The sequence below is a fragment of the Phoenix dactylifera genome, chromosome 1, assembly GCF_051530095.1.
Source record: "Phoenix dactylifera cultivar Ajwa chromosome 1, Ajwa_hap1_PhDact_Kaust_v1.1, whole genome shotgun sequence".
In the NCBI taxonomy this organism is placed as follows: Eukaryota; Viridiplantae; Streptophyta; class Magnoliopsida; order Arecales; family Arecaceae; genus Phoenix; species Phoenix dactylifera.
In genome coordinates, this window is record NC_143190.1 from 60,896,318 (window position 1) to 60,968,406 (window position 72,089).

Consider the following 72,089-nt stretch of genomic DNA (forward strand, 5'->3'; position numbering starts at 1 on the left):
CATAAACTTGGGTGTCTTGTGCGTTTGTTATTGTTTCTTGCCGTGTCCTTTTTCTCCTACTATTTCTTATATTCCGCAATCGTAGGGTTGAATCCCTAACAAAACATGCTTCCAAAGGGTCATCTGCCAGAATATAGGGAAGGGCTTCTTCTACAAGATCGTCCATTTTGTCAACTAGGAAGCACTCATCTTCCCTTGCAGGTTGATCAGAGGCATGGAATACATTTAGTTTAACTTTCATGTTCCCAAAAGATATATCCATCACCCCAGTTCTACAGTTAATACATGCATTGGCTGTAGCTAGGAAGGGACGACCAAGAATCATAGGGATCTGTTTCTTAAGGTTCGGCACAGGTTCCATATCAAGGACGATGAAATCGACTGAAAAATAAAATTTATCTACCTTGACTAGGACATCTTCAATTGTTCCTCGTGGTATTTTAACAGATCGATCAGCCAATTGCAGGGACACCGAAGTAGGCTTTAGTTCACCTAATCCGAACTTCTCGTAGACTGAATAAGGCAGAAGGTTCACACTTGCCCGTAAATCTAATAGTGCTCGATTAATGGAATTGTCTCCTACCACACAAGAGATGGTAGGTGCACCAGGATCCTTGAACTTAGGAGGGGTTTTGTGCTGGAGAATGGAGCTCACTTGTTCAGTTAGAAAGACCTTTTTAGGCACATGTGTCCTAGATTTTCGTTTCTGGGTACAAAGGTCTTTGAGAAATTTGGCATACGATGGAACTTGTTTTATGGCATCAAGGAGAGGGAGGTTGATTTTGACTTGTTTGAATACCTCCATTATTTCTTCCAATGAAGTTTCTTTCATGCCGAAGGGAGAAGGTGCTTTCAGACATTGAGGAAAAGGGGCCTTTGGTGTTAGAGGTGTGGTCGATACTGGACTAGATGGATTCTCTTTAGGTACAGTCACACTCCTGTCTTCATTTTTCTTATATTCTTTTTCTCCAACCTTATTGTCCACTACGCGTCCGCTTCTTAAGGTAGTCATGGAATTAGCTTGTTCATGGTGAACATCATTCGGGTGAGTCTCTTGAGCCATGTACTGCCCTCTCGGGTTACTCACTGGTTGGCTTGGAAGCTTGCCTTCCTCTCTTTTATTTAGTGCACTCGCTAGCTGCCCTAGCTGGGTTTCTAATTTGGCAATAGACTGGGTATGGGAGTGCAACAATTGTGTATTGGCTTCGAGTCCTTGAAGGGCAGTCAAAACGTTTTGCTCAAAAGCCATATCTCTTTGGGGTGCTGGAGGAGGGACCTGTTGAAATTGTGAATAGTGAGTAGGAGGACGGTTCGGATGAACATTCAGAAAGGGTTGAAAGTTTTGAGAATAAAGTTGGAAAGTATTGGAAGTCTGCTGCTTCCAAGAGAAGTTTGGATGGTTGCGCCACCCTGGGTTATAAGTGTTGGAAAATGGGTCATTTCCCGGTCTGGACTGTGCTTGGGCAGCATTAACTTGTTCTTGCACAAATTCAGAAAATTGAGCTGCCGAAGGGCATTCATGAATAGGGTGAGACGGGCTAGAACAAAGAGCACAAACTTGTGCTTCGGGAAAGTTTGGAAGCTGTTCTCTAGACATTAGCTGGTCCAACTTGCGGGATAGTGCATCTACTTTGTCAGATAGACCTATGGACTGGCTAACTTCATATATGGTTCCTTTTCTTTGAGAACTCGGGGGTGCTTGATGAGCAGAGGAGGCATGGTGGAGAGAATTTTCATTAAGGTTTTCAAACAATTGCCATGCCTCATGTTCACTTTTAAGCATGAAAGTACCCCCGCATGCGGCATCGATCATCTGACGGTTTCGTTCAGTCAATCCGTCATAGAAACATTGCACTAATTGCCATTTGGGTATTTGATGATGCGGGCATTTTCGGAGTAAGTCTCTAAATTTTTCCCAAGTTTCATGAAATTCTTTCCCGTCAGATTGGGAGAAGCTCGTGATAGCACGCCTAAATTGGTTTGTTCTTCCTATGGGAAAATATTTTTTTAGAAATTCATGTTGCATTTGAGCCCATGAAAGAATGGAATTGGCTTCTAATGAATGAAGCCACTGCTTAGCTCTATCCTTAGGAGAAAAAGGGAATAGCCTAAGTTTCAGAGCATCGTCAGTGAAGTTCTGAATTTTGACAGTAGTGCAGATCTCAAGGAACTCATCTAAATGTTTGTATGGGTCTTCATTATTGAGTCCATAAAAAGAGGGAAGCATTTGGATGACACTAGACTTAATTTCAAACTGCATAGCAACAGTGGTATCAGGTAGTCGAATACAAGATGGAGAGGTATAAATGGAAGGAGTGAAGTACTCCTTTAACAGTTTGGGTTGCTCTTCAGCCATCTCGACAAGTGGTGTAGATCCTATGGTTCTATAGGTACAGATTTCGGCTCGAAGGGTCCTAATAGAACGCTCTATTTCAGGGTCAAAAGGTACTAATTTCGGAGATCTGGAACGACACCCTAGCATGCATTAAAACTCTTCTGATCAGTCAAGTGCAGTCAAGCATGCATTAAAAGAAACACACATCAAATCCTTGTGTTGACCCTAAAATCACTAGACAGCTCCTAACTGGTTTGAAGAGGGCACCTAAGCCTCCAATCCGGTCTAATGAACTGAGTTGACCAGGTAAGCTCTCAGGTAAGTGGGGGGGTCACGATGCGTTGCAAAGGTCCCACTTAAAAACCACTTGCCTCGAACAGATGAACTGTCTCCCTTGGGACAAAGCTTGCCTATACATCAACTGAGCCACAGAGCGAAATTGGTGCAACTTTCGGTGATCTTCGTCCTATTGAGCTCGAATGTCCCTAGGGGCCATCGTCTAATTGATTTTAATTTAAAATGATAGCTATGTGAAAATTGATTCACCTAATTTGGGCAAGAATCTGGTGATGAAATCCAGTTCTTATCTTATTGGGGTGATTGCCCTTACTATGTGCGGATTAATTGGTGTATGTGTATCAAGCATGCATTCACACTTTTATTGAAGTTAAAATCAAACAATCACCACAATATTTCAGGCTAATTGGGAATCAATTTAAATAAGAAGGGTTCAGATGTTACCAAAGGAAATTTCTCCAGCAATTTTTAAAGCAAACCTTTACCGTATTCCTTTTCCAATAGTTCCTTTTTTGATCGCCCCAGATTTTTTCTTTGATTCCTGATCAAATAATACCAAAATAAAAATTAAGAATTAGTAAGAAAGAAGAAAGGGGATAATTAAAGTATCAAAAATAGAAAATATTTTTATTTTATTTTAGACATATATATTTTTTGAAAGTTTTTTTTTGAAAGTTTTTTTTAATGAAAAGAAAAACAACTATGCTAACAATCCCCGGCAACGGCGCCAAAAATTGATAGTCAACTTTAAAGACCACGCAATAGCACGTATCTGGTAGGATAGTGATTACGGATATCGATCCACAGGGATTGGGGTACAGTTATTTTTCTTAAAAATAAAAATATTTAAAAGGAAGAGTTTGTGAAGAAGATTAAACTAAGAAATTTAATAAAAGAAAATGCAATTAAAATGATATCAGTTTAGAGAACCTAGGGCAAGGAAGTCACCACTAACATCGGAACAAGGGTTATTTATATTTTATTTCGTTCTTGGATTAACATGCAAATTGGCTACAAGCCTAATAAACATTTAAATAAAAATTCACAAAAGTACTTTGGGCATAATCCATCTTCAGTTGGCATGAAATGTCTACCCTAATCTAAGGTGGCAGCACATCGCATCTTCCCTAAGCATGGACTATCTATATTTACTTAGTGATCATGAAGAACAGTTGTATAAACTTCACATTTAAAATCACAGAAATTAAACATGAAATAAAAGAAGATATTCATTAAAAATAATAAGTTCATACAACTCCAAGAATATAAAATAAAATATAAAACCCGTGTCCCTTTCTTAGGGCTGCATCCAGCCCTAGGAAATCAGCCTTCCATAATATGGGAGGTAGCAGCAACGACGCAGAAGGCCTTCATCATAACTGGGTTCCTCCCTTCTTCGTCTTCCCTCTCAGACTAATCTCAACACGAACTGAATAAAAATCAAACTCCCTCCCTCATATATTTTTTTCTTTCCGTGGGGAGTTATTCCCATAATACCCAAAAGTATTATCTCTCCTTTCCTCTTCTTCCCTTGAGAACTCCTCTCAGTGAACCCGAGCTCTTCTTCTCCCGGTCGTCAATGAATCCTCCTCTGTTCACCCTGGGGCCTTTTATAGGCTGCAACTCCCCTCCTCTGTTTTGAATGTAGATAAGGATGAACCCTTTGCCGTTGGGATGAAGCTTGGCCTGATTTGTGGACTGCTGTGGTTCGGATCAAAGGAGAAGAGGCGTGAAGCCGGACGCGTGGGAAGATGAGCTGAGATGTTAGCGATTTCATGGGATTAAACCGGAAGAGAAGCTGGGATTTGAATTTATCCCATGGATATGCAGACGCTGGGAGTAAAACGGAATGAAGGTGCTTAGATATGGCTCGGTTCGATGTTTGATTTCCTTTGGCTGGGAAGAATCCCTCGCTGGTGGACGTGGAAGAATGGGAGCTAGGATCGAAATGGGATGAAGTCGGCTTGATCCTTGACTGCAGGGGATGGTGAGAACGTTGAGAGGATTTCGGATCTGTTCCAACGCATGGGAAAAAAACAATGGGTTGGATGACGTGGATGCAAGATAAATGGCTGAGATGGGATGAGGCTTTGGGATCCGTGCAACTAAGATGGTATGCTTTGAGATCTGAGAGACAATTGATTGAAGGGATTGTATTATTTTTAATGTTAAAACAGGAGAATTGGAATGAGTGGGAAGAAATTTAGGTGAACTTGGAAAGCACTGGATTTTGGAGAAGAGTTCTTGGAGTCGACTCAGGAGAATGTGAAATTGTGAAATGATGTAGTGTCCGTTTAGGCGTTACCTAATTGAGCTTGACTTGACCTGCATGCATCAATAAATAATTAAATCAAACTTGAATTACCTTTGATAATTCATTAAAATGCACTGGTGAAGGTAATACATTTTTTTGTTGAATTTACAAAATATGTGAATTAAAATAATGATAAGTGCTATGAATAAGATATTAATTTGTACATTATTTAGCACTTATCAATGTCCTCCCTCTTAATCAACACTTGATTGTGCTTGGGAGGAGGAAGAAGAAGGATGAAGAGATGAAGAGGATCAAAGCCCTTGGCAACCTTCTTCTCTTCTCATGCGTTGAAGCCAAGGAAGAAGCCCAAGAGGAGGGAGACACCTCCTCTTCTTTTCTCTTGCTGTTGGCGGCTGAAACAAAGGGGGAAAAAGGGTGGCCACAGCTGGAGAGGAGAGGGCTTTCACCTTATTAGGTCAGCCCCCAAAGCCTCCTTTAAATAACATGTGGAGCTCCTAACTTTTAGGAGCTCCCTTGAAATTATTCCAAGAGGGGCGCTGGCCCCTCTTGTTGCCGCACCAAGGAATTAAAGGAGGATGGACGTGAGCCCCTCCCTCTTATGTTGCCCTAATCCTCATTAGGATTAGGATTTAACCAAATCATGAATTAGCCCTAATGTGGTTTAGCCCTAATCCAATTAGGATTTAACCAAATCATGAATCAATTGGGTTCAATCTATACTAGTCCTAATCCAATTAGAACTTGAATGAACCATGACTCAATTGAACTCTTCAATCCTAATCTAATTAGGAGTCATGTTGATTCATTAGATTAATAATTAATTAAGACTTAAAAAATTCTAATCCAATTAGGACTTGTTTAATTCTAGTCCTAATCCAATTAGGACTCTAATTTGAATTCCAAGTCCTAATCTGATTAGGACTCTTGGAATCCTACTCTAAGTAGGAATTCAAATTTAATTCAAAACTCCTAATCTAATTAGGATTGTAAGAATCCTACTCCAAGTAGGAATCCTAGTCCTACTCCAAATAGGATTTCCAGTCCAAGTAGGAATCCCAGTCCAAGTAGGATTCTTGTTTTAAGTCCAATTAATTATTTTCCTCTGTTCCTTCTTCAACTTATTATCAATCGAATTGATTACTTGTGATTCCTAGTCACGATTCAACCATTGGATCGGTCAATGCCTCTAGTGTGTGTGACCCCATAGGTTCTATTCTGACTGGTAGTGAGATATATTGTGATCTCTATCACAATATCATTGAAAACTCCTTTAAATGGATTGGAACGATTCCAACTCTACTCATTAGGGTTTATCGATCATCGAGATAATCCCTGTGAGTCCCACCATCCACCAGTGACACCTAGCAGCATGTAGTGGCTACCCAGTAGAATAGAATGATGAACCTCTAGGTGCAATTATCATGTGATACAGTCCTTCTATCGTGGATCCCTGCAAGATGGAGGCCATGGATAACTCGTCAAACCCTTTCGTCTGTCATATGTCAAGATTTATTCGACTTAAGTTCGAGAGCGGAGAACTCTTTCTCCATTGTGCAATCTGCCCCGGCCGAGGTCTTACGAACTCAGTCTTATAAATCACATAGGATCTCTCCTTATCTATCAAGGTCGATAGATTCCTTATAGGTGCATACCCTACTCCTACAGTGAACTTACTGCAGCCAATCTACACTGCATGGACCCATATGGCTAGAGACAATGTATATGTGCAGTCAAACTACAATAACCTCACTGTGAGTAGCCGAAGCATTGCAAGTCAAAGGACCAGTCACACTACTGCTGTTCGTCCTTTTTCTGTCTACCTAAAAATATGCTAGACAGATCGTTGTTAGAACCGACGAACAAAAGTTAAATTTAATTCTACTCTTACCTTTCCTACTCGAAGAATAGCGGTTGTAAGAGGTCGATCCACAGGGAGGCGATTGGAGTTGCATAAAATAAAAACATTCACTCAGATTTGAAATCGATTTTGGAATGATAAAAGAAAAAACATTACTTTGAGGATGTTGATGGATTCTCTAGTCTATCGGAGAATATATATTTTTTTTATTTAAAAATAATCAAAAGACAAGTACTTAGAAATCAAAGAGCATTTATAAATTCATGAAATGTTTAACTATTCAAAGGAAAATTTTGGCATAAATTAAAATGGATGAAAACAAGTGCTAAGAAGATCAAAAGCCTAGAACATGAATTTTTTTAAAAGAAAAATTAAATATATTTCATCAATTAAAAGATTGCATAAAGAAATAGAAATTAACTTGAACCTAGAACAAGGATTGCATAAAAAAAATGATAGATTTATAAAACTAAATTGATTACAAAGGTAGAAATGAAGATTGGTAGCTTGATGCTGCCTTTCTTCTGCAAATAAAATAAAGGAAGGAAATAACAAAAATCAAAAGAAAACCTCTCCCTTTCTCTCCCACGGTGGAATAACAACATAAACTAATATTTCTCTTTTTTTTTTTCTTTCTTCTCCAAAAGAAACAGAGCTCTCCCCTGTTTCTTTTGAACCAGCCGACTCCTTCTTCCCCTGGCTCTGTTTCTTAGCTCTTTTTCCTCCTCCCCGCTCTCCCCCTAAGCTCCTCCTCTCCTCTTTTTATAGGCCCTTGGAGATGTGGTAGAGGCGGGATCAGCGGGATCGGCTGGGCGGATCGCGGAAGGGAGGCGCGGACTTCCTTCTTTGGGCAACGGATGCGGGATCGCCGGAATGCTTGATGCGGAAGGCGGATGGCTGTGAGGCGCGGAGAGGACGCGCTGGCAGTGACTGCGAGGCGCTGGGATCACGGACGGATGAGCTGGGAGCGTGATCGACGATGGCGTGGAGGATTTGGAAGGGATGCCACGGCTGGATGTCTGGGACGGATGCGGGATCGCCGGGATCACGGAAGAGGGGCTGGGATTTTGGGATCACTGGATTGGAAGCAATGCTGGGAGCTGATGCGGAAGGGAGGCGCTGGGATCTTCCTTCTTTGGGTGCCGGATTGGAAGGCGATCTGGGATGCTCACCACGTGAGGACTGCGGCTTGGACGCTGGGAGATTGCCGCTTGGGATCACTGGCGGAGCTGGGAGCGTGATCGACGGAGCTTGACGCTGATCGCGGGATGCTGGGGATCCGACGGGAGCTGGCACGGGTTGGATGCGAGGCCACGGGATGATTCGGGCGTTGATCATGGGAGATGCTTCACGGCTGAATAGGAATGGGGCGCTCGCACAAGATTGCCGTAGATGGACGAGATGCCGGGAGGAAACGGGATGGGAGCTGGGAGACACCAAGTTCCGTCCAATCAGTCATATAGATAAAAAAAATAGTGTGATATGAAATTTGACTTGTAGACGGACGAACTTGGTTCGTCGCGGGTCATCTGTTGAGGTCAATTGCAAGTCTTTCAAGTCATGGGTTACCCAACACCTCATAGTTATGATATGGCCAAATTAGATTTGCCCCAAAATTATTTCCCAAAAGCACCAAAGAAATGGACCTGATTCGGATCCGAACCCGACTCGGACCCGACCCAATCTTCAACCGGGTCGGATCTGGGAAGGGATCCTTCTTAAGTCAAATTTATACTCAATGTGTATTTTATTTCCAATTTATGAAAATCTGTGCCAAACCCAAATATAATATTAATCCAGTAAATTTATCATTATCGGTTAGCAATAATACTAATTTAGGTGACATGTGGGTCGCACTTTTGTGCTCTCATCAACTGCAACATCAAGCAAGTCACTGACGAGTGGATAGACATCCAAGTGACTTCTTGTCTTGCTCACGCTCAGTACCCTTATTCTTAACAAGCACCTGCACTATTACTTCAGTGTCGCCACACTGTGGACTCGAGTCTCGTCCATCCATAAGGAAAGCAATGTGCGCACTGATCGGATCGATCACCGTCCTTGTGATGATCCATTGATCAGGAGCATTCAGAAATTAATCACCAATGATGCATGGCTCAAATTCTTAACTCTTAAGAATACGCATCATCATCTTATTAATTCTTAGACGATTCATAGACACATAAACAATATGAATAAAAAGATGCCCTTTATTTATTCAATAATAAATAGTCAAGTACAAAATTATATCCCTAGAATCAACAATGTGTCAGTCAGATTGGCTTCTAGGGCATACATCTAACATCACAAATGCATAATTCACCTCTAAATTTACAAAATATTTCTTTATTAAGAGGTTTAGTGAATATATCTGCAATTTGTTTATCAGTATTTATAAATTTCATTTTTATATCCCCATTTTGAGTATAATCTCTTATGAAATGATGTCTGATTTCTATATGTTTAGATCTTGAGTATTGTATGGGATTTTTAGTTAGATTTATAGCACTAGTGTTGTCACACCTTATAGGAATTTGATTTTGTTTTATGCCATAGTCCTCGAGTTATTGCTTAATCCACAGAATTTGAGCACAGCAACTTCCTGCAGCAATATATTCAGCCTCAGCTATAGATAATGCTACGAAATTTTGTTTCTTGCTAAACCAAGATATTAAGTTTGTTCCAAAAAATTGACAAGTTCTACTTGTACTTTTTCTATCTAATCTACAATCAGTAAAATCAGTATCTGAATATCCAATTAAGTCAATTGTAGATATCTTAGAATACCATAAGCCTAAGTAGTGTGTTCCTTTTAAGTATCTTAATATCCTTTTAACAACAATTAAATGTAATTTTTTATGATTTACTTGATATCTTGCACACATACAAACACTATGCATTATATCAGGTCTACTTGCTGTAAGATAAAGTAAGGAACCAATAATTCCTCTATCAGCTTTGAATCAAGGAATTTACCATGCTCATCTTTTTCTAATTTACAAGAGAGGCTCATAGGAGTACCTATTGATTTTGAATCTTCCATATCAAACTTCTTTAAGATTTTCTGTGTACTTGCTTTGGCAGATGAAGATTCCATCTCTTGTTTGCTTAATTTGGAGTCCAAGGAAGAAGTTGAGTTCTTCCATTAAGCTCATCTCGAACTCACTTTGCATGAGCTTAGCAAATTCTTCACATAAGCTTTCATTAGTAGCACCAAATATAATATCATCAATATATATTTGAATAATCAGAATATCAGCATTTTTCTTTTTAATAAACAAGTTTTTATCAACATTTTTTCTTGAAAAATTACTCTTTATTAAAAAGATGCTTAATCTATCATACCAAGCTCTAGGAGCTTGTCTCAAGCCATAAAGTGCTTTGTTCAATTTAAAGATATGATCTGAAAGTTTATGATTTTCAAATCCAGGTGGCTGTTTTACATAAACTTCTTCTGTTATGAAGCCATTTAGAAATGCACTTTTGACATCCATCTGAAATAATTTAAAATCCATAAAGCATGCAAATGCAAGTAATAATCTAATAGCTTTAAGTCTAGTTACAGGTGCAAAAGTTTCATCAAAATCAATTCCTTCTTCTTGATTATATCCTTTAGCAACTAATCTAGTCTTATTTCTAATTACAATCCCATCCTTATTTAATTTATTTCTAAAAACCCATTTTGTTTCAATTACAGAAATATTTTCAGGCATTTTAACTAAATTCCAAACATTGTTTCTTTTAAATTGATTCAGTTCTTCTTGCATTGTCATTAACCAATTGTTATCTTTTTTGCTTCTTCAAAAGATTTTGGTTCTATTTGAGAAACAAATGCAAGATGAGTACAAATATCTCTAATGGAGGATCTAGTCCTAATCCTTTGTGAAGGATCACCAATTATTAATTCTCTAGGATGACTATGTGCATACCTCCATTCTTTTGGTAGACTAGTTTTACCCTTAAGCATTTGATCTTCTTCCTGATTATCATCATACTCTGAATTTTCAGATGTAGAAAAATCCTTTAAGGTTAACTCTTTGTCTTGCTTATTGAGTTCTTCTGCATCATCATCGAGATCTATATTCTTTCTTGAAGAAGGGTCATTAGATTCATTAAAGATAACATGTATTGACTCTTCTACGACTAGAGTTCTCTTGTTAAATATTCTATATGCTTTGCTTGAAAAAGAATATCCAAGAAAAATAGCTTCATCTGATTTTGAATCAAATTTTTCCAAGTTGTCTTTATCATTAGTTAGAACAAAACAGATGCAACCAAAAATATGAAAGTATGAAAGATTTGGTTTCTTATTTTTCAAAAGTTCGTAAGAAGTTTTCTTTAAAATTGACCAAATAGTAACTCTATTAAGAACATGACAAGCTGTATTTATGGCTTCAGCCCAAAAATACTTAGGTAAGTCACTCTCACATAACATTGTTTTAGCCATTTCAGTAAGTGTTCTATTCTTTCTCTCCACAACACCATTTTGTTGCGGTGTTCTATTGGAAATTGTGTCCTAAATCCAATCAATTGTTGATTGTAAATGTATTTGAATTAATTATAAATAATATGGTATTTATTCATCACCAGAACATCTTCACAAACTCCGATGTGATGAAGTCCTTAGGACTGCTTTGTGTAATGAAATATGATTTTGTCACACAGGTCCTTAAATGTTCATGACCGTATGATATACTATTAATAGGATGATAGTATTATCGGGCGTAGATCATTGTGTATCATATTTATTGGTTGTCTTTCAAACCAAAGAGTATAGAGATACTAGTATGGTATACAGGTGAATGGTAGTGTACATTCACTGAACGTGACCAATTGACGGACTCTCTCTTGTCAAGAGTTGTTCCGAGTGGATATGGGTATATGTATCCTTTAAACCTGAGATCGCAACCGGTGGATTGCAAGCAACTCACTGTACTTTGGTATCAGACTACCTGAATTTCTAATCCAGCGACGGAAGATTTCTGGGTCCAGTCAAGTACTTGTGGTAGTCAGTTGCAGATCAAGATGGGATTGACCTCCCTTAGAAATAAGGGTGAATGCCTTGTGTTTTCAATTAAGTAGTACCCTGGCTAGGAAAAGTCAAATCACTATCACTTGACTTATTGAATTGAAACATATTTTCGGATGGATCGTTTCAGGGTAGATAGACTCTGAACCCATCCTAAGCATTTTCTGGTCAAGAGGATGAATTATGCGGTAACCATAGTCCATAGATTCTAGAATGTTGCTTTGCATCTATTCGGCCTATCCGGTCGTCGGGTCCCATTGATAGATGGTTACTTCGATTAGTGTAGGAAGTGTTCTTGTACTACCGGCTTAGGTTCGAACCTGTGAGGTCACACGCTTAGAAGTTTCTTGATTGATCAAATGGTTGATTGACGATTGAGAATCGTCTAGAGGTAAAATAGTCAATGTGATTGACTGATTGCCCTAAGCAATTGTTGCTTGGAGAAGTTAATTGGTGATTGGATCACTGATTAGACTCAATTTGATTGAGTAATAGAGATTGGGCTTGACCAAATTCAAATATGATTTAAAATTAGTAAAACCGTAATTGACACCAAAATTGGTTTGGTGAAAATATCTAATTTGCCCCAACCAAATCAGATTTGGCTTGAGTCAAATTGGATTGAAATCAATTATGGTCCTAGTATGACTACGACTCCCTTCCCTTTGTGGGACCCACATACTGTATGTGGAACCCACGTCTTGCCTAGGTGGGACCCATATACTGTATGTAGGACCCACATCCTGCATCTATGGGACCCACATACTGTATGTGGGATCCACATTCCGGCCACCTCATCCCTTTGCATGCGTGACACGTGGCGGAGCAGAACACCTCTTTTGCTTGCATGTGTGACATGTGGCGGGCCTGGACACCTCACACACCTCCTGATGTCATCCATGACCTCATCTACCTCATGAGGTCATCCATGACATCGCCCTCCAGGCCACCTCACCCTTTTGCATGCGTGACATGTGGCGGAGCAGGACACCTCTTTTTCTTGTATATGTGACATGTGTTCTGGCAGGACACCTCATAGAGACACCTCACCCACTTCTTGGCCTATAAATAAGCCATCCCTCTTCCTTCTTCTTGAGATCATGGGCACTTGAGAAAGAGAGGGAAAGGAGAGAGAAGCTCTAAAGGTGAAAGCCCAAGAAGGAGTTCTTCTGCTATGAAGGTCCATCTTCTTCCTTCATCTTCCTTTCAGCCAACCTTCTGCCTCCCTGCGAGCTAGCACTCCTCGAAAAGCTGATCATTCCGGAGCTTCGCATGGACGAGTCATCGAGGCCGGACGATTGTGCGGCTGCGAAGCATCCTTGAAGGAACCACCTTCTAAAGATAAGAGATCTGATCTCTTTTATGGTTGAGATATGATCTCAATCTTCAAATCACAAGAAGTTGTGATTTATGCATATTTATTTGAATCACACAATCCTCGGGATCTGAGGGCTTTGTGATATTTGGTGTCAAAGCAAAGGATTAGTGGAGACTATTCGATTTTCGAAAACTCTCACGCGTGATCGTGTGATGAAGCGTGGCTCTCCACCTGGAGGCTCATGTGATAAGTGCTTTGATAGGCACGCGCGGGTGTCACCTTATGTATTGGGACTGAGCCCGCGCCACATATGATGTGCAGTTGAAGACTGTCTTCGACTGGTACCAGAGTCAAAATATCTAAAATATCAAGCATGTTTTGGGTTAAAATGTTTAACCCGTTCTTTCCGCATAAAAATTTCTGAAATTCATGCTTAGCCCTCTGCACGCACCCCATCTGTGATATCAGAGCCCGTCCAGGTTCTTTGTGATATCAAATATCTATGCAAGATGTGATCTTTTACATATGATGTAAACTGATTATATTATTTTATTATGTTATTCATATGATGAATGAACATGTTTGTTTGCATGATTAACTTGAATCTTAAAAGTATTTTAAGGATTTAAAGTTATGGAGCATGCAAAACAAAGATAAGACATGAATAATGCAATATACTTAATTATGAATTGAGTAACGATATAGATCCTAGACTTTAAATGTGATTTGAACGTCTAAGACATTGCATAATTTATGGGGTAATGGGTTAGCTAAATCAAATCCAATTGATTTGGACTCAATGGTTGAAATCAAACTTGGTAGAGTAGTTGATCTAATCTAATTAAAGTTGTGTCTTAGATTGGGTCAAGATTACTCTTGATCTTTAAAATAGTTGTAGTTGATCAAGTCCATGTCTTTGATTAGACCAAATGGATGTTGATTTAGGCTTTGTGGTTGAGCTTGAGTTATGATATTGATCGAATTGAAATTGATAAACCAATTGGTGCCAAAGGCAACTGTAATCAGTAGGTTTTTAATTGGGAGCTACTTGCTGGGTTTCGGTCCAGTCAAGTTAATGGCATACCCTTCCGCTGATCTCACTTACCTGGCCATCTTGGTGAATCTCTTTTGATCAGATCTCTGATTGACTCTAATTAGCCCATGCCTGTAAGAAAATCAGTTGGACTGATTTAGGTGCACTGACTTGAATCTATTTTCTATGATACCTGACTTATGAAGTCAGTGGGAGAATTTGGATTGAGTTAGCTTTTTATTATAAAAATTCTCTAAATTATTAGGTCCATAAAATGATATGGTTAATGGAGATGACCACGTCATAGCCTCCCATTAGTTGTGTGATAATGAGTCCAATGCGTCTATATACATTGGAGGCGCGTGCGCGCACTGGTGCGTATCGGCCATTGAAATTGTCATACAATAATAATGAGTCAGTTGCAACTATTGGAATGGATGGTCCGGTTGGATACCGGCCAAAGTCGGGCTTGACCATCTATTAGATAGTTTGCATTGATTGCCACATGTTAATGGTTGGACCTAACTGGAACTTTCAGTAGTGTCGATATACGCCTGCTGAAGTGATTCCTGGGGCAAAATGATCACTAGAAGTTGTTTAGTTGAAACAATTTATTTTGAACCTATCTTAGGTGTATTTGGGTTGATACCGACCAAAGCCGAGCCCAGATGTAGCCTATTGGATTCTAGTGCCCACTAAAGAATTAAGAGTAATTCTTCGGATTAGAGGTAGAGGCTCCTGATTCGTATAAAATAGTGGGAGAATCTTTAGACTAAAATCCATGTCTTTAGATTAATTGATTCATTTACTAATAAGGCGTTGGTTTTGTCCTTTATGCAGAAATGTCCTCTTATAAGTTTTTTCTATCACTATTGGATAGTGATGAGCCGACTAGACCTTTGATTAAGAATCAGGCTAACTTAAGTGCTAATGAGAGAAGTCAGCAAAGAGTTGCTGGTCAAGGTGGTTATATGTTAACATCTTATAATTTCTCTGTATGTGATATTATCACTTGGGTATTGAATATCGAAAGTCCTTTTAATATCTGTAATACGTTGAAAGGATTGCAAGTCATTGAGAATTTTTGCAACAATGAGAAATTCCTAAATGTTGGAGATGGAAGAACTGTTCCAGTTCTAGCATTAGGTAATATTCAAATTATTTCAAATTCTCACATAATTGCCCTTGGTGAATGTCACTATTGTCCTAGTTTCTTAATGAATGTCATTTCCGTTGGTCATTTGGCCTTAAACGGTTATGAAATTTGTATAAAGAAGGATTATTGTGATATCATTATGAATGGTGTTACAGTAATCAATGGACGATGAAACAATGGCATTTATATATTGTCACGACCCGTTATTGTAATGTACACTACAAGTAAACGCCCTAGATCTGATGATGTCTCTGATATCTACCTTTGGCATTATAGGCTAGATCATATTAACAAGAACAGGATCAACAAGTTGGCCTCATTGGATATTTTAAATATTAATGATTGTGAATCATTACCTACCTGTGAGTCTTGTCTTCTTGGAAAGATGACCAAGTTGCCTTTTACTAGAAAAGGTATACGAGCCGGTGCTATATTAGGTCTTGTACATTCAGATGTATGTGGATCTATGAGCACTAGTGCAAGAGGTAGATACAGCTATTTCATTACATTTACCGACGACCTATCTCAGTATGGGTATGTGTTTCTTATGAAACACAAGTATGAATCATTTGAAATGTTCAAATTATACCGTAATAAAATAGAGAAACAAACTAGACAGTGTATTAAGATACTTCGATCTGATCGAGGTGATGAATACCTCTCCAGTGATTTCTTGACATAATTGGAGGAGAATGGGATTCTCTATCAATGGACCCCTTCTGGAACACCGCAGCATAATGGTGTGTCTGAAAGGAGGAATCGGACTCTGTTGGACATGGTCCGATCCATGACAGGGTTTTCAGTTTTGCCCTTATCATTTTGGGGTTATGCACTTGAGACCGCTTGTTATATTCTTAATAGAGTTTCCAGTAAATCTGTGACTAAAACTCCATATGAGATATGGACCGGTCAAAAGCCTGTACTCTCTCACCTTAAAGTTTGGGGTCTCCAGCCTACGTCCGTCGTTTGAAAGCAGACAAACTGAAAGCTAGGTCGGAAGAATGTCTTTTTGTCGGCTACCCAAAAGAAACCAAAGGGTATTATTTCTACCAGGCTAATGAACAAAGGTTGTTCGTCAGCAATAGAGTTGTCTTCTTGGAGAAAAAATTCCTTGGTAAAGGAACGAACAGCTCTAAGGTTGAGCTTGATGAAGTTCAACAGGTAGAGGATCAGACAACTAGAACTGAACCGTTAAAGTCTGATTTGATTAGATCAAACTCAAAATCCATTGAGGTTGCACCCGTTAGGCGATTCGGTAGAGTACCGTATCGATCGGATAGATACTACGGTTTTCTGATCCGGGACGATGATCCCATTGGTCTCGATCAGAACGATGATGATCCTATTAGTACTCCCAAATGACCTCGATAGCTTTGTAAACATCAAAATCACACTAGGATCCTCAGGGCCCCACCTTGTTGGCTGGAAACTTTAATTGCATTGTGGGGCCTGAGGAGAAGAGGGGGGGCAAGCCTTATACTGACAAACTGGAGAGAAGAGAGTTCGGAGACTTTTTGTCAGGAAATGGGTTTGTGGAGCTGGGTTTCACCAGTACGCAGTTCACTTGGTGCAACAGTAGGGATGGCCGTGCTAGGGTGTGGGAGAGGATTGATCATGCAATTGCATCGTCGTGCTGGACCTAGTGGTTTCCAGCATTCCAGGTGCGTCACCTTGCCCGGATTGCTTCTGACCATTGCCCGCTTCTAATATCTACTACAGATCAAGCTCAGGTCCACTCTATTTGTTTCTGTTCTCTATTTGTGTGCTCCAATCGCCTTCTTGTGGATCGACCTCCTACAACCACTATTCATCGAATAGAGGATGGTAAGAGTAATATAAAAATATTTGTTTGTTGGTTACGATTTTGACAACGACACCCTTTTTAAGTCATCCTCAGGTCCGCTAAAAGAAAGCCGACGAACATAGGGCATCGCCGATTTTGTGCGAGATCTGCAAGTATGTGCCCATGATCATGGCGAGATGTTGGTGGTTGATAGGAGATGGCCAGAGTGTGGATGTGGTAGAGGAGGCCTGGGTGGATGAGCTTCTCTTGAGGCGTTGGCTGACCACTGTTAGTGTTGAGGTCGGGGAGGGACTTCGGGTGTGTGACCTTCTTCTCTCCAGCGGAGGAGGGTGGGATACCCAGATGATCAGTAGGTTGTTTGGTGAGCCACTTGCGGAGCGAATTCTGTTGGTCCTAGTACCAGAGCACCCCTACCTGGATGTCAGGGTTTGGAGTGTGTTCTGCAGTTCTATAGACAGCGTGGCTAATGTCTGTCGTGTGGTCCAGGATGGAGAGCAGCGAGCGGTGGACTTTGGCTGGATTTGGCGGTTTGGGTTGCACCCTAGAGTGGCCTTGTTCCTTTGAAAGGTCGCTTGAGGTCGCCTTTCGACGAGGCTCTTACTATTTTAGAGGGGCTTGGCTGTTGCCCCTCAATGACCTGAGTGCCAGACAGATGAGTCACTAGATCATGCTATCTTCCAGTGTCATCGGGCTAGGAGGTCCTAGAGGCGAGCAAGGTTCCCTGTGGAGGTCTGGCGTCATGCGGCATCCTTTATACAGGCATTGGGTCGGTTGGCGGGGGCCTCGCAGTGCAGACCGGAGGCAGTGAGGGCGACCTATACTGCCTCCCAGATTTGGCTCACGAGCAACGTATTGACCTTTGGGGAGGCGAGCCCCGCTCCGGAGGTGGTCGTGGAGAGGGTGAGGATTCTTGTAGTGGAGGTTCTTAAGGCAAACCAGTCGGATAGCTCGCAGAGCGCCACGTATGGTGCTTTTCACCTAGGAGCCCCTACCCCTGAGTTTTCTCAAGGTCAATTTCGACAGCTGCGTTTTATAGGGCGGTGTGAGAGGTGGTGCGGGCTTTGTGGTGAGAGGCCCAGATTTCAGGGTGATTGCGGCTGGGGGCTGCCAGTTATTTGATACCTCAGTGCCTGGGGCAGAGCTGAGAGCGGCCTGGGCGGACTGTGTTATGTGCGGCAGGTTGTGCAGGCTAAGATGGTCCTTTTGGAGGGCGACTCCGCGACGATCATTGGATGAATTCTACGTGACTCGGGGAAGGGGGGATTCGGCGACTACCACCAGCTACTGAGAGATTTCGGGCTATGGGTAGTGATGGGAGGGCCATTCAGGCCAAGCATGCTGATTGGGTAGCTTCCTTTAGCTCACCACTCGGAGATACACCTATGAGTGGGTGAGGCAGAGTTGCCGAGTGCTCCTCCGAGATGTTTTGCTTTTTGATTTTTTTTATCTGTATCCATACACATGCTGTATGATACTTTGCTGTTAGCAAAAAAAAAAAAAAAAAAAAACTTGTCATGCGTCCACAGACGCAGGCTCTGCATTGAAAGAAGATGTGATCGATGCCATACGTCGATGGTCCCAAATTCTTACCACCTTTTAACCTTTTTATCGTCTGACATAGTGCTATTGTTCCCTTGGCAATCCTTCTTTACCTGCAGTTGTATTGGCAAGTGGGGTGCAAACCCTGCGCTGGTTTCCAAATGAAAGCTTTATCTGGTTGAAATGGAATGCAGAGAATAATAATATGCAGGTAAAGTATTTAGTGGAAAAAAAGGCGATGATCTTTTCTGTGGAAAAGAAAGGAAACTAGATGGACAACTTTGTGTACAACTTTTTTCATCATATTCTTGTTTTAAGTACTTTGTGTACAACTTTTTTCATCATATTCTTGTTTCCACCAAATCATAAAGGCCCATGATGTTTAGTGTAACTTAGATGGACTGGCAATCCGACTTCCTTTTTTCCCCATATCTGTTTAGTATAGTTGTGCATAATCTTCATGGGATTATAACTCCAATTTGTTTTCAACATTTCCCCTCCTTATTATCCTATCTTTGATCTATGATCTCTCTCCTATCTTTCATTTAATTTCTAGAGCCATGACCACCATCTTTCTCTCGAGTAGTCAATCCGGGGGCCCACCATGCGGCAACCGTCATAGCCCACAAAGAAAGAAATTATATATATATATATATATATATATATATATATATATATATATATATATATATATATATATATATATATATATATATATAGCATCTTCAACTCGGCTACCACTTAAGCACGTGCAATGCTTAAATGTTTAATATAAATTTTAAATTATAAAATAAAATAATATAATTAAAAAAAATCTTATTTGTTTGAAGTTTTCTTTTATATTTTTCTATTTAATTACTCTCACAAATATTATAATTAAATATTTTCTTATCTTTTTTATTGTTGTTATTTCTTATTGGTTTTCTATCAAAGTTTATATGTATAATCTTTTCCTTTCTTAACCGCTTTTCCAAATTTCTTTCATTTTTTGGTGGAAGCATGGAATTTTAACTTTCTATATGTTTATTTATTATCATGATTGTAGTTAGATATTTTTTTTAATTATTTGAAATGGGAATTATAACTTTTTTTCTTATCGTAATGGTTCGGGTTGTATCTTTTGCACGAAAGAATGATTCACTTTTCCTCATGATGTACACTGTTGGATTGTGTAATAGCGGCTACGAGATTTGTACAGGCTGATGAAAGAGGTAGTTTTGGGCGCTTTGAGTTCAGTGCAAGATATGATCTAATGGTTGATGATATGCAAAAAGAATTAATCATTTTTTCGTGCAAAACATACAATTTGAACCATAGCGAGGATTGTATAGGTGATCTGAAAAAAGTGGAAAGATATTTTTGAAATCAAAAAAAAAATAATAGACATAATCTGAATGGAATATCTCTAAAATTCAAAACTCCCCATTACTATCATATAGATTGTCGTATCCTTGGCCACCTGTCAAACCTCCAATTCTCTCCTGGAAGGTTTTTCATTTAGGAGGATCGAACATTCATCGATCCATGGAACGAGCATACTAAACATGCTTGGGGGTGCGAAAACCTATAACTGGCGACTGCTTTAAGAAATGGGAAGCCATCCCTTTCTTTTCATAATCAACACAGATGATGGAGTCGAAGATGTTTATTGTCAAGTATTTCAAATTTCAGAACTATTTTGACTTCGAATACATCCGTAGAATATTCCAATAGAATTAACTTATGCAAAAAATATATATCTTTTTGGTACCCGAGAAATCATTAGGTAGACCCAGTCCAGTAGACCAGGTCAAAGATCACTCGTCAAATAACCACCCTGTTTAAATCTTTAAGTGAGGTGATAAATTTATGGCACACATGGCCGGTGATCATTGGCCCGTCTATTAGATCGGGTCTATTTAATAATTTCTCCTACGTTGGGGTTGGTAGGATTTTGTCTCGTCAAAGTGGGCGAACAAACAAGTCTTCAACTGACCCGCATCGCAAATTTTTTTTTCTGCAACATCGTTCGTTCTGTCTTTATTTTCTTCTCCGATAAAAGGATCACTTCTTTATTTCTCTTACAAGCATTTTCAGAAAGAAATCTTGGCAAGCAACCATGTTTGCCATTATTTAACTATAACATGAGCATAGCTGCAGATATGCCTATATATGCAACGCAATTCAAACGCTATTCTTCACGGTGGCACTGTAGTTGTTCTGCTCATCGTAGTACCTGTTCCACACCATAATCCCGCCATACTTCGCCGTGCCCTTGATCGCCGGCAGCACCTGAGAAGTGAGCGCGCTCGGGGGGATGTACCCACTGCCGGCAGCAGCAGTCGACGCCGGCACCCCCAAGAAGAAGTTGGTCGCCGTCACGCTCGAAGTCCAAGTTTTCCACGCACTGGTCAACTTGCTGATGTCCCCGGACGAATACTGGCACTGAGGGTTGTTGTAGAACTGGATCCAGACGTAGTCAAAAAGCCCGGTCTTCAGCGCCGTGTTAAGGTGCGCGTCGGGGTAGGGGCACTGCGGGGCCGCCGAGAGGTAGACCTTCTTCCCCCGGCTGCTGAACTGCGACAGAGCCTTCGCGAGGTCGTCGAAGTGGTCGCCGTTGGTTGCCTCGATGTCGAAGTCGATGCCGTCGAGTACGGCGGCGCCGAGGGGGCGAGAGGAGGAGCTGCCGCCGAGGTAGTTGTTCCAGAGGTAGTTGGCGACGCTCTGGGCGTCCGCGGCGGAGGTGAGGGAGTAGCTGCCGGAGGCGCCGCCGAGGGAGAGGAGGACCTTGACGCCCCGGGACTGGCAGGACTGGATGTCGGAGGAGATGCTTTTGCAGTTGCCGGTGGAGGGGGTGCAGTGGCCGGCGAGGTTGAGGACAGGGGTCTGTCCGTTGCCGAAGGTGGTGAGGAAGGCGATGTTGACGTAGGAGTAGAGGCCGGTCGCGCAGGCGGAGGCGAGGGTGCCCTCGTTGCCGTTCTGGCCCCAGTAGACGGCGATGCTGCCTGCGTGGGAGCCGGCCACAAGGGCGAGGAGGAGGAGGAGGGGGAAGAGGAGCTTGGAGGCCATGGTGAATGGAAGAGGAGTGGAAAGCTAATGGGGCTTCTCTTCTCCAAACTGGGTTGGAGGGAATGGATGGGAGGTCGTGCTTCTTATATAGAAGTGACGGGGTGGTGTGAACTGGTTTATTTATATTTATTTTTTGCAGATAGGATAGGAAGACTATGACTACTGTAGCTTCATTCAATGAAAGTTGAGACTGGTAATTAGAGATGTCGTCACTCGTAGGATCTCGTGCGTGAACTTGTCCATCGCAAAAGCCATGGCTGGTTCATCTTGCATACCTCCGCGCCCCGTAAAATAACAGGCGTTTCCAGAGACGGCAAGGGTCCCACGCAAGGCAGGTGAGGCATCCGCGGCGAGAAGGACTTCTGGAAAGACTGACTCAGTAGGTCGAGAAGGTTTAGCTGCCGCAGGGGTCAACCTCCCTTTGTTGACTCCATTCAATTCTCACTTTGGCAATTTCCCACGGAACCAATTAAGTAAGAACTTTCATAGTTACATTGATTTTGTCAAATTTTAAAATAGGCAACTCGTAGAGAATTATATTTTATCAAAAGATATTTTGTAGGATATCTATATTAGGTAGCTAATATATCAACAGTAAAGGGAAGCAAATTGACATATATTTATATATTTCCATGGTGCAGTAGAAAGTAATTTACTCTACATTAGAGGAGGAAAAAAAAGATTAATGCTGTTGCAATAAAATTTGATCTAAATCATTGGCGCTGGATAGAATCTGAAGTGAAATAGTGATGTTGGTTGATTGAGCTCCTGAGATGAGCGATTGGTCGGGTTGGAGAATGTTGAGAACAATCAAGCTCGAACTCAGCTAGAGAAAATTGCCTAGTGCGGCTTGTCCAGTTTGAAATCAGAAAGGGTAGCTTACTTGTTAGAGTTTGCTCGGCGGGGATTCTTAGATGTTTAAGTTAGTTGGATTTTGAAAAAACAGGAAAAATTTAAGAGAGCTATAGAGAATGAGAAAGTGTGAGAGAGAGCTTAGAAAAAGACTTGCTTGGAGGCCCCTCCTATGGACCATGTATAGAAAGAGGACTGATATCCGTTGTTGAGTAAGGTAGAAGTAGGCTTTAATTATTCGGTAACTATTCCCATGTTGTGCACATGGAGAATATTAATTGTAATGATAGTCATGACCGATTTGTCTAGGACAAGCTGTAACCACCTCTCAATTGGCAGGATCACAATTGTGCCTTTTATAGCAGCTAATTGCTTTAAATACATTTGCATAGGAGACGTGGTACATCACCAATTGTCAATCGGTTTGCTCTAATTAGTTTGATAGTTCAAATTGGCACCTCAATAACCATGGCTGGTGGCTCGGTTAGCTAAGACAATTAGCTCAATTTTGTGCCAAGGTCATCATCTCGATCAATTGCCGAGGTCATTACTTCGGCCAGATACTGGGGTTCGACGGACGAATATACACCACATCAAATGCTAACTACAATTACTATCTGCTGAATTAGTTGATATGAGACATGTCTTGGGCGTGATAGGTATGTCGTAAGAAGAAAGCTGCAAAACCCACAGCCTAAATTTGATTCAAGGCTAGAGCCAGACAGGGTTTTTTTCATCGCGGAGCACCACATCCAAATTCACTTAAAACTCTCATCCATAAGTCTCCTTAGTTTCATTTTAATTTGCACTTTTAACAAGGCAATCAAACTGAAGAGCCATCATTTTGGTCCCTCACCTATAGATGCCTGTTTTTATTTGTTACCACTTTTTTCCAAAAGGAATATTTATCTGTTAGCTCAGAAGAAAGTAAAACTATTTTTAACGAATTATCAAATTTGTCATTAGTGGACAGGGAGCTAGACACAGTAATATAAGGACGAAGTAGGCAAAGTAGAACCATTATTAATACGCAACTAGAGTTTGGCAGGGTCCCACTAGCTTGCCGTACCTCAGATAGAACTAAACGATCAAGAAATCGTTAAAAAAAAAACGGACACCCTTGGGTCCATAATAAATGAGCCATGAAGTACGCAATAACATTATCTTCTCCTTCCTATTTTTTTTAAAAGCTAAAACATTATCTTCTCCTCAATAAAAAAGAAAGAATTTCTAAAATTCTGTTTGAAAAATTCAGCAAAATTATATTAAATTCTGTATAGAAACCGAATCTATTAGTTTTGACTTAAATTCTATCTATAAGCTTGTTAAGCTGCACGATAAATTCTAGGATAGAATTTCAACTAAAGAGAGATTAAGTTAATATAGTTATTATTTAAATAAATTATGTAATTCATGATTTTATTAGAAATCCAATGTATCTTCGCTGAGTTTTTAAAACAGACGCTACGAAGAATTTGCAACCTCTTTGTTTTCCGACCATCTGGACCCGCTCGCAAACAGCAAACTTGAGACTTTTTGACGTGGAAAAACGCCGCGGAGGGAGGGGCCTGAAACGTGGATCACAAGAATCGACGTCGTGCTGGCTCGGGAGTCTTAAGAACGAAGCTAAGCCACGACTTCTGCGAGCACCTGGAAGCAAACTGCTGAGAAACGGAAGTATGAGGATTCTCGATTCCACAGGGTATTAGAATTCTTCAGGACTTTTGGAGAGTTGGAGATAAAGGGATATGACTTCCACGTTGAGGTATTTGAATAAAGAAACCAAAGCAATGAGAAACTAGCAACTAAGTCGCATTTTGGATGGACCGGTCTTATCCTTTTGGTGGCCGAAAACGATTACTACCATGCATCAAACGCCGCCTAGAACTTGGCCTGTTCTGCGACCTTCCGGATTGATTCCAAAGATTGCATCAATATGGTACAATGGTTATGAATTAAAAAAAGAGATGTTTTAATGACGAAGTTTTAAGCAAAAATTTGATGCCATGGCTTGTCCTTTTCAAACTGTAAGGCATCTCCCCTCCACTTGGCCTCCACGTTTGCCTGTATAATGCTTATCTTCTTTCTACTTGTTTCATCGCTTTGTACTCTTAGTAAAGACTGAATCTATGGAGATTAAGCAGCAAAATGGAAGATTTGGACTAATTTTGAAAGAGAAGTTCTATTTAGTTGCTGAGAAAAGGATCGATCATGCAAAAAATTCTGAATTTTTCATTTTTATCCTGAACTTCAATTTAGCACGATTAGTTAATCAAGCTTTCAAAATTTTATAATTGGTACCCTAGTTATAACTTCTGTTTAATGGTTGGTTGTGACGGAGATGGCCAAGTGCTTTCACGTGTTGTCAAAATGAGTTTCTAATGTGACAAACACTCTTAGATTAATCATACCAAAAATTCTAAACCTGGATGGATTTTTTATTTTTATCTTGAACAATTTAGTGCTATATCAGCAACTCTTTTTACGGTACGTGATCACACACGACCATCTCGGCCATCAAACAGAAGTCATAACCAAGAATTTTAAAAGCTTGATGCTTTGACCATACTAAATTGAGCTTCAGGATTAAAATGCAAAATCTTAAAAAATTTAATATTTTTGGCATGATTAACTTCGAAGAAAATGAGGACCCGAGAATTAAATAAAAAAATTCTTATACAACATTTTTTTTAATAATGAAGGATTTCCTCGGATGAGCAACACCTAAAAGATCAGCATGAAGAAGGTTCAACAATTCTCTCGGATAAGCAATATGCCAGGATAAACCTAATTGATGCTTTAAAATGGCATGATCCACCAACTCGTCAGCAGCTGCCTTGCTTCCTTCCCAATATATATGTATGACCATGAATTGCTGAAGCTGAAAGGATTTCTTATATACCATTAAGCCGAGTCTGCATCCTCTTCGGCAACCAGGGTACTTCTTGAATCACGAACCATCAATGCTTACTTGATTATAGATGATTAAATAGGGAAAAGATGTACATGCATTGCGTCCAATCATCCATCATTAAATGATGCACTACTGATGGTAGGTGTTTGAACTAGGCATTCAAAATTAAATACGAATTATAGAGAAGCCTAGGCTCTCAAAAAATTCTTAAAAAATTAAGAAATACATTAACAGCCAGGGTGCTCCTTAGAAAGCATAACTATTATCTTCTCATATAGGTATTAGTTTTGAAAGAAGATAACAAAAAACGGGTGTATTAGGATTATTTTTAGCCCCATTTTTAGAATTTCTCTATAATATTTTAATTTAAATATAAAGAAAAAGTTCTTAATTATCTTCTTTATTTTCTCATATTTTTGTTTTCCCTTTTTTTGGCGTATTCTCAATAACTCATATCTCACTCATCTTGCAAGAAAACAATATTAGATAAGGGATGTCTCTGCGAGTTTGGATCCTCTACGGGTGCACCGCAGAGGATTGTATCGTTCTAAAATGCCATCACGTCATTTATCTCGAAGATGGACAGCTGCTGCTTGTTGTGGAAACCCGAATAGTCGCACTCCATGCCATACACGATGCGACGCCCATTCCATGCCACACATAGATCGAGCACCCTCCAAGCTATCCAAGATATCTATTCAGGGTGGTACAATACTCTACAATGCATCTCAGAGGATCCTCGTTATACCTGTGCTAACCAAACTTTAGATATAGAGCAACACCATGGCAACTCGGAAAAATCACTCAGATGCCTTGCACCAGTCACCATGTTCCATTAGATGGCACAATTTATGAGAGCAATTCAAAAGGATAAATCAGAGTACACCAGCTAGTGAGTTGTTGAATTATATTTTTGACTTACTAAAACTTTCCTGATATATATATATATATATGTGGTGCTATTTGCTAGGGCTAATGAAAAAAAAAGCGGAAAGAAAGTAAGTTGAAAAAGAAATATCAGCTTCTGTCTGTACCATAGCTTTCTTTTATTCCCTTTATGATCTTAATAGAGTAGGTAGAGACTTACTCTTTTTCTCAGAAAAAAAAAAAATCCTTGCTTCAAATCTATTTAGTAAAATTATATTTGGAAAAAAAATATAAAAAAGGTTGCGGGCAGTTAAAACCATCTTAAACTAACAAAAGGAGTTCCCAGATTTATTTCATCGAAACTGTGTGAATAGAAAGTTAGGCTAAATAGGTCACCGCCTATTCTTTTAGATATATTTTTCATGATACAAACCAAACAAGAGAAGCCGAATTTCAAGTGAAGTGAGAATTGGGAGGGAGGAAACTAAAATTTAGGCCAAAAGGCGTAGCTTCCATCAATATCACTTAATTTGGTTTGAAGTTAAGTTGCGCCAGCTAGATTGAAAAATATCATAGTTACAACATTCTCGAGATTATGTGATACAGATTAATAATACCACGTATTGTTGCTAGTGTTCATATTTTTTGTTATCATTTGTTACTTTTATCTCTCCAATATTTATTTTTAATTAAATAAATTTATCACTTTTTTAGAATGGCCGCTTTTCAATTTCTTTATCCTTTCCTAATTTTTTGTTATCCAAACTTGTAATGGATTTTTCTGATTTTCCCCGAATTATGGATCATTATATTCAGTAGACTAATTCCCAAACACCGAACTGGTAACTATAAAATGAGCTTGAGAAGCAGCCCAGGAGTTGCAGACCGCTGGTGGCAACGGAGTTCATGGAACTTCCACCAGATAAAAATGAAACTAATTGCAGAGTTAGGACCCCTAAAGTTCATACCGAGCCAAAGATCTCCATAGGCTGCCATTTGTTGAAGAGTAGCTAAATAGGAAGAGGAAGCATGCAACATATTACATGAGAAGGTAAGGACAGGAGAAGAAATAACCTTCATAGACTCTTCCAAACAAACGTGAATGCCAAACAATGTAATAAAAGATAATAAATTGAGAAGTTCTTCAGATCATAAATCGAGAAGATCTAGTACAATAAGCAATGCTCTTTCATGGAATTCGTTTAAACAAGAATATCTTTTGCATACCTCTACGATACCTACCACATGAATATAGTTTCTAGGTATGGTTATTGTTTCCCTTAAATTCTGAACCAAGGTTGGAGCGTTGCTTGGCTTACTCTCAGGCCGGTGAGAACCGAACTGATCAAGGTCGATGAGACTAAGGTGAAGAAGAACTGGTTGTCTTATAGGCCAATCTGCAAAAAGTATACTTGCCAGAAAGTTTCTGGTAAGAGACCCTCCGATGCCTAAGTTAGAATAATAGAATAACAGTATGGATGAGACAAAATTTGTAAAGAAGAGTCTCTAAATAATAAGCTTACCGAAGGATCCCTGGCTGTCCTAATTGAATGGTAATGGTCGGCTGCACGTTAACAATGTGGTAACCATCTCGCATGAGCAACACACGGCGATAATTAGGCCGATCATGTATTCACTGTAGTGTTGCCATAATTGCTAGTTTTATTAGCATGAGCAGAGTGGCTCCTCGGTTTTCACCAATGTTGTTCACTTCGGTTAATATTGAGGCTAAGAAAGTCAGTCTAATCCAAGATCAAGATGTCTAATATTTCTCCATTCAGTTATGTTCACCTTGGTTATACTGCCATGCATCATCTATATCAACAAGGCAACTGTTCTTTGATGCAGTGTAAACTCATCCAATTAGCCAACTAATACTTCCAGTTGTTATAAAGATGACTGGTTAAAACTAAAAAGCAAATATCTAATTACTGAAATCAAGTCTGAAGCAAATATCGAAAATTCAAATGAAGCTTCAGCTGATCCTGGTTTTCTAATTACTGAAATCTAGGCTAGATGATGAACAAAGACAATAGTTGTCTGTGGAAAAGGTACATGAGGATAGAGTAGGGACAGGAGCTAGCTTTTAAGAGTGCGAGGTGCTCTCCTCGGTTCTCTGAACTTCTGGTTGCTCTTCTGAATTAGCTGGAGGAATTGCCATTCTGCTCTGCCCAGAGTACTGCTGCACAACTAAAACTGAGGCAGTAGTCGAAAAGCTTGGTGATGTTAGCAAGCCTCCCACAGGGCCCAATTCCGGGCATTCACTTCTTTCAGTCACGAGAGCTGCTGCAGCTGCTCCTTCTGGTCTCCGACCCACCAGAATGAGATCGGCCCGACTTACAGTTTGAATTGCCGCCACTATCTCATCTCTGCTTGCAACCATCCGTTCCTCGTACCTGATGACAGAATCCTTCCGAGTTTTATTTCTGAATTCGTTCAAAACCTCCTCATCAGCCAACCTCCTTTCAGCACTGGAGTCGGCGTTCACATCAACTGCAACGCTTTCTCCTTGAAACCCATGTCCAGATTCAGAGAAATGTAGGACTGTGAGTTGGATCCCTGGATGCTCCGCCATTCGAGTTGCATACGTAAGAGCTTCACGATCATCTGGACCACCAAAGAATAAGGCAGTGATAGATGATGACACATCACTGGCTGAGACATGAGTGGTTCCACCAAGTCCACGGTCCACAAGGATCCCAACTGAGCAAGGAGCGTGTTCGAGAACCTTTCTGTTGACTAAGCGGAAATCATGCCGTGTCATCTCCAACGTTCCATCAAGCCTCTGATGCTTGTGGAAGGGCAATATTATAACTGCAGCCTTCTTCCTCTCCGCGCTTGCACATATATCCTCATGTATATCAGTGAGTGCTGAAATTGCGGTCATCGGCCTAATAGAAACATTGCTTAGTCTTTCGAAGGCCTCAAAGGCTACAACCACCTGATCATGGCCAGACTGCGGGGTCTTGTTCCAAAATGGCAGGCCATTCTTCCTTGCTTTGTGCACCATGAGGATTGCGGATGGCCTCTCAGAGAGCTCCATGAGATGCATGGCATACACGCATAATCCTTCTCGTCTGTTGGTTCCCCGGCAGGCCTCAATGAGGTTGATGATTGTGGGGATGTTCCTAGTGCTGTGGAAACAGGCCAAAATCCGAAGCTGGGTGCTAGACTCTATCCTTTCAATTCTCCTGTGCTTGTATACGGTGCTTGACTTCCTTGCTGGCTTGTAGACTGCAGTGACAAGTGGTGTTGTGATGAAGGTAGTGACAAGAGCCATCAAGACGAAGATAGCAAATGTTTGATCATTCAGCACCTGTATCAGCAGAGCGATTCCACTAATCGTTGATTAGAATGATATAAGCAAAATTGTTCAGTTGCCTACTAGTTGCTATATTTCATCGTGAACTACCATGCACCAGCTAAAATAGAAATATAGTAGGTCAAGGTACAGATATTTTAACTTGCTTAATGACAGAAACCGCGAGAAGTTAATGGACTTGCAAGCAACAATTAGAAATTAAGCACATAATGGTGATAACAAGTAAATGAATTTAGACAATCTTACAGAAAGAATTACATAAAAACTAGGAAAGAGTGAAAACTGGGAAGAAAAACAAAAGCCTAGGATCCATCTCTATGCTATAGAAGTTACCGGGCAGTGAAATGATCAAATCAGTGGACATCTATGGAAAATAACAATAACTGCAAAATAGTATCCCAGTCGAGATTACGATGTTACCTTTCTGTCTTTGCCGATGTTCAGCACAATCAGTTCCACCAAACCTTTTGTGTTCATAAGAAATCCAAGTGCCAAAGCCTCACGAAAAGGCATCCTACAAGCAATTGAAACCCCAACAGTCCCTGCAATCTTCCCAAGACAGGATGTTAGTATAACAAGAACCAGCAGCCCCCACGACTGTGCTCCCTGGATTGTTGCCACGTTAGTCTTCAATCCGCTTGAAACAAAATATAGAGGGAGGAAGAGGCCTGACACAAGGTCCTCCACCTTTTCTACCATTGCACCTGCAAAGGGACCATCCTTGGGTACCAGAACCCCAATAATAAAAGCACCAAATAAGGCATGTATTCCTATAGCATCTGTCACAAAACTAGCAGACAGAACAGCCGCTAGAGTGGCACAAACATATATTTCCCCTATAGGCTCACCCTCTGGTGTGCGTCGTGCAATCCATGCCAAGATGGGTCGCACAAGGATTATACAAAACAAGACAAATCCAACTCCGCAAAGAAGAACCCAGAGAGAGATAAGAGGGGAATGGCTTGAACCAGATAGGGCAATGGCAAGGGCTAGGAGGATCCAAGCAGCAACATCATTAACTGCCGCAGCAGACATGGCCATACGGCCAATATCAGTTGTAAGAAGCTTGAGCTCCGCAAGGATACGAGCTAGGACTGGGAAGGCTGTGATGGATAGAGCAACACCAATGAAAACTTGAAAAGGAGCACCCTGAACGCCCTTAGAGATTGTATGGCGAAGAACGACTGATGTACCTATACCAAGGACAAATGGGAGTGATATTCCAGCAATAGCAATTCCAACAGCGCGCTTGCCCGTGCGACGTAATGATTTGGGTTCTAGTTCTAGACCTACCAGGAAGAGGAAAAAGAGAAGACCAAGGTTGGCCAGTGTGTCTAATACTGTGAGACTGCTAGGTGGAAAAACTACATGCCTAAAGGCCTTGCTACGCCCCAGTGCTGATGGACCAAGCAGTATTCCACCCTGCATACGAAAATTAACCAAAAACTTTATCAGCTATACCGAATTAGGTCTTTTGACAAACATGCTAACAGATAGTCGAAAGAATTAATGTCAATTCAGATCCAGTGATTAAAGTTCTTTTCATGAATCATAGCTTGATTCGTGAAGCAAGCAGCCAGTATAGTGGAATAATGTGTAAGAGCTAGGGCTCAGGCTTAGCTAAACGTAACCTCTCCACAACTAATGTGCAAGTCTAATCATTAGATTGAACAACTAATGTACATTCTTAGAATGCATTCAGACTGCTCTACGCAAGTAACTGTACACAGGCATAAGATATGCATACGAAGATAACACATAAGCATAGATGCATAACAATCTACAACTAAAACAAATTTGGGCAAAATTTTTGCTTTGTTTTATTTCTATTTTTGTTTGCGAGTAAGCATGTGGAAAGGATTATCATTTAGATGACATATCTAGAAAAGAAAGCACATAAAATAAGTTCATACATATATAGTACACAAAGAACATAGGAAACAAGCACAGGGCATAAGATATTTCCGTTTGCTAAGTTCAAAAATTTTATTTAAAGTTATTAAGGGAATTTGGTCATAAATTAAGAATCAAGCAGAGCTAAAAGGTTGCAATTAGAATCATGTATTGAACCCACGAGGATGACAAACTAAATAGCTTTGCAAACAAAAGCTGAGTGAGGTGACTTTTTCGATTGAACCCTGGCTTATTGATCATATTTTGGACATCGTTTTGCAACATATATATATATATATATATATATATATATATATATATATATATATATATCTACTATTTAACTATGCAGAGGTTCAACTGGTACAACAAAACCAATCTGTGATTAAGCAGATGCAGGTAATGGGAAAAAACAAGGGCAAAAACCCACTGATTTGTTTCTTCTTCGATCTGAATAAAAGTTTTTATTATACAATTTATGAGTGAATTTTTCTCAAAAAAAAGTTACGGATGCAATTCAGCATGCATGCAAAAGGTACAGAAAAACAAAGATGTAGAGTTACTAATTGGATGCATCTAAACGTGCGCCTTGTGCACCGTAAGCTTTGCAAATGAAACTGCAAAAAAAAGGAGATGAACTCACAATGATCTCGGCTATAACACGGGGCTGCCTTAGAGGCCTGAGAAGGAAAGCAAGGCAGCGAGTTATGACAATGACAAGGCATATTTGCAATATGGCTAGGGGGAGAGCAGAATGAAGTGGATTGTCCCCTTGGAACACTCCATTTGATGTTGCCGCTGGAGGTTCTGGGCAAGCATTCACTGTAACATTCGCCATCTTCAGGAAGCTAGTGAGCTGCAGTCATCAAAAGATCCAGTTATCCTATTTGAACATGATGATCTCATAAGATGAAGTAACGAAATGCAGAATTTCGAAGGATTACATGGACTTTTGTGACCATCATATCATATTATCACTTGAAGAAGACTTGGACAATATTAAGTTGCTAGCTAACCATAGTCGACAACAAGCTCAGTCCACTAATGTCCAAGCTTACAACAAATTAGTTACTTGATGACATGAGTCCATGACAATAAATTGTCAGCTATGATAATAGGACATGAGCAAAGTCTCCTTTCAAATTAGTTTGGAATAAAGAACATGTAATACAATCTCGAACCTCGGAAAATGGAAATAAGTGGGTAAAAGCGCCCTTAGCCACCAAATTTTATTGAAGGAGAGAATATATACAGCCATTAAAACAGAAGAGAAAGAACCTCAAGTTCATAGAAATGTCGATGACCTAAAGCTTTCTCAAAATAAAACATGCGCATCAAATTCCGCCATTAATATTAGACAGCTAAGAACATCTCCAGAATCGATTTGGCTTTTCGAAACATCGGTACATCAAAAAAAAAAGAGAAAAACTTAAGTTCAGATGATAAAATCACAGACATCTACGAGTCAGCAGATCAATTTGGTTTGAAGCCACTCATTTCTTCCACTAGTCTTTTTTACATATTTCGGCTGGAAATGTTTAGAAACGATTTAATTTGTTAAATCTTAGAATCTTTTTAAAATTTATATCCAATCTTAAGTAAATCTTAAATCATTTAATTTTTGATACATCGCGATCTTCTAATGACTACATCACTTAGTCCGCCCTGGAACTCACCCTAACAAACCGCCCTGAACGCCCAAACTTATCCGGCACCGAGTCAACACGTCCGAGTTCGGTGCCGAGCCGACGCGCCACGGAGGGATCGGGCCGTACCGAAAAGACAAGTGAAAAGCCAAGGAAGGGCTGCATGCCGATTCGACCTCCCGAGATGAAAAAAAAGGGGAAAAAAACCTAACGATTTGCATCGAAACCCTCTCCGTTATCATTATAAAATTGTTTGAAAAGGAAAACCTAAGATGAAAAAGAAAAAAAAAAAGGGAGGGGCATTGGAGTGGAGTAGAGGGAGGAGCGCTCACCTGTATTCGGTTCTCGCCGGTGACTCTCTGTAGTTTCTTCTCCGGTGCTCAACAGCCGAGTTCCATGGGGTTTCTTGGAGGAAGAATGCTTCTAAAGAGAGAAGGGGAGGAGGGAAAGAGCGAGACAGAGGGAAAGAGCGAGACAGGAGGAGAAATCTCTGATAAATACCCTCCTTCCCTCTCTCATATCTCTCCGATCTGTTTCCAGTCTGGTCTGTGATTTCTTGCCAAGACGGGGCGCCAGGAATCTCGGAGCCTTGGTTTCCTATTTTTGGCTAGATTTTTATTTGGAGTTCATGCATCTGGGAAAATAAAACATGATGATAAAAAGACCATGATACAATAACGCTACCTTTTAAAGATCGATCGTCCTGTTTTGGATTTTGGATAGCTTATTGAAATAAAGCGATCGATAACTAAATCAAGAGAGATCACGGGGTAAAGATCATCCTATTTGGGGTTCGTTTTCCGATTTGGCTTCTTCCACGATTCAGTATGATCGTGTTAACGTGGGATAAATAGACAAAAATATTGATTTCGTATTCCCGTTGAGGCGTTGACGGCTCGAACAGACTTAATGAACTACCCTACGGCCACCGCGCTTCGGCGATGGTCCACTGCATGCTTTGAGAGTCGCGCAAGCGATAGACTTCCGTTTCCCGCGGCCTTGATCATATCCTTTGCCGTATCCGGAGTGGAAACATGGGCGTCGTATCGATTTTCCGAATATCCGGGATCTACCAAATCAAACGGCTAAGATAGAGTCGCAGATATCCACAAAAGGCCCGGTGCAAGCCGCCACTTAGTTTCCACGTCAGGCTTTGAGATCCGTCCAAAGTCTACCAGAAATCACGCCGCTTGCCACGGTTTCTCTCATCGCATGCAAACTCAAACTCTTGCTAGGCCTTTCAATTAGTTTCAACTTCTTAAAGCAATATATAATTCTTCTGAAAGTCTCCAAGATTATGCACGTAAAAAGAAAAAAAGAAAAATAGAAAACTGTGACGAGCAATGGAGTCTAACCACGATTCACAACCTTCCCCTCCTTCCATCTCCAAGTCCTCGATCTTGTACGTGATCATAGAAGTCACTCCAAAAAGCTCCAATACCTACGCCAATGTCTGGATCCACCCGAACCAGAAGCTGGAGACCAAGCTTTCCCAGGACGGCAGCGTCATCGGCCTGACGATGATGGAGAATTTCAGGTTCACGGTCGATGCCGGCTTCCTCGACGACGAGGACTCTGCGGTGGGCATCGAGGTCTTCCGCAGTTGCCTTGGGTTCAAGAACAAGCTTTGCAGGAGAAAGCTACTGGAGAGGGTCTTGTGTCCAGTGCGCGGTGCGAGGGACAGCCCCAGACTGCAGCAGTATAAGGTGGCCGGTGGAGGGATGGTGAAAGTGGTCATCGGCGTGCGGGAGGAGGGGTTTACGAAGATAGGCGCGGCTGGAGAGATGAAGTGGGCGATGAGCGACTATGCCATGGATGGTGCAGGGAAGGGGGCCAAGCACAATTTCTCGGCTTGTTTTAGTCCAGGGATGATATAAAACAAAAAGCTAACGATTTTAATCGTTATTTCTTTTCTTGTTTTTTTTCTTTCTTTTTTTTTAGTTACATTGAGGGCTAGCAGGTTGATGGGATCAGCATCCGCCTGTCCAGTCCATCATTTTTTATTTTATTTTTATTTTTATTTATTTTTAGGCTTGTTTACATGAACTTTATTTGTGTTATTTTAGGCTTTATTGAAAATTATTTTGTATAAGAAGTTTTATGATATAGAGAATCCTCATTATGATTAGGATTTAATGAAAGTGAATTAAAATTTCTCCCCTCCTCCATCCTCCATCTTTCTCCTCTTTCTCTCTCCCTCCCTCTTCTCCTTCTCTTTCTCCATCTTTCCTTCTTCTCCTTCGTTTCTTCCTCTCTCCCTCTCCCCCTCTAGAGTTTAAACATTATGATCATCATTCCCATTCTTCAGCCACGCAACTCTCAAAGTTCCAAGTGACATGGCCATCCAAAGTAGGAGATTACAGGGGTCTCCCTCTCGATCATTAGTCTAGTGATGGTCAAAAAGTTCATTGATGTGATGGTCTTATCTGGCTCAACCGTCATGATTAGTCTAGTGCATCAGACGGACGGTGATCAAAACCTGCCAAAAGATCTGATCCTCTCTGTCTTTAGCTTGTAAACAATTGTTTAACCCCTACTGGTTGTCAAGCTGTAAGGCCTGTTCCGTTTGGAACGATTGGTACGTGCATGTTTAAAAAGGCAGGAATAGTTATTCCAATTAAACATACTTATTCCAGCAGAAATATCTATCTCTATTATATTTTTCTGAATCTCAAACAAAAGATGACCTCAAGTTATACCATCTTAGAAAGTACCAGTGAATTATGCTCGAGCATAAGTCAAATACAAGATCCAAGTCGTAGCGCCAACCAGTTTCAAGTCTAGTGTTTGGCACCTCATTCCTTAAAGCATGCATTTGGGTGGAGGTATTGGATGCAAACTGTCTATTTGGTTGGAGAGACATGACAGTGTGCGTCGTTGTACATGTAACACTTATCAATTCCATGTCCCCCTTGCTGAAACCCCATCTTGATTTCCTCTTTCTCCTGATTTTCCTGTTCTGTCGCCACAACAATCTTCTCCCGTGATCGGTGCTGCATATCAACTAAGAATCAGAGCCCGTGCTTTACCTCTATGCCAAAGCATCAGACCCTGGTATATGGCAGAGCAGCCTCCGATTTCACGTCCCCGACTGCCGCACGAGTTCTTCACGGTACCCATCGTGCCGCAAATGCTGGAGCATATCGAAGGCCCACGTGCAACACGCATTGCCAAAAAGAGAGCGAGCATCACCTCCCTTTTCTTGTCTCTGTCTCTCAGATATGCTGTAGCAGTCATAGATCATCAGCGGCTACCAGTCCCAGAAAAGAGAGCCCACGACCATAGGCCGCAGTTGGTGACCGGCCGCCGGCCGCCACCACAGGCCACGGAGATCCGCCTACAGTCGCCAGCGCGAATCTCAGCGCAACCTCCCGAAATCGTTGGGAGGTTTTAAAGTCGCTAACGGATAAGATCCAGACTCGCTAGCCTTTTTTTTGGTTAATCCGGATCCGTTCTAGAGGAAAAAAAATTGCAGGGTCACATGACCTGCACATGACTACCGCACGTGCTACGCCACATGTGAAAAAAAAGAGAGAAAATATATATATATTTCTGCTTACCTCTTCCTTCCCGACGAAGAGGAGCCCTTGTCCTCTTCTCTCCGCTGTCATTGTCGCCGTCGTCGTTGTCGTCTCCGTCCCCGGCCGCTTCCGCCTCTGTCGTCGCCATCCGTCGTCGCTCGCCTCCCCATCTCCACCGCTGCCCGCAAGCCGCACCCCGCGCTGTTGCCTCGCCGCCTCCACCGCCGCCTCACACCGACACCGCCGACCAGACCCGAGGGAACCACACACGCCCCTCCTCCTTCTCCGAGCCACTGCCGTCGTTGCCTCTCTTCTCCGAGCCGCCGCCGCCACCCATCTTCTCTCTCCATTGCATTCCACTTCCTCGCCGCTGGCGCTCTTCCCGATTTCCACCCACCAGCTCCACCTTTTTCCCCCTTAGCCTGAGAACTGCACCCCATCTCCCCTTCCTTCCACCTCATCACCCCTCTATGCCCTTCCCAAACCATCAAGGCCAAGAGGCCACACCCGATTCCAGCCACACAAACCTGAACTACCGCACAACCCCTCCCCACCGAGCTCACACTCCCGGCTTAGCCAGGCCGATGCGCCATCTCCTTGAGCGCGGCCCAGGCCCAAGTGGCCGTAGGCTTCGACTTGGCCCAGGCTCGCGCGCCAGCTCCTTTGAGTGCGGCCCAGGCCCAAGCGGCCGCAGGCCCTTTCTCCGGCCCGAGCCAGCATATTGTTCAGGTCATTTTCAGGGCCCGCGAGCCCCACTTTGCTACAAATCCGGATCCCAGCTCCAGCTAGCTCTTTGCACTGCACCTGTCATCCTCTTCGTGTTCGAGACTCCACAATGGATACTTCCGGTTGACTGCATCCATAGCAGATAATAGGTTCTTTCTTCTTTTGGGCTTGTTTATCTAATTGTATTCTAATTCTCTGCATGATAACCCCATTTTAAAAATTTACTTTGTTGTCAAACTTCAAAACCTAGAACATCTACTATGAAACCTATCCTATTTACCATTTAAATCTAGATATAAACTTAGTACACCCTAGCGACAAGACGTTTCTCAACATCCTTCGATCGGATTACTTTAGGATTAGAACGACTGTAATACGTGTTTGCAACCTAAGTTTTTACAGTGATTAATTTCATCCATTAATTCCAAAGTAACCGAAGTACAAATCGGTAACATTTAATTTTAAGTTACTTCTGTGAAAACATGTTGATTTCTGAATTCATAGTAGGTTGCATTAGTAGGTTGTTTTGCATCATATTTGGTCAGTTAGGATTCATTAGTGACATTGCCTTTCACATCATCAACTAGTGTTGTCATTGCATGCCAACCTATAGCGGTAGGGAATACTACTTTACCCAACCTAAAGTCCCTTTAGCTACCATAGATTCCGAGGCTCTATAAGTTCTCATGGAACGGTTCGCTGCCATGCAAGCTGAAAATGAACAATTTAAGCGAGAGGTCCATGCACTAGTGCAACACATTAAGACTCCTGAACCACCAACCCCAATCGTAGCCCATCCTGAATTCAGTTTGGCCGCACCACCTGTAGGTCTTCCCTATCCCACTAAGAACCAACATCCTTTCGATTACCAACGCGAACTTAACGAAAGGCTACTACGTACCGTAAGGGTAGATGCTCCCACCTTTGCTGGTCAACTAGAGGCTAACTCAAGGAACATCAATGGTTGCTGATTACATCGCACGATTTGAGAAGTTTCATTTGAGGTGTGGTGTAATAGAAGAGGAGACTGTTACCCTCTCTAGGTTTCGGGCAGGACTCCGTGAGGAGATCAAGAAATAACTAATCCTCCAAGAGATTATCACTCTCAGCCAAGCATACAAGTTTGCTCAAGATATGAATAGTTTCTTACGGCCCCTGTAGTAAGGCGTATCGACCCTCGACCTATGGCCTCAGGAGCCCAACCTAATCAAAATTATCTTCCGCAACCCAGACTGCTTTTCAATCCTCCTAACCAGTCCGGCCCTATCTAAGCACCGACTAGGAAATCCCCGATGCTGGTCCAGAACCCTTCAAATGATAAAGAAAAAGACATACTAGATCCTAACCCTCCTTCTCGAAGCCAATTCCAATATTTTAAGTGCTAAAAATTTGGCCATATAGCGTCCCAGTGTAATGCCAAGACCTATCTAATGACTGAACTAGAAGTTGGAACCCAAGAGACTGAATGTATCAAAGAAGTCTACGAACCAAACATCAAAGATTTTATAGAAGAATTTAGAGACGAATAGGCCGGATTAGAGTTTATCCAGACTGAACCACAAAAGGAGCTCACTGATCCAAATAACCAAAATTCTAGGCTTCATGTGCTTAGGTGTACTCTAGCGTAGACTAAGGTAGAATAAGATTGGCGTAGGACCTCTCTGTTCTATACTCTTATTAAGATCAATGGTAAAATGTGCAAAATCCTATTTGATAACAGGAGTTGCATCAACGCCATTGCATCCGGAGTTGTTTTCCGCCTCGGCCTAAAATCTATCCCTCATCCCAACCCATATAGGTAGCTTGGGTAGATAAGACATCCATTTCGTTGTCGGAAAGATGCCTCGTCCCGATTCAATTCCTAGCTTATAAAGACGAAATCTAGTGTGACTGCATTCTGGTGGATATAGGTCAAGTCATTCTAGGGAGACTGTGGCTATTCAATATGGATATCATACTTTATGGACGTTCAAATTCATGTAGCTTTATGTTTCAGGGTTGAAAAATTATACTTAACTTATTGCCTCCTAGAGAGCCCGCCCCTGAAAAGAAGAGTCACTCTATGAAAAGATGAATCACCTCACATCATTACTCAGAAAGAGCTAATGAAGGATATTGAAAGCCAATCACCTGTGTTTGCCCTTATGGCTAGAGTCATCAATGTGGAGTCGAACCCTGAGCATCCACCGGCAGTAGTTTTTCTGCTGGAGGAGTTTCACTCTATTTTTCCTGAAGATCTTCCGAATACACTTCCTCTGATGCGTGATATCCAGCACGCAATTGATCTCGTTTTCGGAGCATCCTTACCCAATCTTTCCCATTATTGGCTCAACCCAAACGAGCATGCTGAACTGAAACATCAAGTTGACGAATTTCTCACATGAGGGTATATTCGTGAGAGCCTGAGCCCTTGTATTGTACCTGCACTCCTCACCCCCAAGAAAGATGGTTCTTGAAGGATGTGCATTGATAGTCGTGCCATCAATAAAATCACAGTTAAGTATCGTTTTTCAATTCCTAGGCTGGACGATCTCTTAGACTTTATGTCTGATGCTACGGTCTTTTTCAAGATCAACCTGAAGAGTGGGTACAACCAGATTCGGATTCATCTCGGAGATGAATGGAAAACTGCCTTTAAGACCAAAGATGGACTCTACAAATGGTTAGTTATGTCGTTCGGATTAACAAATGCTCTTAGTACTTTTATGAGGGTGATGACGCAGATCTTTCGATCTTTCTTGAATTAATTTGGCATTGTATATTTTGATGACATTCTCATATATAGTCAAACTCAAGAGCTCCATTTCTCATACTTAAGGCAAGTCTTTGATATTCTTAAAAGAGAAAGCTTCTTTGCAAATCCCGAGAAGTGTGCCTTCTTGACCGATCACGTCACTTTCTTAGGGTTCATAGTGTCTTCTAAGAGTGTTTCTGCTGATCTGGAGAAAGTAAGCGCGATAGTAGATTAGCATAAGCCCAAGACCCTAGCGAAAGTACGTAGTTTCATGGTTTGGCTACTTACTAACGCCGCTTCATTAGAAATTTTAGTTCGATAATATCTTCGATTACGGATTACATGAATAAAGGAGACATTATCTGGACTAAATTGGCATCCCAAGTATTTAATGAATTAAGAAAAGGAGGACCTGAGCTCCTATTTTGTGCCTTCCTGATTTCACAAAGGTATCTGAGGTTGCATGTGACACCTCTCGCGTCGGCATAGGTGGCGTGTTAAGCCAAGAAGGTCATCCTATCGCATTCTTTAGCGAAAAATTAAGCGACAACGGGTTGTGTTACTTTACCTATGATAAGAAATTTTATGCGGTAGTGCAAGCTTGAGGACATTGGTGACACTATTTGCTACCGCAAGAATTTGTATTATATTCAGATCATGAGGCTTTAAAGCATCTCAATTTTCAAAAGAAACTAAACCATAGATATGGCCGATCGATCAAGTTTCTTCAAGCCTATACTTTTATCTTAAAACATAAAGCCAGAGTTGAGAATAAAGCTGTTGATGCGCTCAGCCGATGGATCTTCCTCCTATCCGTGATGAGCACTGAAGTGATGAGCACTAAGGATCAGAGAACAATATACCACTTGTTCTGACTTTAGTAAAGTTTACTTGACTCTACGAGATGGAGTAAAGAGAGAACAAAATGATTTCTTCCTACAAAATGATTACCCTCCGACCGATTGTGTATCCCTCGAACCTCATTGCGAGTTTTTCTAGTATGGAAAATATACGTTAAAGGACTCTCTGGATATTTTGAAAGAGACAAAACTATTGAAATGGCTAAGAGATTTCTTCTGGCTAAGTCTCAAGAGAGATATGGCCAAAGTTATCGGTCAGTGTCGCACATATCATTTAGCCAAACAACATAAGCAAAACACTAGTCTATACACTCCACTACCCATTTTCGAGTGTTTCTGGCAAGATGTTAGTATGGATTTCGTGTTAGGGCTTCCACATACTTTCACCAAACACGATTCCATTTTTGTAGTTGTAGACCGATTTTCCAAGATGGCTCATTTTCTCCCCTGTTCTAAGACTTCTGATGCTTCTAAGATTGCGAAACTTTATTTTGACAAAGTCGTTAGACTCCATGGCCTCCTAAAATCTATTGTGTCCAATATGAATGTAAAATTCATGAGTTACTTTTGGAAGACCCTTTGGCACATGATAGGCACCTAATTGAAATTTTTTTCTGCCTATCACCCGCAAACTGACGGCTAGACAGAAGTTGTTAACCGTAGTCTAGAAAATCTTTTAAGATGTCTGGTAGGTGAGCATGCTAGGACTTGAAATTTAGTGTTACCGACAGCTGAGTTTGCATATCATAGTTCGGTCAATAGGTCCTTAGGCATGAGTCCCTTCGAAGTGGTGAATGGTTATAAACCTAGGCAGCCCGTAGACTTGATTCCCATATCTCATGAACATAGGGTCTCTGAGTTTGTACAATCATTTGCATCACATCTGCATTCATTGCATCAGAAAATCAGCAAACACATTCACTTTAATAACTTAAAATATAAATTTCATGCTGATTTGTACAGACGTTATAAAGAGTTGAATGTAAGAGATTATGTCATAGTGAGAATTAGACCTGAATGACTTCTTTCGAAAATGTTTAAAAAGTTGCAAGCTCGTAGTACGGGACCGTTCAAAGTCCTAAAGAAAATTAATTTGAATTCTTATGTTGTAGATCTTCTTGAAGACTATGAGATTAGTGTGACATTTAGTCCTATATAAAAAGACAACATTCATTTCTTCTAACCCCTTTGTTGATACACCCGTCTTCGTTGATCACCTTAACCCATTACCTGCTATTGAGCCTCTATCTCCAAAATTTCATGCCCGCATAGAACACATAGAACATATATTAAATGAGCAGGTTATATCTACCAGAAAAGAAAGTTACTAGCATTACCTTGTTCGATGGAAAGGTAGATCCGAATCGGATGTGACATGAATTTCATGAGTCAAGTTACAGTGCCTTGACCCTGACCTTCTCTAACAGTACGATAGCCGTCCAGACCTGCACTCGACGAGATCAAGTTTTTTCCATCCGGAAGGAGTTGATGGGGACATCAGAGCTGATCATCCGCTCGTCTAGTCCACCATTTTTTATTTTGATTCTATTTTTGTTTTATTTTTGGGCTTGTTTACATTTTGATTGTTGTAGGGCTTTATTTGTGTTATTCTGGGCTTTATTGGAAATTATTTTGTGTAAGAGGTTTTATGTTAATTTTCTTGTTTGGGCCCTATATATAGGGGACCCTCATTGTGATTAGGATTTAATAAAAGTGAATTAAAATTTCTCCCCCCTCCCCCCATCTTTCTTCCCTCTCCCTCCCTCTCCTCCTTTCTTTCTCCCTCCTTCCTTCTTCTCCTTCTTCTATTCCTCTCCTCCTCTTCTTCCTCCCTCTTTCTCCTGATTTTTCTGTTTTGTCGCCACAGCAGCCTTCTCCCATGATCGGTGCTACATCACAAGTTCGTGCAATGAATTATGTTTGATGGAGCAAGCTTTCACCTACAAATGTTATTAGTTAAGTAGAGATATATAGCAGCACAAGCATAAATACTTTTGCTATAAATGTTCTTTTTTCCATATTATAGGCATAAAATTGTATGTAAGACCGTTCTGGGCGGGAGCCCTGAGCTGTTGATGCCCAACTATAGTGTGCTACTCTTTTTTATTGGTATAAAGTAGGTATTGGAGTTTTAATTAAAAAAAATTAAATTTTCTTATCCCCTAAACTTTAGTTGTTTTAAATGTTTTAAAAGATTTTTTTGTGAGAGGCCTCTTTTAGAAGAGTTGTGACACTTTGAAAGAGAATAAATATGACATATCTTCGGAACTATCGCTTCTCGCTGGTAGAGTTTCAACAATTGAGCTGGACGAGATCACCGCAAACCTGCACGTATAGGGTGAATCACGTTCTTAGGATAGTGTATATCGCACGCCTCGATCCAGGCATATTTTTTTTTGATTTTTTGATTTTATACTGGTAGATTATTCTTTTATATCTGGAGGCAGGTTTTGGGAGTGACAACATTACCATCGAGAAAGATTTAGCGACAGTGATTGGTTAGATCTAAAGTTAAATAGTGTCTGGTTCTGCTCATCTGCCCCTGCTTGATATCTGGAGGAGCGCAAGGGAGTGTCTCCTGTATGGCTAGACATGTCTACCATAAAGCGAATAGTGCTGCAGATTGTATTGTCTCATTTGTGATGGAGCATTCTAAAGGAGTGCTTTCCACCAACTTCGATCGTGTTTCATGATATTTTGTTTTCTAGTTTTATTAAAGGTATTCGTACTAGATATGTATAATTCATAGCTGTGGATAGTAAAAATAGCTGAAAATTATGATTGCCTTGATTTCCATGCACTTTTGACCAATGGACAACCAAAAAGAACATCATCAATATCTTCTTCCTGGGCCACAAAAATATCACAGAATTTTTTATGTGAAGGAAGAGATATTGTGGGCGTAAGTACAAGTTGTTTTTATTTCATGCTTGAGATTTTACAAAATGTAAATATCAGAAGAAGAATTATAAGAGAAAAAAAAGCCAGTTCATTGATTTGCAAGGAAAAATCCAAAATTAAAGTCATTATAATCAATATCTCTACAATTATATCTTTTCACATACTGCTTGCACTACAAGAAAATTGGGCATTAGCGACGCTTTTTTTGGCCTTTAGCGACGCTTTTAAGCGTCGGTAAAAACTATCCCGACGCTTTCCTAAGCGTCGGTAAAGCGTCGCCTATGCTACAGTGGGAAAAATATTTTCCGACGCTTTCAAAAGCGTCGGAAATTAGCGACGCTTTTTAGCGATGCTTTAAAGCATCGTTAAATGTGATTTTAACGACGCTTTAAAGCGTCGTTATAATATTATTTTTTTAAAATAAAATTTCGTGATTTTAACGACGCTTTAAAGCGTCGTTAGAATATTATTTTTTAAAAAAAAAATTTCGTGATTTTAACGACGCTTTAAAGCGTCGTTAGAATATTATTTTTTTTAAAAAAAAATTTAATTCATCCAATCACATAAAATATATATGACTCCAGAATCACATGGTAACTGCATAATATAATTCATCCAATCGCTAAAATATATACTAGTGGTTGCAGCATAACAATTTCAGCTCTAATTATGAAGCAACCACATATCTTTTGACTACAATTGGGCACAATACAACAGCCATGGATGGTGTCTCCAACATAACTGACATGGAACAAGGAGACAGACTGAAAAAGGGATAGGCAGTGGATAAGATGACACCAAATAGTACATGTTCTCAGGAATTTACACTACTGAAATGACAGGAAGTTGGATAATAATAATATGGAGATGATTCTGAAAATTGATTAGCATGTCATGAACAATAAAAATGGATAAAAGAATATAATGAGGATATGAACCGAAACACAGCTTCTTTAAGAAATGAGCACTTGGCTTCTGTACAGGAAAGAGTCTCTCTTCAATTGATGATTAATTTTATAGATCTCAAACTACTTTTCTTCTTCTGGTGGCAATGTTGGACTCTTTGAGCACAAGCTGATACTGTGAAGCTCTTTCATCCTCTCCATGGGGTTGCACAAACCTGAGAAATTTAACTAATTTGGTCATTCAGTTGAAAGAAATTTTCTGTAGTTGGGCATGTACAAACCGGATGTGAATACTAGAAGGTTGTCCGCTGATGGCACCACGCTGACAGTGTTCAATGAACTAATTTATTATGACAAATGATCTAACTGTTGGATCTCTCAGATATTTTTCACATTGAATCAAATAACAAGCAAGAAATTAATGACAAACATGCTAAATCTAAGAACTGAGTTAAAATGTGTAGTATTGTCGGTACATGAATGCATCGGGCTTTTGTTATATAGGGCATACATGCAAAAATTTCAATGCAATCAAATGACAAGTGCTTTCTTTTCCTTTTTTGATTTCTTATACAAGGGATATTTATAGTTCTTTCCTTGTGTGCCAAAAATAATCCATAATGAATGCCTTTTGAAATAACATTGATTAAGATGATTAATAGGATAACGGTGAGATCTAGAAAGAGTTAATTTATGTCTGTTTATGTTGAGTTGAATATACAAGTTATAAATATAATGAGCAGCAATATCCAAAATTTTGGGAAATAGACTGAGCTCTAATTATGGAGCATTTGATAAGAGTGTGTTCCTCCACAACACACTCTTATCCCACTAAATTCCAAGAAAGAATGCAGCATTACAGTTCAAATCACCAAATCCCGCAAAAAGACCACCAAATAAGGCAAAAGATAGAACCATTATCACATAGAGATCTAAGGAAACTATCTCAGCAAGAATCCACAGTTCAGATGAGCAAATCGGCCAAAATAACCACCAAACGAATGGAGAAAAGAGAGAGAATCACAAGAAAGAAAGCCAACAAAAGTATCTACTCCGTACCTGCCCTGACCCCGGACGCGCCGGCCTTCTTCAAACCCTTCTTCTTGACGATGAAGCTGGCGCCGATGAATAAGCTCGAGGACAGCGCGAGGATGAGGCCCCTGATGTTGTCGGCGGACATCCCGGTGTAGGACTCCACCCAGCTCCTCCCCGACGCCGCCCCCGGCGCCATCGCGGAGAAACCCTATCGATCCGGACGCTACCTCGAGATCCCCACCGCCCGTCCCACGGCGTCGCCCATGGCGGCGGCAGCGGCAGCGGCTTGTCAGCGGGAAGGGAAAGCACCCGCGCCGCTAGATTTCGGGACGTAGGGGACGGCGCACGCGGCGGAGAGTCGGCGGCGGGGTGGATCCGTGGTTGCGGTGGGTCGTCACCGTCGGTCGCCTCGGTCTTGTCGGAGATCTAGCGGCAGTGGGCGAAGAACTCGCGGAGAGAAGCGAGAAGACGCACAATGAGGAGGTAAGCGGAGAAAGAAAGTAGAAGGTTTGCCGGGGGGTGAATGGAAATATGATAGGGGAAGGAGAGGGGAAGAAGATCCCAAACCTGGCCAACGGAGAGGGGGAGAAGGGGAAGGAGATGCGGCGGAGGAACACGATTTGGGATCGTTCGTCGGAGGAGATTGGCTGAGATCGGTGAAAAGGGCTGAGGACGGAGAGGGTCGGTCGCCGTGAGTTAGGGATTTAGGGCTGTGGGCTATGGAGGGAGGGGGTCGATGGGGTTTTGTGGAGGGGAGGAGTGAAGTCCGACGACGCTTATAAGCGTCGTCGTATTTTTTTCCTACGCCGACGCGTACAAGCGTCGGCGGAACCTTTTTTACCGACGCTTTAAACAAGCGTCGGCGGTTACCGTTGCAAGAAAAAATTTGCCGACGCTTTTTTGTAGCGTCGGCAATATAGAGTCGCCAAAACCCTTTACTGTTGTAGTGTTGTCAAACTAAATGAAAATTTTTCATATATAAATAGTATCACAAAATTTTTCCTCTCGAAGTTGGTAGAAAAGAATCATAGTGCATTACACAGATATATGCTTTAGTAATATAACATGAATTAAGCGATGCACATGTAATTTAGAGCTGCAATCCAGATTGAATTGTAAAACAAGACCCTCCCAATAAATATGCTAAACGAAGAAAAGATTATAGCAAAAACAAAAGGCACACAATTCAGTCAAATATTATGTAATTGTTGGTGGAATCTGCATACTCGTTGCTCTGAAACTAATAATTTAGTTCAATATCAGAAATGCTGTTTAGGGTCCAAAGGAGCTCAGATTGAGAATTCAAATGATCCACATATCCTTTCTAGGGAGTTTTCCGATTATGGGGGGAGGATCTGAACAAAGTTTTGGCAAGAGAGGCTTTAAATCATTTCCAGCTAGGTCATGGTGCTGACCCCAGTCTCCCCTAGGGTTGGATGAGGCCATGGTTACCAGATCAGAGACACGGGATGGCCATGCTAGGGTTCGTGTTGAGGGAGGTACATCTAGCTAAGCCCTTTGTTCCCTGAGCTTCTTGAGACCATTGTTGACATATAGATCCTGCACCTTTCTCTAGTCTGCATCGAAGAGGACAAGTTGTATTGTCTTGAATGTGCTTTGGAGCTCGGCAATCTTGTCACTTGCGTTCAAGAGCATGGTCGCCTCTTCCTCCACCAACTCAATGATCAGCCTGTCAATCGTTGCCATATTTCCTCGCAGAAGCTGGGGATAACATATAAAGAAAACGAGCACTAGTGGTTCCAAAGAAAGAATTAATGGCAGAAATCCATGAAGAGAAACTTCAGCACAAAAATTCTACAAAAAAAAAATGAAAAGAAACAACGTCGAATGAATATAGGTGATGCAGATAGCTACAAATGAGGTCAAGAAAACATGCTTGGACATAAACTGAAAACATCAAATTATCATAACTACCTTGGTATCAGACCAACCAATTCAACGTAATTGGCTTACATCGGAACTAACTATCATGCTTTATGATTGATTTAATTAAATTCATTTCCAGACCAAGAGGAACATAACACAAACCAAAATAGTCACACATAAGCCATTCCCATCACATTCAACCTCAATTTACATAGACAATGATATGGCAATGGATGCATTTTTATTGTCAGGTTCCCCAGATTCATGATTTGAAAGGTCAATATAAGTAACTCCACTTAAAAATATCAACTCCATGTTAGAAAACAATTAAAACAGAAGCTTCTTAATTTCTCAACTGAGGTCTACTTTACTTTCTTTCATAATGTTTTTAGTAAATTAACATAATCAGAGATAGAGTTTAGGTTTTAGGGCTTGTATCATGATATACAGAGGCCTAGTACACTATATTCCACAGTATTCTACTCACATAAGCATAGCCATTTAAGCTCTTTTTCCTCATAAAACTACATAAAGAGCCACAAATTTACATAACCTGATAATAACTGTTCATATCAAATTGTATATTATTAAGGAAGATAATATAGAATCAATATATAGTTACATAGACATGCATGCCAAGTCACACGAAAGTAAAAAGTACAAAGAAGAGAGAATGTCTGCTACAAATGTCTGAAGAAACTCTCTGAAGTATCGGGCAATGAAGGTGGCGACCCAGCCTGCAGCCCTGATCATCTTCCGAAATACATGTGCTATTCGCCCATCTCCTGAAGCAGCCTTCGGGTCTCTCAGATGAGTAGATAACTATCACCATATCTGTCCATATCCTGGATCCAATTGATCACCAAAAAAGAATTCCTCTCTAGATACACCGGCTAGGCACCAAAAACCCATGAGCTTCAACACGTAACCAAATTACTAATAACGACCATATTATCCATCCGAGAATACAAACAAACAACGTCCCCACGCATGCAGCTGAAAGGATCACGGCATTCATGTCTAAGCTTCCAACAAGATCGTCATCAATGGAGAGCGAACAACCTTAGCTGATGAGCAACAATCGGCAGCGCAGCAAACGCGAAAACGCCCTTCCAACGACTCCCAGTCCCAGGGGCTTCCAAGTTCGTACTTAAAACTTCCCGTTTTAAACCCCCAACCGCCTCGACCTCGATCACCCTCGACCTCACCTCTCTGAATACACCACAACTTGGAACTTGCCTCCCCCTCCCCTATTCTTGAACCCCCTTCCTTTCTTGAAACCAAAGCGAGCGATCGCCGCCCATCGCGGCGGCGCTTGCAAGGGCGTCTGCATGGACTCCCACGTCCTGGAGATCAACCTGATCTCCGCTCAGGGCCTCAAGCCGCCGTTCGGCCTCCGCCGCGTCCAGGCCTATGCCGTCGCCTGGGTGGACCCCGCCTTCAAGGTCCGCACCCGGGTCGACCGCACGGGCGGTGAGAACCCCACCTGGAACGACAAGTTCATCTTCCGCGTCCCCGCTGGCTTCCTCGCTGACGACTCCACCTCCGCCGTCTCCATCGAGATCTACGCCGCCGCCGGCTGGATCCTCCCCGACCCCCTCCTCGGCACCGTCCGCCTCCTCGTCGGCAACCTCCGCCTCCTCTCCCGCCGCCGCGCTTGCCCCGCCTTCGACGCCGTCGGCATTCGCCGCCCCTCCGGCCGCTTCCACGGCATCCTTAACGTCGGCGCCACGCTTCTCCACTGCGTCTCCCTTGTCGCCACCGAGGCCCTCGCCGCCTGCCCCGCCGTCGGCTACCGCGACCTCATGGGGAAGGAGGCCTCCAAGATCCGGCGCTTCCCAGTGACGCCGGCGGCGGCGAGGGGTGTGGATACCACCGCCGGGGAGGATCCGGCGCTCCAGGGATGGAACGGGGGGCAGGGATCATCGGACGGCGGGGATGAGGAGGAGAGATCGGACGGTGGGGTCGTGCTGTGCGGGCCCTGCTGCCTGGGGTTCCCGAGGCGGATCCATCTGAACCCATCGGATCCGAACCTGAAGCTTTCGCAGACCGAGGGGAAACCGGCCGAAGATGGACGGCCCTGATCTCCCCGATCGGAGTCACCGCAGAATTTGATTGCTCTCTCCCCGTTTCATTCGTTTAGCTTGATGGTGTTGGGAACTCGTTGATTGTTCTTTAGATTTGCCTATTCTTTTGGTGGTATTATGGATATAAGATACAACTTAATGGATAATATATTTTGTGAATATTCTTGATATTAAAATATGAATCATGAAAAAATAGAATCTAGAATTAAACCGAATGGACAAGGTGGCGACCTAAGATCAAAAGTTAAACCTAGTAAGGAAAAGAGATTGGTGATTAGACACCATTAGTCAATGTGTTGTCATGCATTTCACTTAAATCTGCTTTTTATTGAGCAGGAGGATGAGTGCTGTTTTAGAAGTTGTGAAATGCATATATGATGACAAGTGATGTTGTCCAATTCCGCCATCATTTTCAAGGCATTCAAATGAGCCGAACCATGAACAATCTCTTGCATTTTCAGGGTTCCGTCGTCAGGCTAGGCCTGATAAAATTTTATCAAATCCTCGGCCAAATCATCGCAATGTATAGACCCAGAACAAATTTACCGGCATATAGTAGATCAGCGATTACTAGCGATTACTGGCAATTCCAGCTTCATACTGGCAAGTTGTAGCCTGCAATCTGAATTGAGGATATATTTTTGGAGTTAATTCATGTTCACGGGATCACGACCCTCTGTCCTGGCCATTATAACACATACGTTGCCCAAGGCAGAAGGGCGATGATGATCCTCATCTTTCTCCAGCTTATCACCAGCAATTTGCTCGGGGCTCCAAACTTAACGGTGGCAACTAAACACAAGAGTTGCATGTAGAACAGCACACTATACTGGGTAGATCAACTATGCCAGTCTAAGATCTAGAACAAATACCAAACAAATAATAGAAAAGAGATGCAGAAGAAAAATAATTAGGAGAGAAAAAAAATATTATTAAAAAGAATAGGCCATATGAAAAGACTTTCTCCTTCACAAAGAAGAACAACTCTCACTCTCTCTTTTTTTTTTCCTTTTTTCTCAAGCCACTCCTTTTCTCAAGCCACATCAAATGAGACACCAAAGGTCCCTTTAAATAAAGTGGGATATTTGATCCTTACTCAAATTTAACATAAAATATAAGACTTGCTACTACTAAATAATAAGGATGAGACTTATCACTACTAAAGATAAGGATAAGATCTATCATTACTAAAGGATAAGAATTCTTGTAGAATAAAACTAGCAATGATTCTCAACACTTCCCATCATTATGAAGTCCATGCTGACAATACCGAGTTTGCTGCGCAAATCTTTAAACTGCTTGGCCACCAATCCTTAAGTGAAGATATCCGCTAGTTGATCCCTCCTAGCAATTGGAAGCAAATCAACCTCTTCGTCTTTAATTTTTTTTCTAATAAAATGATGATGAACTTCAATATGCTTTGTCCTTGCGTGAAATACCGAATTTCTCACCAATCGGATTGTACTCTCATTATCACAATAAAAAGAAACAATATAATCAGTATTCTGACCTAAATTACCAAGCAACCTCATGAGACAAGTCAACTTTTGAACCGCCATCATGGTCGCACAATAATCAAATTTAAAATTGAGTATAGAGCATAGTAAACTTCTTGATGATCCTACCATGTATAGCAGGTAGTAGGCAGTTTGAAATACCATTATAGTCTACAAATAAACTCAAGATGAGATGAGTCAACAAAATCAGAAGGCTACAATATATAAATATCCTTATCAAGATCACCATATAAGAAAGCATTCTTGACACCTATCTGCCATAATGATCAACTTTACTTGCCACTAAGGAAATTAGTACTCTGATCGTAGTAAAGTTTGCAATTGGGCTAAAGGTCTCATCAAAATCAACTTTATACTTTTGTGAGAATCCTCTTACTACAAGCCTAGCTTTGTAGCGTTCAATAGTGTCATCACTCTTCGTCTTTACTTTATAAACCCACTTACAAGAAATAGGAAAAACACCATTAGCTAAAGGAACCAAATGCTATGTGTCATTCTTCTTAAGGGCCGAAATCTCTTCTTTCATGGCATCCTCCCAAATTCCAATGCCTTTGGCCTCATCATATGAAGTGGGTTCTAGCTGATCAACAATAATTGAAGCATAACAATAAGCAATAGAAGAATAATCCTAATTTCCACACCTGTCAACTGCTTTCTTCTTTCTTTTCCTTCTCTGCAATGGTGTTAGATCCTTGGGAGCTTTAGGTTCAACTACATGTAACTTATGTCCTTTTCTTCTCTAACAGTATGCTCATTTTTCTTAGAATTTAAAGCATGTACTCATTTTTCCATGGACTTTTATGAGTACCCGAAGTAGGCAAAGCTGACTGTTAAGCTGAAGAAGGGGAAGAAGGTTCACTAAATTTTGTAGAAACAACATCCTTCTGAGATACTCTGTCCTCATCAAAAACTGATCTAAACTCACTAACTGGAAAATAGGATTCATCAGAAGACCACTAAGAAGAGCTCTCATAAAAAACATGCCTGGAGATATAAATCTTTATTGTTTCAGGATTAATGCATCTCCAACCTTTTCTAGCCTTATTATATCCAAGAAACGTATATATGATAGACTTTTATCTAACTTATTAGAGAATGAATCATAATCATACACAAAGCAAACATATCCAAACACACGAAGATGAAAAATATCAAGATGTTTCCAAATAATTTTTCATGCGATGTCATAATATCAATACTTCTCAAAGGTGCCCTATTAAGAACATAAACTGTTGTCTCCATGCATTCTGTCCAAAATTCACGCTTCACATTCTTGGCATGAATCAAACTAGGGGTGGTCTCAAATAGGTGCATGTTCTTCCTCTCTGCTACACCATTCTATTCAAGAGTACCTAGGCAATTAAGTTGTCTACTAATGCCATATCTTATCAGATAGTTAGAGAATTGCTTTGAAATATATTCTTCTCCACCATCGGTTCTTAAGCAACCAATTTTTAATTTAAAAAAGTTTTCGACCAAATTTTTAAATTGGCAAAATTTCTCAAACACTTTTGACTTTTCTCTAACAAAATAAATCCAAGCATATCTAGAGAAATCATCAATAAAAGTAACTGAATATCTCAAACTAGTAAAAGATGGAGTACTAATCATTTCTGTGAGATTTAAATGCATCAACTAGTGGCCAAGAAGATCTTGCTTGGCTCTTTTTAAAAGGTAACTTATGCATCTTTCTGTACTGGCATCCAATGTAAATAGTGCTAGTATTGACCTTCATCTTGGGAAGCCCATTAACTAGTCCCCTCTATCATAATTCGCATGAGCTAATCTAGCATGCGATAAATCAGCGGTATCATGCTTAAGAGGCCAGTCAACATAAAAAATACCGGTAGACATGACATAAAGTTTGTTTACTTTCCTACCTTCAATAATAAACTTTTCATAAGTTTTAACATTAGCATAAATCTCAACAGTGATTTGTGAAATAGAGATCAATTTTTTCTTCATACGAGGCACATAATAAAAATTATTTATGGAAACAGAAGAACCAACAAATGATTTGAAAGATAAATCACCAATATTTTTGATAGGATAAAGTGAATCATCAGCAGTAGCAATAGCATCAGAACCAGAATAATTACATAGAGAATCAAATATCCCTTTATGACTAATCAAATGCTTAGAACACCCAGAATCAATAATCCAATCATGAGCAAAATCAATATCTGACACATGATAAGAAGTAGAAACACATGCATGCTAGTTAACAAGACAATTGGAATCAGCTATAGTAGTTGTGAGAGCCCAACTACCAGTTTCTTTCTTTCCCCCATGCTATGAAGTAGAAAATGCAATATTGGATTGTTTGAGCTTTACCCTGCAATCTTAAATTTTGTGGTCAAATTTTCTACACCTATGACAATATCTCTTGAATTTGCAAGTTTTCTTCTGATTAAGATTTGTATCATTCTCAAATTCTCCAACTAGCTTTTTTTCAAAAAAATTTACATATTTTATTCCACTTATTTTTAATTTTACTCATAGAATATAAGGCATCTTCTTTTTGAGGGGATATAGTCAAATCATGCATCTGAGTATTAAGTGCTTCTTGATTAACAAGTATATTTTCTAACTCTACTAATGTAGGTTGTTGAGACCATTCAGAAATAGCAAGCATATAAGCACTATACTTTTTATTCAAACTACAAACTAATAGTCTACGTCGTTTATTTTTATCATAACGAGAGTTTGGATCAAGCATACCAAGCTTATAAATAATTTCTTTTCTTTATGAAAATATTGAGAGGTTGTAAGATTATCTTATTTGAGAGCACCAATCTTGTTCTCTAAAAATTGAAGCCGAGCCTCATTAGACTTTGAGTAGAGTGCAGCAAGATCGAATATCTCATACTATTTTTATTATCTCGATATCTTGAATATGCAGATGATTTTCTTCATCCATATCAATCCTGAGAATATGCATAGCATTTCCAGCTTTGATCTCCCACTTTTTTCGCTTTTGCATTGTCTGGAGTTTCTGGTGGCTTCATGGTATCTATCTTGTTCACAATCTTCTACAAATCTTGTCCGATCAAATAAGGTTTGATGCAGGTTTTCCAATATGCATAATTGGTGTTTAATTTTTTGATCTTAATGCTAGAGATGGTAGTAGCTTCAACCATGATGATTTATGTTTTGAATTACTAAACATAAATCTACACGATTGCATCATCATACAATAAATTACTAAAAGCTCTTCAATCACGCCGAGCTACAAATACATGAATAACTGATCTCCAAGCATATGTCTCTAATATCATGTAGAACGGCATGCTACGTAGAGTAGAACGATTATGTCGGCCCGAGATTTAGAACAAATATCAAACAAATAACAAAAAAGAGATGCTTGAAGAAAAATAATTAGAAGAAAAGAAAAACTATTATTAAAAAATAATTAGGAGGGAGAAAAAATATTATTAAAAAGAATGAGCCATCACTCCTCACCAAGAAGAACAACGCTTACTATTTTCTTTTCTCTCTTTTCTCACGCCACTCTTCTTTTCTCAAGCCACACTAATAGAGACACCAAAAGTTCCTTTGAATAAAGTGGGGCGTTTGATTTCTACTCAAATTCAACACTCACTAAAAAATAAGATTTATCACTACTAAAGGATAAGGATAAAACTAATCACTACTAAATTAAAGGATAAAGATAAGACTTATCATTACTAAGGGATAAAATTTTTTGTAGTATAAAACTCAATATTGAGACTTAATCCAATATCTTAGAGCTAACTACAGCCATGCACTACCTATGTTTGGGTTCTCGAGGCTCCATCACCTTTGCTCCTACTTTAACTTGTACCGTCTCACCAGCTACTATCAAAAAAAGCTACTGCTTTCAATATGGCGGGGGATCGGATACTTTGATCTGGCCAGACGGATAGGCCACCTCCATCTCTACTACGCGATGGCCAGCAGGGTCCATTGAAGATTTTAAACTCATAGGATAGGTGGAATTATTATATTTTTTGGTGAAGAGAAGAAACGGAAGAAAGAAAGAAAACAAACACATTATTGTTCCCTAAGGTAACCGGAATCTTTGAAGAAAATGCAGACTAAATCAAAGGCAGGGCTGAAGAATTAGTGTAGAAGCTTGTCTGGTGCTAAGTAGATAGCCAATCCGCAGCCTCATTCCGTTCCCTGAAAACATGACGGACCTCAACCTCATCAACATCGGAGCATAAATTCAGATTGTCAGCAAACAACGGATTGTTCACTCCTCTTGAAGCCTGCTGAATCCAACCAATCCCAGTACTTGAATCACCTTCCAGCATCAGTCTACGAGAATGCATAGTAGCTAAGAGACCCTCCCAAGCTGCTTCTCTGAGCTCCGTAGTTACAACCGAGCTTGCTTCAAAAATTTTAGAACCAGCCGCTAGAACGTGAGCGTTATTATGTAGCGGCCGTGGTTTTAGTGTTATAATTCGAACGCACGTTCCCGGCCCAAACGGCCGGAAGGGTTGGACTCAGGTTTTGGACTACGGGTCAAGCTAGTGATCTGCTTTAAGCCCTGCCCGGTCCGAAAAGAAGCCCCAAGTTGGGCCAGATCTAGGTCTGCTTTGTATGGGCCGGGGGGGACTTGGCATTGGGTTTTAACATTGGGCTCGTTATGAGCAAACGGACGATCTGGCCCATTGGTATTTCTAGGTGAGGAGAGACACAGTTGCATGGGCGTGGAAAGAAACAATCAGGACACAGCTTCGGGGAACCGAAGATGCTCACCAAAATTTAAGGGTTTTATATTGGAACTGATGGGGAGAAATTCTAACCTCCAGTTGTCTTGATCTCTTGGACCTCGGCTTTGTTCGAGGTGAATGACCTCGATATTGACCGGGGTGTTATTTTGGCTGGTCCAACCGCGAAGTAACGTTGAGGATCATTAAGGGAGCCGTGGTTATAGTCTCGCCAAAGGTCGTGCCAGCTTGGCCATAAATACACGATCAGCACAATAAACATCGCATGCACACTGTGAGAAGTTGTTACCATGCATTTGACGCACGAGGTCAGCTATTATTATACAATTATTGCACATTCTGATGATTAAAGTAATGGACTCTCGCCCAATCTTACATCTAGGGATGACTGGAGGTGCCTCAGGCAAGAACTCTCGAACCCTTTACCATTTTCATTCTCTCTCATTCTCCCACTGTAGCTCTAGAATTCTAATAACTTAAGCATCAGAGGGTCCTTGCTAAAAATTTTTAAGTGAACGGATATTTCTTTTCAGGTCAGGCTCGCCTTCTGAAGTAGTGCTGATAGACCTTCAATATCCTGAAGTCCTTTCTCGACTCTTGGCCGACTCATTTTTCACGTTGGTATACCTCAACCGACCTCGGGGCAACGGCTGAGAACTTTTCACCTTGGTATACCTCAGCTCGGATTCTAATTGCAACGGGAACATTAATAGATTAGCAATGTTTGATGGGGAAAAAAAAGTGAAGGGAGCCCAATTATAATGGATGGTCCAGCTACAAAAGCCTCTCCCTTTTAATGCGCTATAGAGAGACAATGATCTTTTGCAATAAGTTGATGTAACACTGTCTATATCCATGTGATCTTCGGGCTCTGCCTTGTGACTTGTCATCTTCAACTATTACAAAATATTATAAGATAATAATAACATCAAATGATGGATATGAAATTGTTCTTTTCTATTTTTATTATTTTAAAGAATGTTATTGACTAAATAACTACAAATACTGGATTAACTTTATATTCCTTTTTCGAACACACGGAATGGTGCAATTATTGTATCATAAGTTTTAGAATCCAACAAAAAATAAGTATTTTACACATGTGGTGCACTATCATAGCAAGGTGTCTTTTTTACATATATATAACTCGAAAAGTATGTTTAGATGATTGAGCTGAAAATTCTAACCATTACAATTAGCAAAATTATAAAATTATCGGTTGCACTAAAGTTATTTATAAATATTCAAGAGTAGCTTTGGAGGGACAGCCAGAATTCCAAGGATAAAAAAAGATAGGCTCTCAAAGCCTTAGTTTTTCTTTCTTGAAATTTTCTGCAACTACAATAGCTAGGTATAAGCTTTTCTCTTGCAACTCTAATCATTCGCATAATTTTTTTATCTTTTACCACACATGATCATATGAGACCATTGAACTAATGATAGACAAGCAGGAGTTCTCATTGAATATAGTAAGAGCTATGCTCGATTTTAACTATGCGGATGGGAATTGTGATAGTTGAATGTTACTGGATTTCTATAACCGTTTTGAAATCATATCTTTTGCTTATTTTACATTGTAAAATAGCATATTGATGATGCAATGTTATTAGCATTGTATAAGTGAGACATTTATAGACCTTTTAATTATTATGCTAGCTGGATTTCACCTAGAGTCATATAAAACCTCCTTCCCTTCCTCCCTTCCTCCTCCTTTTAATTATTTTAGACCTTTTAATTATTATGCTTAGCTGTAAGCTGTTATTATCATACCTACCTATAAAGCAATTTTGTTATGAATGTTCCTCAACCAATAGGAACCTAAGGTTTTCACCAAAAAATAGGAACCTAAGGTGTACTATAAATTCCTCAACAAGAAAGGGGATATGGTCTCCTGCAACTCGTGAGATTCCTTTTCCTCTTAGTGCAACTCTTTGGAGATATTTTGCTTTTCTTTAGAAATTCAAGAAACAAACCAGTCACCTCTCTTCAATATGCTAAAGAGAAGGCAAATATATAATAAATTTATCTCGACATACATTTTGTCTCCCCATCCTAATATACATCCTTTTCTACTTTCAACTCATCATTTTTCCCACTTTTATTCTCTAGATTGTTTGTGCTAATAAAGATTGAACCTCTAATAAATGTCAGATTTTTCATATTATCTGTATGAAGTATCTAAAAACACTATAAATTTTTGTTAACCCACCCCGAGAGAGAGAGAGAGAGAGAGGGAGAGGGAGGAACAATTGAAAGGCCCTATACGCAGCCAGGTGTACGACATTGCTTTAGAGCCAGCTATTTTGGAAATTTATGGGAGTAGGCTGCCTTTTCTGAGATCTTAGCTGGGTTTAACAATCACACTAGAGCTACTTTTATCCGGAAAACCAGCTAGCCTCTCTTTTTAGGAGCTAGCTAGCCATCTAATAGACATCCAGAATCAAGAATTCCCTGGTCTTAACTGCTAATCACATTTTTCTCCATAAAATTCCTGAAATGTTTCAGATTTCATTAAGTTTGGATTGTGTGACTGATGTTACGAGCTTCCTTTCCCTTCATGTGCACATTAATGTCTTCTTACATGGAAAGCAAAGCAACAAGACCTACCAACAAAAAAACAAAAATAAAAATTGAGAAAAAAGATAGCCACCACTCACATTTAAAGTTAGGCACGATAAAGCTAGCAATTTAGTGGTCATGAACCTAGTTGCTGCCCTTTTGTTGTTGGGCTGACTGGATACTACATGCATCTGTGAAGAGATAGAAAAGACATTGATGAGGGTGACTCCTCACCATCCACCCCACCATCTACCTTTCGGCATCCGACTTGGTGTCTCATCCGGCCAATTGCGATCCACACAATCTGACTTCATGTTGCTTCCGCTATGTTCTTTGGCATGGGCAATGACATGCTACAGAATTCATTTCTGATGTGTATTTATAGATGATGTGGTATAAAATAAGGGCACAAATATATTTCTCTCTCACACAGCCGACACGGCAACTAGGTTAACATTGTAACTTCTCGATATCATCAGACCAAGTCAACTCCGACCGAGTATAACAACATCAGCCGACCTCCGAGGTCACACATGGTCTGACATGCCAAAAAAAGTGTTGCAGCTCTACAACCATTCCTAGCCGACCTAAACCTCCTTACCTCAGATGGTAACCCTGTCATTTCATACAAAAGCACACTAGAATGAAAGTATAGAATAATAACTCTAAAATCAACACGATCTAGAGCGGTTACAGCACATCTCTAGATAGTTATGGTACGTCCTTAGACGGTTGTGGCATGACGTAGGGCCGTTACAACATGACTCACGACGGTCATACCACAACCATGGATGGTTATAGCATATCCCTTAATAGTTATAGCACAACCTTTAAGAGACTCCTAATTCTATAGCTATCAATAAATTCAAGACATTTGCATAAAAGGTACAAAAGTCTCACCTCTCCAATTCTGCCATTAGATTTCTTCTTTTATCACATATCACCAAATTCTCTGACTTAAGCATCGGAGGATCCATCCGAAGCTAACTCTAACAAGTTTTCCGATGGCAACAGTAGTAGGCAACCAAATCTGCACCCCACCCAATTGCAACCCATTAGATTATTATCTTTTATGAGTCTTCCACCACCACCATTTATCTATAAATGTGAACATCCTTGTTAGTTTTGGCAGCCCCACCTTTTGCACGTTGCAATGACTCCCACTCATGAAATGGACCTCTTCTCCAATGTAACTTTCAAGTCAGTTGAATACTGTGCATCATAAAGCCTCAAAAAATTGGCCGAGTTTTTTATTTTCCCAGCATCTCCATAGACTTTCCTTGAGACTTTTGAATGTACCCCATTGCATTCCACGGGGATTATATGTAACTGTTCGCATCTTCTCTTCATATGCTTCAAGTGCCTTTAGTTGTTGGAAGCCATTGTTTCCATGATGTTGTAGTCTAAATTGGACTCGAGATTTGAAGTTCATGGTCTTTCTACTTGCTTTACATCCCTCTTTGTTGTCTGATGGAAACAAAAAGCTAAGACGCACACGTAAAATTCCTCACCGAACTGATAAAATGTTACAAGTGAATCATGACTGGGTAACAATGGTCTAGTCCGGAAAGGTGGCGGCTACTTAGTGGTGTTGCCACTACCCATCATGAGTTCTCTGCAGTACAATGCTTTGATGCACTATGCTTGCGGTCGAACCTTAATTTTTAAATCCAATGAAACGGGTATATATTCATTCAGCCACAAAACCATTTGTTTCAAGCATTATCGAAAGGAAGAAGTGATTACTTGTACCCTTACATTTTCTTAACGAAAGTGTGTTGGATCTTCCCTCTCTCTTTCTCTCTCTCTCTCTCTCTCTCTCTCTCTCTCTCTCTCTCTCTCTCTCTCTCTCTCTCTCTCTCTCTCTTTTAAAACAACAAACGAAAAGTTTCTAGTATAATATTTTGAGCCTAATGGCAACTGTGGCGATCTTCCACCTTGGAATAAAAGAAGAATATATGCAGGGTAGAAGTTTTGTTGATGAATAATATAACCTCTAGTCTTTTCATGTATTGACACGTTCAGGTCGGATGTTCTCATGCAAGTGTCCTATAATTTTGATGAATAATATAGCTATTTGTCTTAATTTCTATGGATGCACACGATGGATAGTGGTCCATGCATGCTCTCATGCCAGTTTCTTCGTTCAGTTTTCTCGAACCTATTCCTTATATGCAATGATGCTATCGAACGCAAAGTTGGATTAGTTTGAAGAACCATGAGGATTGCAAACAACAGAGACACTCGCGCAAATGCTCATAAGCAAGATGGGTGGAGAGCGAAGCAGGGGAGGGGAAAGACGACGACGGAAAAAGTGTGGGTCTCACCGGCTCGGCCGGGTCCCGGTCGGCGTCCCACACAATCCGGTGATTTGGTATAGGGTCGGCCACGGTTTGCGAGGAGCAAATCCACCGTCATTGCTAATGAGAAGCCGCTGCACGGTCTTTGGTCGGCGATGGAGAAGAGTTTGGTGGCCAGTGATAGGAGGTAGACGACGACCGGTCCGCTACCTCAACCGGCTTCGGCTGCCCAACCCAGCTCGAAGGGAACCGATAAGGAACGCCGGGGAGACGACCAGGAGTCAACGCGCGGTGCCTCAGCGAGGGCCAGGAAATGTGGTCGACGAGATGTTTGTTGGTAGGGAGATCATATCCTACACCATATGCGCCGTGCCAATTCGCTCGTTACTATGAATCAATCATCAAGATGAGAACATATCATTGCGTGCACTAGTATGCCATGCACATAGCCAACTATGAAAGTTGGTGCTATAATGGTGCACCAAAATGCATGCTCGATGAATGGCCCACAAGAATCGGCAACTATTATTAGCTGCATGCATAGCCACGTGGTGCATACAATATAGAAAATAATTTCTTCGAGATGAGAACTTGGTGAAGAAGGGTCCATAAGAATAAGCACTTGTGATTGGCATGTAGCACTGCCAATGACAAGTGGACATGGCGTCAAATATATTTCTCATTGGCAAGGGGAGTGGAGCAGCGACAAAAAACATCAGAACTAAATTGTGAGAATCCGCATGGATGTTTATTTAGTCCTATATTAATTATTCGCCGAGGAGATCTTGGATACTGGTACAGGACTAAGAAATCCAAAAAAATACATTCCAACTAGCAATTTTGGGCAAAATTATGAGTTGTTAGATTAAATGGTATCAAAGCGAGCTCAATCCATAGCCTATATGATTAGGGGGAACTACAGCACGGGTTTATTGAGGCTGACCACAGGCCGATTGTGATACTTGTGATTAGATTTGAATAGATTTGAACCCTTAGCCTAACGATGACGTCGAGGCTTAAATGGAGAGAGTATATATATATATATGAGGATCTGTATTGGTGTGTGTTTAGTCCCATATCGGTTATTTGCCGAAAGGATCTTGAATACTTATACAAGTGATCTTTTTCTAATTAAGATTTATTTTGTAGCACAAACTGATTGGAGAGCTGATATTGGCCACTTTGGTTTCTTCTTACTCTAATCGGATTCTTTTCTTGGCTTAAATTCCACTTCTAACACCATGTTCACGTACGCGAACGCCCGTGGATTCTCCCGGCGAAGATCGCGGGTGAAGCTTCTCGTGCTGCTCAAGTTGACCTACCTTCTCTTCTCCACTGAACGGGTCTCTAGACTTAGTAGACTACCGAATTCAAGTTTCGAAATCATGATACACTGTGCTGGGGTGTAACTTATCGCAACGAAGTTCCTGCCTCTTTGACCACACCATGATTACCGCCTCACGGATTAGACTTCCTCGTATAGAGTGGATGTGAAGTATGATGTGACCAGCCTTGTGTCCTTTATTCCTTACGGAGGAACACAGTGGAATAATCTCCTAGTTGCTGTTGTGCAAGAAATTTGGCTCTTTTGCCGTGCACGCACCATGTTTACATCGGCGGTTCACACATGATGAATTTGGATGTGGCTAATAAAATTAAAAAATAAAATACTACATAAAAGTACTGCTTCAGACTCGCAATCTGTTCAAGTAAAACTTCTAAAATGATGAACGCAAAGAAAACAATCTAGTCTGTAGATCATTTGCCTCTCAGTAGCTCATCTATTAAAGGTAGCAACCACATAAGAGTTGGTAGATGGGCTATATTTTAGATGGGTGATGTGTTGCCGTCCAAGCACATGCCATGATCCTCTCTAGAAGGATCCCAGCTCGCCAGGTATGAGAATTGTGTTCATCCTCTCTTTAATTGGCTGAAGGCCTAAATCGATTCGAAATATCTAATATAATCTGCATTAGGGGGCACCTGTATTGAATGTTTGGGACTCGGCTGTAGCCTTACGAGCTGGTCCTGCAAACAGTACTATGGAAGCCAAATACATTGGATGTGAAATTTCTTATTTTCTATGTTACATTTGGAGACAGAAAAAGCGAAACATCTTTTTCCGACAAGGAAGATCTCCTAAGACTTGCAGGCATATCTAATTCCTTGTCCCCCTTCAATTTTCTTGTCTTTTGCCTCCCTCAGATGCACTGCATCCTTTATTCTTTATTAACAAATTACAGGGAAGAAATCCTTCCTCAAATTGCATCAAAAAAACGAAAAAACGTTTGGAAAGACAGAAATACGGAGATGCTGCAGAATTCTGTTGACTAGACCATGGAACGTCGTTAGACAGGCCTTGTTTCCCCCTGAGGACTTCTTAACCTGTTTTGGTTCATCGGCTACCCCGTTCCTCAGTTCAGATTAAAGTCATTTTTTTCATGGTTACTCGGCAGGAGCTGGCTATTCCTCTTACCCCAGCCTCTGTGCCTCTCGCTAAGCAAACTGGTGCGAGGGCTGGCATTTTCGATGTGGTTGACAAGCTTGGGGCTGTTGATATTTGGGTAGAAGGAGATTCTAAGTACCGTGATTAGTTGGATCGAGAGACATGGCTCTTCTATTCTGGCATCCGAGGCTTCTCATTGTTTTGTGAAAGTAAATAAATGACGGTCCATTTGGTGGCCGAGCTGAAAATCCTATAAAATCCATGAGTTGGACCAATCCAATAAGCAAAATCATAGAATTATAAACTGGACTAGATCTATATTTATAAATACCGAGAAGTAGCATTGGATTGAGCCTTCAAATTCTATAGAAAGATTAAAAAAATAATTTTACTGGTTATGCTAGCCTAGGAGGTCTTTTTTTCTTCTTCTTATAGAATTCAAACTGGTCTATTCCAAAGCTACTCCTGAGTATTTATAAATATTGGCCTAGCCTATCCTATAATCCTATGATTTTGCTGGTTGTACTAGCCCAACACACAAATTCTACAAATTTTTTCAGTCCAACCATCTAAACAAGCTTTTAGCATGTACTTCTTCCTTTCTATGCTAGGATTTTAATTTCTTCTCTAGCATTTGTATTATGTATTTGTTTGGTAAAAGTACAAGAACATCCCTTAAAGTTTGGGCAATTTACCTTTAGACTCCTACAGTTTAAAAAGTATTAATTAGCCACCAAAACTTTAAATTCGTTGCAATGTGACCTAATCGTCTATCTTCATTATAAAGCTACCTTTGCCACTAACTTAGCAAAGAGCTCTTATTTTGACGAAAATTGAGGAGAAGGGGAGGAAGAGTAGCGCTTTGAGATATATGCCAATGGATGAATGATAAAGGTTGGAGCTTCCTTTTTTCCGGCCCTAAGAGAGGTCTTGCTTGGTTGCTTCCTTTTTTCCGCCGTTACTATTCTCTTATCTTCTTTCTCAGTCGCAACAGAGCCTCCCCGGCGGTGCTCGGAGCGATTTCCGGCGATTCCTCCCGTAGGTTTCCTTCCTGCGTTAGCTAGGGGGTCCCTCTTTTTCTTCCTTTTTTGCTTTTCCCCATCTTCTTCCTCTTTTGGTCGTTTTTTTTCTTCTAAAATGGATCTTGATCCGGATGAGGTTGGATCTAGTTTGTCCGGGGAGGAGCTGGAATTGGTCCGTACCCGGTTCTTTTTCCGGCCCGGGTTTCATCTCGAAACTGCGGGGCGGGAAGACAGGATGACGCGGCTACCCCCAGGTCGGATCGGGATTCATCTCGAGACGCTCTGGGCCGGTTTGCGGTTCCCCCTCCATGAGTTCGTGAACAGCTTGCTGGTAGAGTTCCAACTCGTCCCAGCACAGTTTGCTCCGAATTCATGGAGGACCATCGTCGGATTCTGGTCCCTTTACCTTGCGTACGGGATTCCGACTTCGGTGAGCATTTTCCGCCGGTGTTTCTTATTAAAGACAAACCCGACGGATGGAGAGTAGCTATATTTCGCCTTTCGGGGTGGTATGTCACTTTTCCGAGGTGCCCCTTTCTCTATCCATGAGTGGAAGGAGAAATTTTTCTTTCTTGCATCCGAGGTGCCATGGGGATTCAATCCAAGGTGGGGGCACCTCCGGCTGAAGGCCCTTAACAGGCTCTCCGAGCCCTCGGCGAGCGATCAGAGGGTCCTCAACGCTCTGCGGAGCCTCAGGAAGGGTTTCAACCTGACCGACCTCCTAAAAGAGGATGCCTTGGTGAGCGTTGGCCTGAGTTCGGCGCGTCCCGAGGGTAAGAGTAGTCACATTGTTTTGTCTTCACCTTATTCGTTTCTTTCTCTCGTTCTTCTGATGTTGGTCTGACACTTAGAAGAATTTCTTTGTTTCAGACATTCCTCACATGCCGACCAGCAACACATCCCTCTTTTCTCGGTTGAAGAAGTGGGAAGCCGAGGCCGGCGGGGCTATTCCCCAGCCCCGGAAGAAGTCCAAGCCGGCCGCCACTTCTACCCCTGCCGAGGTGGGGGGTTCTGAGGCCGGAGCCTCGGCGATTGCCCGGGAGCGAGTTCCGGCTGCCGAGCGTGCGAGCTCGAATTCTGCGGAGGCGTCTGGTTCGGCGTCTCCGACCTGTTCCGCCCCCGTTTCTCAGCGGGCGGGTCGGCCGGTTATCCGCCTGCGACGCTCGGGGCCCGAGCCGAGCAGGGGCCCCGGGGTCCCGAGTGCACCTTGCCCCGTTGCCACGAGCTCGGCTGGGCCGAGCTCTTCGGGGGCCGAAGGGAGGGAGTCGGCCGAGCTGGGGTCTCCAATACCCGAGGGGAGCTCGGCCTTCCGAGACGGCGACGTCGCGCGTGAAGTGTTCCGCCGCGCCATGCTTCCAGCCGACCGGGCCGAATTCTGGACCTTCACGCTGGAGGAAATCGTCGACCAAACCTATTGCAACACTATTCGGGTAAGTTACCCTCTCATCTTGCCCTTAGTCATTAATATTTTCTTCATTTTTACTTATAGTTGCTTTCTCTGCAGCATATCCACGAAGTTGATACCCTGGTATTCATCGCCTCGGAATGCCAGGAGGAGTCTCGGCGGCTCTTCAGGCAACTGAGCCGGCCAAGAAAAGGATCGCCGAGCTGGAGGCCGCGCTGGCAGAGGCAGTGGCGCGGAGGGAGGCTATCGAGGCCGGTCGGCGAGCCATCGTCGACGAACTCGAAGAGGAGAGGGCCGCACACTCCTTGACAAGATCAGCACTGCGCGCTTCCGAGGCGCGTCTTGCCGAGGCCCGCTCTGAAGCCGCCGGCCACAGGTACGAGGGTGGGGTCCTCTGCCTAAAGGTCGAGCAGCTCGAGGCCCGAGAAAAAAGAACGCTCGAGCGAGCTGAGAATGCCATGGAACTCTTCAAAGAGTCGGAGGAGTTCCGGACATGTTGGAGGAGGAGACCGTGGACGGGTTCCTCCGGAGCTTCGAAAATTTTCGAAGGCAAATGGCTCGGTATTGCCCCCAGTATGATCTGTCTGGGATTCGGCCAAAGTCGGGATTCGGCGATGATTTCGATTTGCCCTCCACACTTGAGGACGAGGAGGAGGCCGCCGAAATCGAGGTCGGAGGACAAGTTGCCGAGCCGGAGGCCATCGAGGGAGACCCATTGGTTCGAGGGGCTCCTACTGGGGAAGCTGTCGGGGGAGTTGCTGAGATTGCTGGCGGAGCTTCTTCTGAACCTGCCGTGGGGGGTCCCGAGCCGAGTCCCGTCGAGGGTCCCCAGGTGATCGTGGTGGACGATCCTGGCGCCGACGAGGCTGCAGCCCCCTAGGACTTGCCTTTCTTTTGTTTTTCTTTTCTATTCTATCAATGAAATTTCTTTTTTACGTCCACATGTCTGCTTTCAAAAGTCAGGCAGGGAGCCAGAATCGGTTTTGAAAGAATGGCTTTTCTCCCGAAATAACCCAATCCTTTTTTGGTAAGACCCGCATAAAAATATGCCGCTGACGTGGGTAAAGCTAAAGCAACAGTAGAATTTTGTACTCCAGCCCTCGGACTTTTTATTAATAAAAGAATATCCTTTGCCGATTTGTGTTCGCCCTCCTCTTTCTTCTTTTTTCTTTTGTGCAATAATTTTTTATAAGTTTCCAAATTCGGCTAGGCTCTCAGGCTCGAGCTCCGTAGACTTAGGTTCGAGACATTTTCACTAAGCTATTAGACTTAGCCCTGATAAGGATAGCATTTTAGGCGCCGAGCTCAGACCTTGAGGGATTTCGCTAAGTCCTTGAGCTGGTTCGCAAACCTTAGTCCCGCGGGGCTAAGTTCCGACTGCATTCGCCAGGGAAAGTCCCAAGCTTAGATTTTTAGAAAGATTCATCGAGTCTTCGAGCTCGAGTGCGAATCTTACCAAGCCCTTAAGTTCGGCTTTTGGACCCCGAAGGGGTTCCGTCAGGCCCGCTGGTTTGCCTTTTGAGAAACTTAGCTAAGCTTTGGAATTCGGCTATCCGGTTGCGGGCTTACGAGAGGTTTCGGGATCAGTCTTCGAGGAAACTGTAGGTCGAAACGGCGTTGTTGTTGGATCAGTCTCTTAGTTGAGGTACCAACAAATGGGGCAAAGATGCCTTGGCACTTCCAAGCTCAACTAGAGTATTAAAGGTCGAGGCCGTCGCTGTGGGCCGGCGCCGACCTTTCAGTATTTGGGCTTAGCCGGGTCCCCACTCGAAGGGACCTATATAGATCAACATGGAGATTAACAAGGAGAGCATGCGCGAGGTCGGTGGGATCTCGGCCTTAGATTTACCCAGAGAAGGATCCCGACTTTGGTCGGAGAAAATTCTGGGTTTACTCGGGATCTTGCCGGCGGTATGTGAGTAAACAAATGAAATGGAGTAGGTGCCGAGTGGGATGTACCTCTTGCGCCTTCGAGAGCGAGCGCCCCGTGTTGAAGCGGGTCGTTCTGTTTCTTGGTCAGCTTTCGGAGGCGTCCTTTGGCTTGAGGTCCGTTTCGGGAACACCGGCGAACCGGGAGATGCTGCCACTGTCAGAGATTTTAGCGGGTGTTTTTTCGTTGTCGCTGTCAAGTATCCCGAAGGGCCTCGAAGGCACTATCCCCAATCTTCCGAGGTTGAGGGAGCTCAGGCTTGCTGTCGAACTGGGGGTACTTCCCGAGGTCGAGAGAGTTTGGGACTCTACGGTCGACTCACGGGGCATCCTGATCTTAGTCGAGGTATCGAGTACGAGGTCGAGGGAGCTTGGGCTCGCTGTCGACCTGGTGACGTTTCCCAAGGTCGAGGAAGTTTGGGACTCTACGGTCGACATACGGGGCATCCCGACCTTAGTCGAGGTATCGAGCACGAGGCCGAGAGAGCTTGGGCTCGCTGTCGACCTAGTGACGCTTCCCGAGGTCGAGGGAGTTTGGGACTCTACGGTCAACACACGGGGCATCCCGACCTTAGTCGAGGGATCGTGCGCAAGGTCGAGAGGTCTGGGAACACACTGTCGACCTGCAACGCTTGCCGAGGTCGAGGGAGTTTGGGACTCTACGGTCGACACACGGGGCATCCCGACCTTGGCCGAGGGGGCGCTACGGGGGGGCCGCGAAAGCTCTACCCCGTTGTTGATGTCGAGCACCACGGAGGGCCGCGAAAGTTCTACCCCGTCTTTCCGAGGCCGAGAGAGCTTGGGCTCACTGTCGACTCAGCAGGGCATCTCGACCTTAGTCGAGAAATCGTGCGCAAGGTCGAGGGATCTGGGAACGCACGGTCGACCTGCGACGCTTCCCGAGGTCGAGAAAGTTTGGGACACCATGGTCGACACACGGAGCATCCCGAACTTAGTCGGGGTCTCTGAGGGAGATCGAGACCGAGCTCGATATTGACGCAGCGGGGCGTTCCAGGCTTGGCTGGGGCATCCGATCTTGGTCGGGCATCCGAGGTGTACCGAGCATCCGAGGTGTATCGGGCATCCGAGCTGAGTCGGAGAATCTGAGGATCACAAATGTCCCAATATTAGGAGAGACATAACATAATCATTGTAAGGAGGTGAATCATTGTAAGGAGGAGACGGGACTCATGTTCCCGATCACCAGGGACCCCTTAGGGTTTTACTGATAATACATCCGTAGATTCTCGAAATTTCAGCTTCGTGGGATAAAGGTTCCTTTGAGAGATTCCAGCTTGTATGCTCCGGGCCGCTGGACTCGCACGATCCGGTAAGGCCCTTTCCAGTTCGGGGCTAGCTTTCCCTGCTCGGTTGGCTGGGAGGCTTCGACTCTTCTGAGGACGAGATCCTCCATCTTGAACAGCTTGGGCTTGACTTTGGAATTGTAGTACTGGGCCGTTTTCTATTGGTACCTTGCCATGCGGACTCGGGCGACCTCTCTTGTCTCTTCGATGAGGTCCAAGTTGTTCCTGAGCTGGAAAGAATTGGAGTTGGCGTCGTAATGCTCTACCCTCGGGAAGGGGAGACCAATCTCTAAGGGGATGACAGCCTCTGTCCCATATACCAGGTTGAAGGGGGTTTCGCCAGTGGGTAGTCGGAACGTAGTCCGGTAGGCCCAGAGGACGTTGTACAGGTCCTCGACCCACTGCCCCTTGGATCAATCGAGCCTGACTTTAAGCCCCTGCAAAATGGTGCGATTGGTTACTGTTAGATGTATGCCCTAGAAGCCAATTTGGCTGACACATTGTTGATTCTAGGGACATAATTTTGTACTTGACTATTTATTATTGAATAAATAAAAGGCATCTTTTTCATTCATATTGTTTATGTGTCTATGAATCGTCCAAGAAATTAATAAGATGATGATACATATTCTCAAGAGTTGAGAATTTGAGCCATGTATCATTGGTGATTAATTTCTAAATGCTCCTGATCAAAGGATCATCACGAGGACGGTGATCGATCCGATCAGTGCACAGATCACTCTCCTTCTGGATGGACGAGACTTGAGTCCACAGTGTAGGGACACTGAAGTGATAGTGCAGGTGCTTGTTAGAGAACAAGGGTACTGAGCGTGACCAATACAAGAAGTCACTTGGATGTCTATCCACTCGTCAGTGACTTGCTTGATGTTGCAGTAGTGTGACTGGTCCTTTGACCTGCGGTGCTTCGGCTACTCACAGTGAGGTTATTGTAGTTTGACTGCACACATACATGGTCTCTAGCCATATGGGTCCATGCAGTGTAGATTGGCTGCAGTAAGTTCACTGTAGGAGTAGGGTATGCACCTATATGGAATCTATCGACCTTGATAGATAAGGAGAGATCCTATGTGATTTATAAGACTGAGTTCGTAAGACCTCGGCCGGGGCAGTATGCACAGTGGAGAAAGAGTTTTTTCACTATCGAACTCGAGTCGAATAAATCTTGACATATGACAGACGATGGGGTTTGACGAGTTGTCCATGACCTCCGTCCTGTAGGGATCCACGATAGTAGGACTGTATCACATGTTAACTGCACCTAGAGGTTCATCATTCCATTCTGCTGGGTAGCCACTACATGCTGCTAGGTGTCACTGGTGGATGGTGGGACTCATAGGGATTATCTTGATGATCGATAAACCCTAATGAGTTGAGTTGGAATCGTTCCAACCCATTGAAAGGAGTTTTCAATGATATAGTGATAGAGATCACAATATATCTCACTACCAGTCAGAATAGAACCTATGGGGTCACACACACTAGAAGTATTGACCGATCCGATGGTTGAAATCGTGATTAGGAATCACAAGAAATCAATTTGATTGATAAGAAGTTGAAGAAGAACAAAGGGAATTAATTAATTGGACTTGAAACAAGAGTCCTACTTCGGGTAGGATTCCTAGAGTCCTAATTGGATTAGGACTGGGAATCCTAGTTGGAGTAGGACTGGGATTCCTATTTGGAATAGGATTCCTCAATCCTAATGAGATTAGGAGTTTTGAATTAAAATTGGATTCCTACTTGGAGTAGGATTCCTAGAAATCCTAATTGGATTAGGACTTCGGATTCAAATAGAGTCCTAATTAGATTAGGACTAAAATTAAACAAATCCTAATTGGATTAGGATTTCTTAAGTCTAAATTAATTATTAATCTAATGAATCAACATGACTCCTAATTGGATTAGGATTGAAGAGTTCAATTGAGTCATGGTTCATTCAAGTCCTAATTGGATTAGGACTAGTATAGATTGAACCCAATTTGGCCAATCCTAATTAGACTAGGATTAAACCATAAGAGAGGCACCTAATCCTCTTTGAAAGAGGATTAGGTTAACCAAGTAAGAGGGGCATCAGCCCCTCTCCACATGGCTAGGGCGACATGAAGAGAGGGGCCGGCGCCCCCTCTTTGGTAACTTGTCATGGAGCTCCTAAATGTTAGGAGCTCCAATCCCTTTAAGAAGAGGACTTGGGGCCGGCGCCCTAGGCATTGGGAATCCCTCTTCCTCCAAGCCGTGGCCACCCTCTCCCTCTCCTCCCTTGGTTCAGCCGCCATCTGCAAGGGGAAAAGAAGAGGAGGCGTCTCCCTCCTCTTGGTCTTCTTCCTTGGCTTCAGCGCGTGTGAAAAGAAGAAAGCTGCGAAGGGATTTGATCTTCTTCCTCTTCTTCATCCTTCTTCTTCCTCCTCTCAAGTGCAATCAAGAGTTGATTGAAAGAGAGGACTTCAGCCATCAAAGCTATCTCTGCAAGGGAGCTAGCACCCCGGTGAGATAGAGAGCTTGGATCGGATCCTGCTTCGTGTGGATACCCGTAGAGGCCGGACATTTGAACGGCTTCAAGCGAACCCTCTTCCAAAACCACGAATTCAGATTTGCGGTGATCATCTACCCGCACAAGGTGAAGATTTGATCTTCCTATTAGTTCTAAAAGTTTTAATTCTTACCTAATTACGAAAGGTCTCGAAACAAGCGTTCATGCGATGAACGTCGAACCCGTGCATGCCGATTCCGCTGCCATCTGAAAATTTTTGAAATATCAGCGGCATGGGCGGGTTCCCAACAGTTACCTCGGTTTCTCCATTTGTTCGTGGATGGGCAACCGAGGTGAAATGGTGGTCGATGCCGAGCTCGAAGCAGAATTTCCTAAAGCGAATGTTGTCGAACTGGTGGCCCTTGTCAGATATAAGGATGCGGGGGAGTCCGAATCTACAGATGATCGATTTTCAGACAAAGTTTCGCATCTTTTGCTCGGTGATCCGGGCCACTGGTTCAGCTTCGACCCACTTAGTGAAGTAGTCGATGGAGACAAC

General features: G+C 41.8%; 3 protein-coding genes across 3 annotated transcripts; 1 reads left to right on the plus strand and 2 right to left on the minus strand.

The window, feature by feature from the left end:
- Positions 1-20,679: 20,679 nt before the first annotated feature.
- On the minus strand, positions 20,680-21,780 carry LOC103713498 (acidic endochitinase-like). Its single transcript, XM_088708497.2, has one exon. The coding sequence runs from the start codon at positions 21,693-21,695 to the stop codon at positions 20,811-20,813; it is 885 nt and encodes a 294-aa protein (XP_088564623.2). The 5' UTR covers positions 21,696-21,780; the 3' UTR covers positions 20,680-20,810.
- Positions 21,781-28,207: 6,427 nt separating this feature from the next.
- On the minus strand, positions 28,208-32,389 carry LOC103713511 (cation/H(+) antiporter 18-like). Its single transcript, XM_026807125.4, has 3 exons — positions 32,187-32,389; positions 30,071-31,072; positions 28,208-29,644 (listed from the first exon to the last, which is right to left on the minus strand). Exons 1-3 carry the CDS (start codon positions 32,379-32,381, stop codon positions 28,415-28,417), a joined length of 2,427 nt encoding a protein of 808 aa, XP_026662926.4. The 5' UTR covers positions 32,382-32,389; the 3' UTR covers positions 28,208-28,414.
- A 16,163-nt stretch (positions 32,390-48,552) lies between these two features.
- On the plus strand, positions 48,553-50,101 carry LOC103713510 (uncharacterized). Its single transcript, XM_008800465.4, has one exon. It carries the CDS (start codon positions 49,090-49,092, stop codon positions 49,840-49,842), a length of 753 nt encoding a protein of 250 aa, XP_008798687.2. The 5' UTR covers positions 48,553-49,089; the 3' UTR covers positions 49,843-50,101.
- Positions 50,102-72,089: the final 21,988 nt, after the last annotated feature.

Excerpts from the sequence above, each read along its gene's own strand:
- LOC103713498 (XM_088708497.2), bottom strand. The coding sequence starts at position 21,695 with ATGGCCTCCAAGCTCCTCTTCCCCCTCCTCCTCCTCCTCGCCCTTGTG.
- LOC103713511 (XM_026807125.4), bottom strand. The coding sequence starts at position 32,381 with ATGGCGAATGTTACAGTGAATGCTTGCCCAGAACCTCCAGCGGCAACA. Across the intron at positions 31,073-32,186 it reads GTGTTATAGCCGAGATCATT|GGTGGAATACTGCTTGGTCC; the intron begins GTGAGTTCATCT and ends TTTCGTATGCAG. Across the intron at positions 29,645-30,070 it reads ACATCGGCAAAGACAGAAAG|GTGCTGAATGATCAAACATT; the intron begins GTAACATCGTAA and ends CTGCTGATACAG.
- LOC103713510 (XM_008800465.4), top strand. The coding sequence starts at position 49,090 with ATGGACTCCCACGTCCTGGAGATCAACCTGATCTCCGCTCAGGGCCTC.